Here is a 72089-nt window from a genome sequence, read left to right as displayed (position 1 = left end):
ATCTCAAGAAGCAAAACTTGCATATCGTAAAAATTTGCTAGCTTGCAACTTGCATATTTCAAGAAGCAAGAGTTGCCTTCTTGAACATCTCTAAATTGCTAGCTTGCAAGTTCTAAAATGTTGCAACATTGCTAGCTTGCATGTTATAAAAGTGCTATCTTGTATGCTGTAAAACTTGCATATCTAAAACTTGATAGCTTGAATGTTCTAAGCATGATGTAACATTTGCTAAATTTTCTGGCTTCAAAACTGCATGATGATAAAACTTGATATTATGTTTTTCATGCAATGAGTTGAACCAATATCACAAACACTTGATTGTGGTACTTCTCCTTTTTCTTGATGACAAAGGGGGAGAAATATGTTGATGACATGACATGTTATGCATAAGTTTATGCATAAGTTCATGTTGCAAGTATTCATGATGAATATTGCAATGACTTGAATTCAGTTTGAATTCAAGATTCTATCAATATGGCATATTGATAGAGGGAGTTTGTTTAAACTCCGGGAGTTAAGGTTAACTCCGTCATCAAGTAGTTGTCATCATCAAAAAGGGGGAGATTGTTGAATCTCGTATTTTGATGATGAAACTACTTGATATATGTTTATGATTTAATATGTGTTTTGAGTGACGCAGTATGCCTCGATCAGGATGAGACAATTAAAGCAGGAAAATCATGTTGTGCCGGAGGAACATGTCAGAAGATTGGACATCGGGCTGGTGCATCGGTCGACGTATCGATAGAAGGCTTCGGGCCATGGACTTGGGCATTGGGCCAAGAAGAGCGGGTATTGTGTCAAGGATATCGGAGTTGCGGAGCCAACTAGTCGATTGGGCAATAGGCCGCTGGAAAGGACATGCCGGACGAAGCGTCGAGGGACCAATGACATGCCGGACAACTTGGTTAATTGCTTAGGATTAATTGTATCTATTAAAGTTTTTGTTTTGAGTGTGCAGGATTAACTACGATGGAAGAAAGACATGCAGCAGGAGTTACGCCGGAGTCAAGACAATGATCACGTTGGGAGTTCGAGAGTTCTACGGAAGTTCGGACGGTCGTCGGAGGTTCTGCGGGAACAAATCCGAGAAGTCCAGGAGCTTGCCAAAGAAGCTCGTCGGAACTCGCCAAGTGGATCGTCGCAAGTCCAGGAGTTTGCCGGAAGTCCGCAGGAGCATCACCGACCGAGGGTTCATCGGATGATCGACGGAAGTTCGCCGGAAGCTCACAGGAAGAAGCGATTGACGTACCGGAGCAAGTTGCAGTAAATGTCTTAGGAAATAATCATAGTTAGCACAATGATTAAGTTAGAAATGGGAGATGATCCCATTAACTTAATCTTGGGGCAATCGGGCCCCTGAAAGACCCAAATTGGGCCGAATGAATCAACCCATTCGGACCTGAAATAGTGCTAGGAGGTAGCACCGCCTGGGCTCAGTCTCCGAGCGAGACTGGGTGGTGCAAACTCTCCTGACAAGAGGTAGCGTCGCCTGAGCTCAATCTTCGAGCTCTGGCAGGTGGTGCAACTGCCCCAGTCAGGAGGTGCAACCGCCTGAGCTCGGTCTTCGAGCTCTGGTAGAGAGGTGCAATCGCCCCTAACAGAGGTGGCACCGCCTAGAGGCTCAATCTTTGAGCTCTACCAGGCAGTGCAACCGCTCCAGTCAGGAGGTGCAACCGCCTGATCCCAAAATTCCAGGAATTGACAGTTTTGAGCTCCAAATTTGAATTGGGTTGGGGCCTATAAATACCCCACCCATTCAGCACTGAAACAATACAGACATACACTGAAATCTTGATCTTTTTCTGTGATTCTTAGAGCTTAAAATTGTTGTAAAGGCCAAAAGTTCTTCTCCCTCTTTTCTTCCAAGTTTTGAGTTGTAAAGAGAGGAGAGAAAATTCTGTAAGGGTTGTCTCCTAAGCCCGTCAAAAGGAGTGAAACTGTAAAAGGGTGGTTGGCTTTCGCCTATTGAAGGAAGGCCTTTAGTTGACGTCGGTGACCTCGTCGGTGGAGGAAGCCAAAAGTGGAGTAGGTCAAGATTGATCGAACCACTCTAAATCTCGGTTTGCATTTACTTTGAGCATTTTATCTTTACTGCAAACCTCCTAAATAGCTATTGCCTTCTGCGCTTTTACGAACGAGTTTCTATGTTCAGAGCTTTCCGAATCTGCGTTTAGACGTAAATCGGCTTTTTCGTACTATCATTACATTTCAGTTTACGTTTGCGTTTTGATTTCAATTATAACTGCAAACTGCCTTCTGCGCATTTATAAAACGTATCTCAAAGTTCAGTATCCTCAAAATTGGCATTTAGACGTAAACCGGTTTTATTGTACGAACGTCGTATTTCAGTTTTGATTTCAATTATAACTGCAAACTGCCTTCGTAGATTTACTTTAACATCATCTTGCTTAATCTTAAGTTAAAGTAATCTTAGAATCGGCTTTTACATCGAAATCGTTTTTATCAAACGAACGCAGCTTTCGATTTTAATAGTGAAAGTTTTCCACTGCACTAATTCACCCCCCCCCCCCCCCTCTTAGTGCTCTTGATCCTAACAGGTAGCTGGTCTTATAGCTACATATGTGGGGACACTAAGGATACAGTGCTGGTGCTTATTAGCGAATAAGTTCACTTATTGATCCGCTTACGGAATACTAGATGGTTGATGATGCATTCTTGTCAGACAACGATTCCGATGTCCCAATTATATATCTGGTCCTTAGACTTGAGACATCAAGGATGTCTTATATGAGTACTCCAATCTTTGATACGGGACTTATATATTTTGAAGTTTTAAATCTAGTACAGTCGATCATTAGGAGTAGTAGCCAACCTTATGAGGGCTATTGAGTGTCGATAGAAGATCATCCACTCTCGATATCATGAGAGGAATATCCTATGTGTTCTTACTTAAACAAACCTTTGGCCAAGGTCATTCGGATTGAGAGAGAAAGAGTTCTCCGGGAGAATCCGATTAGAGCGAGACTCGAGGAGAAACTATATGGGTCTGATAGCACTATGCTTACTATATGGTCTCTAGGATATAAGATGGATAAGAGACTATAGATACATGGCAACTGAGGATGGATAGGTCCAAAGGATTGGATTCCCTTGTTTCATCTAGGGACTGCAGTGTAGTAGCTTAGTACATCTGTGGTCGATGAGTCGAGTGAATTATTATGGAGATAATAATTCACTGAGCCAAAAGGAGTTCTAACACATATGACTCACGGTCAGCTCGATATTAGGCCTAGAGGGTCACACACATATGGTAGACATTGCGATGAGTAGAGGTTTAAATATGAGATATCCACCGGAGCCCCCATATTATTGGATATCCATTAAGCCCCTGAATTATTGGATCCTATGGATGAGATCCAATAAGAGCCCATGAGAGATTATTAGATAGAGATCCACTAATCTAAGAGGTTTGGGTAGTTGGATGGAGATCCAATACCCAACAAGGCAGGATCCATTACGGTTAAGTTGACAAGGGACCTCTATAAATAGGAGGGAATCAGTGGTTCATAGGCTAGAGACTTTTTGGTTTATCTCTCCTATTCTCCTCTCCTTCTCCTCCTTAGAGTAGGCCTAGAGTTTTGAGGAGTATCGTCATAGCCTTATTGCATGGATCACCGCTAGAGAGGAGGGCGCTTGATCTCCTTCACCCTCTCCTAAAGATCTGTAGGGATTTAGGGATATATAATCACCCTAGGTAACACAATCTATCTTATAAATAGTTTTAAGTTTTATGGATTTTTGTGTACCAATCTTCACACGACGATGAGCATATATTTGAGAATTTGGGGATTTTGTTTTCCTGTTCTTCCACTGCGCATGTGATGTTGCCCCCAAGATTACCCAATAGTGTGATATATACCTATCTATATGTTGGATGCAGTTGGTCTTATAGCTACTCATGTGGGTGTAGGGAAATCATAGGGGGCGACATCACATGCACAGCAGAAGAATAGAAAATAAAATCTCTAATTTCCCAAAGATATGTTCGTCGACGTGCGAAGATTAATCTGCAAAAACCCACGAAACATAAAACCATGTATATAAAATAGATTATGTTACCTAGGGAAATCATATATTGCTAGTCATAGGTGCCCAGCAAGCCAATCACGTGAGTGATGGCACGTGTGACTTGATACAGAATCTTTTTGCTTATTATATTTTGGCGTATATCACTTTATAACTATTGCATAAATGCATATATATATTGTGATGTCCTTGGATTTGTGCAATGGGAATCGGATCGTGATGAGATCACGATAATGAGATCGATTCACCTTTAAACACATATCCTAAATAATCCCGGTCATAGGTTACTCGAGAGGGACATCGTGATAACCGGATAGACTGGTGTGCTGTATACCCATCCATATGATGGATGCAGCTGGTCTCATAGCTGCTTGTGTAGGGACACTAGGGATACAGTACAGGTGCTCATTGGAGAATGAGTTCACTGATTGATCCGCTTACGGAATGCTGGATGGTTGATGATGCCTTATTGTCAGACAGCGATTTCATAGTCCTAGTGGTGTATTTGGTCCTTAGACTTGAGACACCAAGGATGTCCTGTATGAGTGCTCCACTCTTTGATACCAGACTTATAGGTTTGGCTGTCCTAGATCTAGTACAACTGGTCATTGGGAGTGGTACTCGACCTTACGAGGGCTATTGAGTGTCGACAGAGGATCATCCACTCTCGACGTCATGAGAGGAATATCCCATGTGTTCTTACTCAGACAAATCCCTGGCCAGGGTCATTCGGGTTGAGAGAGAAAGAGTTCTCCGGGAGAATCCGATTAGAGCGAGACTTGAGTAGAAACCGTATGGGTCTGACAGCACCATGCTCGATATACGGTCTCTAGGATATTAGATTGATGAGGGACTATAGGTACATGGTAACTGAGGACAGACAGGTCCAATGGATTGGATTCCCCTATATCGTCTGGGGACTACGGCGTAGTGGCCTAGTACGTCCGTAGTCGATGAGTCGAGTGAATTATTACAGAGATAATAATTCACTGAGTTAGAAGGAGTTCTGACAGGTCTGACTCACGGCCTTCTCGATATTGGGCCTAGAGGGTCACACACATATGGTAGGCATTGCGATGAGTAGAGGTTCGGATATGAGATATCCGACGGAGCCCTTGTCTTATTGGATGCAGATCCAATACCCACTAGGGAAGGACCCATTACGTTTTGACACGGGATCTCTATAAATAGGAGGGATTCACAGCCTCATAGGCTAGAGTCTTTGCTTGCCTTTCTTATTCTCCTCTTCCTCTCCACCTCGGAGTAGGCCTGAAGTTTTGAGGAGCGTCGTCGCAACCCTACTGTGTGGATCACCGCTAGAGAGGAGGACGCTTGACCTCCTTCACCCTCTCCTAAGGATCTGCAAGGAAACAGGGATATACGATCTCCCTAGGTAACATAATCTATACGTAGTTTCATGTTTCGCGGATTTTTGTGTACCAATCTTTGCACGACGACGAACATCTCTTTGGGAATCGGGGATTTTGTTTTCTTGTTCTTCCGCTGCGCATATGATGTCGCCCCCCATGATTTCCCAACATATATCCCCAAATTCCTATAGAACTCTAGGAGAGAGGGAAAGAGGTCAAGCGCCCTCCTCTCTAGCAAAGATCCATACAGTAGAGCCACGACGATGCTCCTCAAAACTCCAAGCCTACTATTTGAGAAGGAGAAGGGGAGGAGAATAGGAGAGGTAACTCAAAAAAGCTCTAGCCTATGAACCATTAGTTCTCCGATTTATAGAGGTCCCCTGTCAACTTAACCCTAATGGATCCTGCCCTATTGGGTATTGGATATCCATCCTACTATCTAAGCTTCTTAGATTAGTGGATCTCTATCCAATAATCTCTCATTGACTCTTATTGAATCTCATTTATATGATCTAATAATTTAGGGACTTATTGGATATCCAATAAGATAGTGGCTCCAACGGATATCTCATATCTGAACCTCTTGTTAGGATTAAGAGCGGCACTAAGAGGGGGGGTGAATTAGTGCAGTGAAAAATTTTTCGATTTCGAAAGACTTTATTTCGATTAAAACTGATTCCGATGAAAATGGTTTTGATTCAATCCATTTCGGAGAGAATTTGAACTTGAAAGCTTTTCGTAAAAGGGTAAGAGAAGATTAAGGAGATTTGCAGTAATGTAAATTGCACAAATGAAAAGCATTAATTTCATAAAATCTTCATATGATTAAAAATGATCTCGAAAGCTGTTTACTTGAAAGCGTATGTGAGACATAGGTGTAGTAAAAGCACGGTAAGGAGGAGAGGCAGTTTGCTATAAAAGTAAATTGCTCAAAGTAAATGCAAACCGAGTTTTAGAGTGGTTCAGTCAATCTGACCTACATCCACTTTCAGATTCCTCCTCCGATGAGATCACCGGCATCCACTAAAGGCCTTCCTTCAATAGGTAAAGACTAACTATCTTTTATAGTGCTTTCTCCATTTTACGGGTTTAGGAGAGAACTCTTACAAGTCTCACACCTCTCTTGAATGATCTCAAAACTTAGAAAGGGAGGAGGACTCTAGCACTTGTTTACAATACTTTTACACCCCAATAACTCAAGATTATCTCAATACTTTTTTTGCCCTTTCATGCAGAAAAGGGTGGGGTTTTTATAGGTCTTAATGGCTTCAAAATTTGAGCCAAAAAGTGTCTCATCCTGGATTTTTAGGGTACTGGTGGTACCACTGCCATTATTGGGCGGTACCACCACCTGACACCTGACACTAGGTGGTACCACCGCCCAGTCTGGGTGGTACCACCGCCTGACAAAGCTCGAAGATCGAGCTTTGGCAATACCACCACTTGACAGGGGTGGTTCCACCGTTGGAAATAATAACTATCGGCGGTACCACCACCCAATCTAGGTAGTACCACCGCCCATACCACTTAGGAGACTGGGTCTTCTGGGCAGTGCCACCGTCGGCCCTAGCGGTGCCACTGTCGGCCATATTTTCGAGGGCTGATTGGGCTATTCAATCCGACCCAAATCAGCCATGTTAAGGGTCCAATTGGCCCCTAATTAAGTTAGTAGAATTATCTCCCAATCCTAACTTAATTGATGCTCTAACTATGATAATTAAGACATGATCACATCACTTCTTGTTCTGGTGCGTTAATTGCTCTTCCGGTGAGCTTCCGGCGAACAACCGACGAACTCTCGACAATGCTCCGGCGGACTCCCGGTAAGCTCCTAGACTTTACGACAATCTTCTTGGCAAGTTCCAATAAGCTTCTTTGGCAAGCTCCTGGACTTCTCGGTTGGTTCCGATAGAACTTCCGACGAACGTTTGGACTTTCGACGAACTCTCGAACTCCCAACGTGATCTCGATCTTGACTCCGGCACAACACCTGCTTTATATATTATTGCTATTGTAGTTAATCTTGCATACATTTCTCAACATATAGATTAGATCAAACAAATTACAATTGACTTAATCATCAAAATCTGAGATTCAACACCTCTACTCATTGCGACGCCTACCATATGTATGTGACTCTCTAGGCCTAATATCAAGCTGGTCGTGAGTCATACATATCAAAACTCCTTCTGTCTCAATGAATTATTATATCTATAATAATTCACTCCACTCACCGATTACGGACGTAATATCAAGTTGGAACATAAGATTTGATGAGTCAATCAGATCTTATGACTTCGTTAAGAACGAAGATGAGCCTTGTGTGTACAGGAAGGTAAGTGGGAGCGCTATCACCTTTTTGGTGTTATATGTGGATGACATCCTCATCATTGGGAATAACGTAGGAATGCTATCCACAGTAAAGACTTGGTTATCTAGACACTTCTCCATAAAGGACTTAGGGGAAGCATCATATATCTTGGGGATTAGAATCTATAGAGATAGATCCAAGAGGATGCTTGGCTTGTCCCAGTCCAGGTACATAGAAACCATTGTCAAAAGGTTTGGCATTGAAAATTCTAAGAAAGGGCGAATATGGATATGATACCTTATGCCTCAGCAATATGGTATATCATGTATGCCATGCTATGTACTAGGCCTGATATAGCGCATGCTCTCAGTGTCACGAGCAGGTATCAGGCGGATCCAGGCTTGGAGCACTGGAAAGCAGTAAAGTGTATCCTTAAGTACTTGAGAAGGACTAAGGATCTTTTACTAGTATATGGAGGTAATAGCCTTAAAGTTGAAGGCTACACTGACTCAAGTTTTCAGTCTGATGTCGATGATAGCAAGTCGAATTCAAGGTATGTGTACACCTTGAATGGAGGAGCAGTGTGCTGGAAGAGTTCCAAGCAAGATACTACTGCTAACTCGACCACAGAGGCGGAGTATATTGCTGCATCAGATGCAGCAAAAGAGGGAGTCTGGGTGAAGATGTTCATCACAGATTTGGGAGTCGTTCCGAATAGCGAGAACTCGACTTCCTTATATTGCGACAACTCTGAGGCGATTACTCAAATAAGGGAACTCGGGTCTCATCAGAAGTGTTCTGAGGAGGTTCCAGCTTATCAGAGAGATTGTAACCCGAGGAAATGTAGCAGTGGAAAGAGTTACATCCGAAGATAACATTGCAGATCCACTGACAAAGTCATTGTCTCAGATTGTCTTTGAGCGTCACAGGAGTCTGATGGGGATCAGACACATAGGTGATTGGCTTTAGGTCAAGTGGGAGATTGCTAGTCATAGGTGCCCAGCAAGCCAATCACGTGAGTGATGGCACATGTGACCTGATACAAAATCTTTTTGCTTATTATATTTTGGCGTATATCACTTTATAACTATTGCAAAAATGCATATATATATTGTGATGTCCTTGGATTTGTGCAATGGGAATCAGATCGTGATGAGATCACGATAATGAGATCGATTCACCTTTAAACACAAATCCTAAATAATCCCGGTCATAGGTTACTCGAGAGGGACATCGTGATAACCGGATAGACTAGTGTGCTGTATACCCGTCCATATGATGGATACAGCTAGTCTCATAGCTGCTCGTGTAGGGACACTAGGGATACAGTACAGGTGCTCATTGGAGAATGAGTTCACTGATTGATCCGCTTACGGAATGCTGGATGGTTGATGATACCTTATTGTCAGACAGCGATTCCGTAGTCCTAGTGGTGTATCTGGTCCTTAGACATGAGACACCAAGGATGTCCTGTATGAGTGCTCCACTCATTGATACCAGACTTATAGGTTTGGCTGTCCCAGATCTAGTATAGTTGGTCATTGGGAGTGGTAGTCGACCTTACGAGGGCTATTGAGTGTCGACAGAGGATCATCCACTCTCGGCGTCATGAGAGGAATATCCCATGTGCTCTTGCTCAGACAAATCCCTGGCCAGGGTCATTCGGGTTGAGAGAGAAAGAGTTCTCCGGGAGAATCCGATTAGAGCGAGACTCGAGTAGAAACCGTTTGGGTCTGACAACACCATGCTCGATATACGGTCTCTGGGATATTAGATGGATGAGGGACTATAGGTACATGGTAACTAAGGACAGACAAGTCCAATGGATTGGATTCCCCTGTATCGTTTGGGGACTACGGCGTAGTGGCCTAGTACGTCCGTAGTCGATGAGTCGAGTGAATTATTACAGAGATAATAATTCATTGAGTTAGAAGGAGTTCTGACAGGTATGACTCACGGCCAGCTCGATATTGGGCCTAGAGGGTCACACACATATGGTAGGCATTACGATGAGTAGAGGTTCGGATATGAGATATCCGACGGAGCCCTTGTCTTATTGGATGCAGATCCAATACCCACTAGGGAAGGACCCATTAGGGTTTGACACGGGATCTCTATAAATATGAGGGATTCACAGCCTCATAGGCTAGAGTCTTTGCTTGCCCTTCCTATTCTCCTCTCCCTCTCCACCTCAGAGTAGGCCTGGAGTTTTGAGGAGCGTCGTCGCAACTCTGCTGTGTGGATCACCGCTAGAGAGGAGGACGCTTGACCTCCTTCACCCTCTCCTAAGGATCTGCAAGAAAACAGGGATATACGATCTCCCTAGGTAACACAATCTCTATATGCAGTTTTGTGTTTTGCGGATTTTTTGCGCACCAATCTTTGCACGACGACGAACATCTTTTTGGGAATCGGGGATTTTTGTTTTTCTTGTTCTTCCGCTGCGCATATGATGTTGCCCCCCATGATTTCCCAACATGAAGTACAAGATCCACACACAGGCTATCCTCTAGGACCATTTCTAGACCTATGAGTTTCTCTATCTACTCAATTATTTTTAGGACATGGTTTTGAATTGGTGCCCCCCAGTCATCCAAGTACGGAAGAGGCTCTTAGATATTTTATATCGCTTAGTCCTTCCATATTCCACAAACAGTTTGTGGACATGTAGGAGAATAGATCTAGCATCCATCTTTTCGTGTTGTCTCTGTAACTCAAGAGTCATGGAGCCCAACATGTAACATTGAGCAACAATGGAGTCATCTATGTACTTTAGGTAGCGAGTGATCTCATCCTCGCTTGCCCCTTTCTTGGGCGTAAGCATCATTGTATCAAGGACATATGCGATTTTCTTCGCCGTGAGAATAATTCTCAAGTTGCAAAACAAATTCATATAATTCGAACCAGTGAGGTGGTTGACATCAAGTATGCCACGTACGGGATTTAAAAATGACATTTTCTAAAAATAAAAATATAATAAAAATAAATAATATGTAGATTTTATATAAATAAATAAATAAGATATGGACTTCTATCTTAAGGTGCTCCCACTATTTTACTAGCGAGTCACGCGACACCCTCAGCACGTGAAACGAAAGTCTTCGGCAAACTTCTAGTGGGGATCGGGATCCAATCAGTGTCTTATTGTAATCTCGAGGGACTCAACCAATCACACTAAGCCCAAAAGGTAAGCAACTCTTGCCGATCACAACTCCTTGTGATTCCCATCTAGTTCGGCCTTTGAACCACCATAGTCTCAAGGGACTCGACCAACCATGATGTTTAGTTAAGTCAACACCATCATTACAAGATGAGTTTGATATGATAATATACCCTCGAGGGACTCAACCAAGCATACCATGTCCTTAGGTCACTATTGACATCTCTATGTCATAGGCAAGTTAGCGAATCACGTATTGGTGAGCCTCGAGGGACTCGACCAACTCAGCCTACATCGAGAATCAGTCCCTACCTATAACAATGGAAAGCCACATGGGTCAATCTTATTACCTCACGTTTACCAACTTAATATTATCGAGAGAGAGGATTTTAATTTGGTCTTCTAATATAATATGTTATACACATACATATTTAATATATATCTATATTGCATGCAAATATATACATATCTAGTAGTTGTATAAGCAATCAAACATCATATGAGCAATCACACCAGATTATAATGGATCATAGCTTAATGTGATTAGGCCTGAGCTAGTGGGCCTAATCACTCACGTCAAGATCTATGTGTGCAGCGGTGCTTCTCCATGACCTGTGATCGTCCATCTCATCCTCGTCGGTTCCGTTGGCATCTCGACGCATCTTCATGTATCGCAATCATTCGTCTTGGCCTCGTGGGTCCCGCTATCGCTTCCATACTCCCTCTACGCCTCCTTGTGTGATTATAACTTAATCATAGACACATATGTCCAACAATAAATGAGAAATAAAATGGAGGCTCGTAGGCCCCAATAATAATAAGCACAAGTACACACATCACACGGTCCATGATGATCCGTCCACATATCATACATCACATTTATACATAATCATCATGTAAGACTACTAGATAATAATAAAAATAATAATCAATTTAATTTTTTAATTAATTAATATTTTTTGAAATCAAGGATATATAGGAAATTTTTTAAATTCTAAGGGGTATTTTCATAATTTAGATAAAGGACAGAATTTATAATTTCTAAAATTTCAATGGGCAAAACTACATTTTTGCCCAAAAAACCCTACTGCCTTTCTCCCTCTCCCCTCTTGCGGTCGCCACCACCCTGCCGGCGGGGGCCCTCTACGACGAGGGGGGAGGCGCCACCCTTGCCATGGGCAGTGTCGCCATTGCAGGTGGGTGCTCCCACGAGCGAGCGACCCTACAGGCATCGTCGCCCCTGCGGGTGCCTTTGCTGGGGCTCACGTGCAAGCCCAACAACGGCAAGCATCGCATGCCCCTGCGGGCCCAACACCCGGGCGCACAAGTGTCGTTGCCCCATTAGGCTGGTGCCACTACGGGCCCTGACGCACTTGTGGGCAGTTTTCCCTACGAGCACAGCGCCCGCAGGCGTTGCCCCTTACTGAGGCAATGCATGTTGGCGCCGCCCCTTGCGATGCAGTGCTTGCCCCTACGAGCAGCACTACTAGCGGGCTATTGTAGGCAAGCCACCGGTAGTAGCCTGACGGCCGCCAACAGCCATCTACGAGGGTAGCAAGGGCAGCAATAGTTGTTTCCCTTTCTCACTTTTGCATCAACGATTTTGACATCAAAAGCTTCTCCAAAATATAACATACGCAGTTCAAAACCAATCTTTTGCATGAACAACCTGGCTTTGATACCATTATAGGGAAATCTTAGGGGGCGACATCACATGCACAGCGGAAAAACAAAAAATAAAATCCCTAATTTTCCAAAGATATGTTCGTCGTCATGCGAAGATTGATGCGCAAAAACTCGCGAAACTTAAAACTGCATATATAAATTAGATTGTGTTACCTAGGGAGATCGTATATCCCTGAATCCTTGTAGATCTCTAGGAGAGGGTGAAGGAGGTCAGGCACCCTCCTCTCTAGTAGTGATCCATACAACAGGACTCTGACGATGCTCCTCAAAAATCCAAGCCTACTATTTGAGGAGGAGGAAGAAGAGGAGAATAGGAGAGGCAACCCAAAAAGACTATAGCCTATGAATCATTAGTTCCCTCCTATTTATAGAGGTCTCTTGTCAACTTAACCCTAATAGATCCTACCCTATTAGGTATTGAATCTCCATCCAACTACCCAAGCCTCTTAAATTAGTGGATCTCTATCCATTAATCTCTCATTGGCCCTTATTGGATCTCATCCATATGATCCAATAATTCAGGGGCTTATTGGATATATAATAAGATAAGGGCTTCGGTGGATATCTCATATCTGAACCTCTACTCATCGCAATACCTGTTAGGATCGAGAGCACTAAGAGGGGGGGGGTGAATTAGTGCAGCGGAAATCTTACAGCGATTAAAAACCAAAAGCTGCGTTCGTTCAAAAACTATTATGATGCAAAAGCAAATTCTCAGTTTGTATCTAAGTGCAGTTTGCGTCTAAGCGCAGATTGCGTCTAAGCGCAGTTTTGCGTCTAAGCGCAGATTGCGTCTAAGCGCAGATTGCGTCTAAGCGCAGTTTTGCGTCTAAGCGCAGTTTTGCGTCTAAACTCAGATTTACGTCTAAATGCAGATTTACGTCTAAACGCAGATTTACGTCTAAACGCAGTTTTACGTCTAAACGTAGTTTTACGTCTAAACGCAGATTTACGTCTAAACGCAGTTTTACGTCTAAACGCAGTTTTACGTCTAAACGCAGTTTTACGTCTAAACGTAGTTTTACGTCTAAACGCAGATTTACGTCTAAACTCAGTTAGACGCAGATTTACGTCTAAACTTTGAAACTCGTTTGTATACTCGCAGAAGGCAGTATGCAGTTCAAACCAAGACGTAAACGTGAACTGAAATCTGATGATTGAGCGAAGAAAGCCGATTTACGTCTGAATGCAGTTTTACGTCTAAATGTTGAAACTCGTTCGTAAAATCGTAGAGGACAGATTGCAGTTATTAATAGGATTAAAATGTAAGCGTAAACTGCAAGGAAGCTCGTTCGTAAAAGCACGGAAAACAGTTCTGCAGAATCAAACGTAAACGTAAACTGTAATGTATGAAAATACGAGTTTACGTCTGAATGCAGATTTGGAAGAACAGCACTTAGAACTTGTTCGTGAAAGCGCAGAGAGCAGTAGTGATGAGGGAGGTTTGCAGTAATGATAAAGTGCTCGAAAATAAACGCAAACCAGAGATTTAGAGTGGTTCGGTCAGCCTTGACCTACTCCACTTTTGGCTTCCTCCACCGATGAGGTTGCCGACGTCAACTAGGTGCCTTCCTTCAATGGGCGAAGGCCAAACTTCCCTCTTACAGTTTCTCTCCTTTTGACAGGCTTAGGAGACAACCTTTACAGATGTTTTCTCTCCTCTCTTTACAACTCAAACTTGAAGAACAGAAGGAGGAGGAAAACTAGCAGTTTTGAGCTCTAAGAACCACTGAAAAGATCAAGATTTCGGGTCAGTTCTTGCTCTTTTCAGTGCTGAATGGGTGGGGTATTTATAGGCCTCAACCCAATTCAAAATTCGAGCTCAAAACGATCAAATCGATCAAATCCCAGAATTCTGGGATCAGGCGGTTGCACCTCTCGACTGGAGAGGTGGCACCGCCTGGCAGAGCTCGAAGACTAAGCTCTGCCGATTGCTTCTCTCTGCCAGAGCTCGAAGACTGAGCTCGATGGTTGCATCACCTGGCAGAGCTCGAAGATTGAGCTTGGTGATTGCATCACCTGGCAGAGCTCGAAACTGAGCTCGGTGGTTGCATCACCTGGCAGAGCTCCAAGCTGAGCTCAGGCTGATCCACCTCTCTGCCAGAGCTCGAAGACTGAGCTTGGTGAATGCATCACCTGGCAGAGCTCGAGACTGAGCTCAGGCTGATGCACCTATCTGCCAGAGCTCGAAGACTGAGCTTGGTGGTTGCATCGCCTGGCCGAGCTCGGAACTTGAGCTCTGGCGGTGCAACCTCTTGGCTGGGGCGGTTGCACCTCCCAACCCCACAGCCCAGGCGGTTGCACCTCCTGGCTGGGGCGGTTGCACCTCCCAACCCCACAGCCCAGGCGGTTGCACCTCCTGGCTGGGGCGGTTGCACCTCCCAACCTCGCAGCCCTGGCGGTGGCACCTCCAGGCTGGAGAGGTGGCACCTCTTCACTATTCCAGCTCACTTGGTTTGGCTCCAAACTTGGTCCAAACCAGTCCGAACTTGGGCCTAATTGGCCCCTACTTGGGTTATAGGATTAACACCTAATCCTAACCCTAATTAACGTGCTAACTATGAATTTAAAGACATTTTCTAAGCTATTACAAAGTCCGCAAGTCAAGACTTCTTCTAGCGAGCTTCCGGCAAGCTTCCGGCGGTCTTCCGATGAACTTCTCGGAAACCATTCTGCGGACTCCCGGCAAGCTCCTAGACTTCACGATTTGTTCTTAGCGAGTTCCAACGAGCTTCTTCGGCAAGCTCCGATCTTTCTCGGCGAGCTCCGCGAACTCCCAACGAATCTTCGAACTTCCGTCGAACTCTCGAACTCGCAACAAATCCTTCGCGCTTGACTCCGACACTTTGTTTCGCTTTATGTCTTCATCGTTATCATAGTTAATCCTGCACAACAAAACAAAACTTCAATCGAGACAATTAATCCTAAGCAATTAACCAAGTTGTCCGACATGTCATTGGTCCCTCGACGCTTCGTCCGATTCTTCGGCGCATCGTCCTCTCGTGCAGCCTATTGCCCAATCGGCCAGTTGACTCCGCAACTCCGATATCCTTGGCACAATACCCGCTCTTCTTGGCCCGATGCCCGAGTCCACGGCCCGAAGCCTTCTGTCGATACGTCGACCGATCCACCGGCCCGACGTCCAATCTTCTGACATGTTCCTTCGGCACAACATGATTTTCCTGCTTTAATTGTCTCATCCTGATCGAAGCATCCTGCGTCACTCAAAACGCAGATTAAATCATAAACATATATCAAGTAGTTTCATCATCAAAATACGAGATTCAACAATCTCCCCCTTTTTGATGATGACAACCACTTGATGACGGAGTTAAACTTAACTCCCGGAGTTTAAACAAACTCCCCCTATCAATATGCCATATTGATAGAACCTTGAATTCAAACTGAATTCAAGTCATTGCAATATTCATCATGAATACTTGCAATACGTCAACATGAACTTATGCATAAACTTATGCATCACATGTCATGTCATCAACATACTTCTCCCCCTTTGTCATCAACAAAAAGGAGAAGTATCACAATCAAGTGTTTGTGTGTGATATTGGTTCAACTCATTGCATGAAAAAGATAGTATCAAGTTTTATCATCATGCAAGTTTGCTAATATCAACATGAAAAATTACGATGTAAGCTTTTGATATCATAACGCAAACATTTCAAGTGTTTATCAATTGTAGCATTTCATCACATGGTAAGATATCAATGCGTAAAATTACGATACAAGCTCTTGATATCTTAACGCATGATGCAAACATGGCATAATGCAAGTTTGGCAATCATAGCATCAATTCATATATTTCTCACCCTTTGTTATCAACAAAACGGAGAACGATATAAGCAAATTTTAAGCATAAGTGCTTGTTGTTATGTATGTGAAATAAATCCTTGCAAGTAAAAACACTTTCATCCATATTCATCAAATCCATTTCTCAAAAAATATTTTTCACATGATGTGTGTATGAGAGATGTATTTGCTAGTTAATTACATATGTCAAAAATCAATGATATGAACTAAACTTGATATGACATATGCTTGTTAAGTTTGGAAGAGAGTGAACTTGATATGTTAGATTCAAGAGAATCCGAAAATGAAATTTGACTCTTTCTTCCATTCGGACAAGGTTTTGCTATAGATATTCAATTACAATCATAAAGATAAGACATACTCATCATCATGATAGTATGATAGCAGGTTTACCATATACAAGCTAGCAAAAAATTTCTACATTTTAAGGCCCGCAAGCTAGCAATTTTGAGATGTTCAAGAAAGCAACTCTTGCTTCTTGATATATGCAAATTTGTCAAGTTTTGCTAGATGTGCAAGTTAGCATTTTGCCTCTTGAGATAGGCAAGATAGCACATTTGCTTCTTTTGAGATAGCAGCTTTTCGCTTCTCTTTAGACTACGAGCTAGCAATTTTTACGATGTACAAGTTTCACATTATACAAGCTAGCAAAAATTTCGAAAGCAAATGCAAGATAAATTTCTTGTGTAAGCTCATGATTCTTGCTTCCTATTGCAATGTGCAAATTGCAAGTTTTGATTCTTGAGATATTCAAGATAGTGATGTTCAAGAAGACAATTTTTCTTCTTGAAATAAGCAAGTTAGCAATCTTTGCTTCTTAAAATAGGTAAGCTAGCAAATCAAGTTTTTGCATCTTCTTGACTTGTACAAGCTAGCTATCTCCCCCTTTGTCATTGTCAACAAGGGAAAAACCCTTTACATCAATTTCTAAATCATGACAAAGGTAAGTAAGCATTTTTATTTGTGCATCATTATAGTTTCAATGCACAGATTCATTAACATTACATTTCAAAAAATTTATGCATGATACCGAAAAATCAATCATCATCATGAGCATATCAAACATGATATTCAAGCATTCGTGATATATCATTTTGGCAGCATGATCATAGATATTCAAACGATGGTATCTAGAATTCATTACATCCTATTATGCATGATTATTAACTCCTCATTTGTATTTCATGCATTATTTCATTTCATCTCATAAGGAATATCAAGAAGAGTTATTGGATGATGAGATAAATATTTTATGAATACACAGAAAATCATAAGTGTTTCATGTATTCATATTATCACATGAAGCATATTATCATTTTTAAGATTCATAACATGAATAACGTTATTACTATTTCATCAAAATCAGTTTCGAGATTCACATAATATCATGAAATCATTAATCTCGATAAAATGGGAAAAACATTTTCTTTTTAAGTGATTCTTTTAACACATCATAAAAAAGAAAAAACTCATTCATAATTCAAGTGATTTACAAGATATCATAAATGAATTTATCACTTGTATTTCACCAAAATCGAAAACTCTTAGAGATAGAAAATGATTGAAGCATTTAATCTGATTGAAGACTGATTCATATTTAAAGTGTAGCATTTGTCAGATCTGAAATCATCAAGTATAACTTTAATATTTTCATTGCAACATTAAGCAAGGTTTCATTGAACATAATTTTGAATGATTCTTATAAATGCCTAAAACTTCTTTAGTTTTAATTTATGATTGACTTTATAATAGCATGCTCAAATCTTTATTTTTATGTCAAAACCATACATTATATTTAATAAACAAAGACAATGAAAAATATCAAGCCTTCCAGACAAAAGCCATGTATCGTCATTGAAAAGCAATATGAAAATCATCAAAATATACATTCTTGCTTCTCAAGCACATAAGATTAATCTCACTAGGTGTAAAATCATTAGATTTCTATCTTGCATTAACATAAGACATGCAATTTTCATTATCATTTTCAAGATTACAAGCATGATCATATTTTTGCATTTTCATTGTTAAATTATTAAAAATATAATTTTCAAGAAAATTTAAAGAAAAAGAAAAGTGCATCATGAAAAGCATCATGTAATTTCGAAGTAAATTAGGGGGATTTCGATTACCTCATCATTGTAGGCTGTTAAGGCGTAGTTTGCCGCCTTGCTTTTGTTGACTTTCTCTTCTTCGGAGGAGCTCGATTCATCCCAATTTTTGTTCTTCTTCTTGCGTTTAAAGCAAGTAGTTCCATTCTTTTTGCTTTTTAATTTTCGTTTCATTTTAAGTTCACCATCACTTGAGCTTATGCTCGAGTGGTCTTCAAATGTTCTATGTCCCAAATCCTTCCTGTTCTTTGGAAGGTTGGTTTGTTCATCATTGTCCTCATCACTTGAGTCATCGCTCAAGTGGCATTCATTTGTCCAGAGTTCCAAATCCTTCCTGTTCTTTGGAAGGTGGTTCTCAAGTTCTTCACGTGCATTGCACGTCATTTCATATGTGATCAATGAACCAATTAGTTCTTCAAGTGGAAAATGGTTCAAGTTTTTCGATTCTTGAATAGCAGTTACTTTTGAATCCCAAGTTTTAGAAAGTGAGCGCAAAACTTTGTTAACGAGTTCAAAATCCGAAAAGCTTTTACCAAGTGATTTTAAACCATTGACGACATCCGTAAAACGGGTGTACATGTCAACAACGGTTTCGCTTGGTTTCATATGAAAAAGCTCGAAATCAAGCAGTAGAATATTAACTTTCGAGTCTTTGACTCTACTAGTTCCCTCGTGCGTGATTTCAAGAGTGCGCCAAATATCGAAAGCCGTTTCACACGTAGAAATCCGATTGAACTCATTTTTGTCCAATGCGCAAAATAAGGCATTCATAGCCTTTGCGTTTAAAGAAAAATTCTTCTTCTCCAAAACCGACCATTCGTTCATCGGTTTGGAGGGAAGTTGAAAACCGTTTTCAATGATATTCCATAAATCCAGATTTAGAGAAATTAAGAAAACTCTCATTCGAGTTTTCCAATAAGTGTAGTCCAATCCGTTAAAGAACGGTGGACGAAAGACCGAACAGCCCTCTTGAAAAGTCATTTCTCTCGGGTGTAAATCCGAAATGAGAAAAACCCCGCTCTGATACCAATTGTTAGGATCGAGAGCACTAAGAGGGGGGGGGTGAATTAGTGCAGCAGAAATCTTACAGCGATTAAAAACCAAAAGCTGCGTTCGTTCAAAAACTATTATGATGCAAAAGCAAATTCTCAGTTTGTATCTAAGTGCAGTTTGCGTCTAAGCGCAGATTGCGTCTAAGCACAGTTTTGCGTCTAAGCGCAGATTGCGTCTAAGCGCAGATTGCGTCTAAGCGCAGTTTTGCGTCTAAGCGCAGTTTTGCGTCTAAACTCAGATTTACGTCTAAATGCAGATTTACGTCTAAACGCAGATTTACGTCTAAACGCAGTTTTACGTCTAAACGTAGTTTTACGTCTAAACGCAGATTTACGTCTAAACGCAGTTTTACGTCTAAACGCAGTTTTACGTCTAAACGCAGTTTTACGTCTAAACGCAGATTTACGTCTAAACTCAGTTAGACGCAGATTTACGTCTAAACTTTGAAACTCGTTTGTATACTCGCAGAAGGCAGTATGCAGTTCAAACCAAGACGTAAACGTGAACTGAAATCTGATGATTGAGCGAAGAAAGCCGATTTACGTCTGAATGCAGTTTTACGTCTAAATGTTGAAACTCGTTCGTAAAATCGTAGAGGACAGATTGCAGTTATTAATAGGATTAAAATGTAAGCGTAAACTGCAAGGAAGCTCGTTCGTAAAAGCACGGAAAACAGTTCTGCAGAATCAGACGTAAACGTAAACTGTAATGTATGAAAATACGAGTTTACGTCTGAATGCAGATTTGGAAGAACAGCACTTAGAACTTGTTCGTGAAAGCGCAGAGAGCAGTAGTGATGAGGGAGGTTTGCAGTAATGATAAAGTGCTCAAAAATAAACGCAAACCAGAGATTTAGAGTGGTTCGGTCAGCCTTGACCTACTCCACTTTTGGCTTCCTCCACCGATGAGGTTGCCGACGTCAACTAGGTGCCTTCCTTCAATGGGCGAAGGCCAAACTTCCCTCTTACAGTTTCTCTCCTTTTGACAGGCTTAGGAGACAACCTTTACAGATGTTTTCTCTCCTCTCTTTACAACTCAAACTTGAAGAACAGAAGGAGGAGGAAAACTAGCAGTTTTGAGCTCTAAGAACCACTGAAAAGATCAAGATTTCGGGTCAGTTCTTGCTCTTTTCAGTGCTGAATGGGTGGGGTATTTATAGGCCTCAACCCAATTCAAAATTCGAGCTCAAAACGATCAAATCGATCAAATCCCAGAATTCTGGGATCAGGCGGTTGCACCTCTCGACTGGAGAGGTGGCACCGCCTGGCAGAGCTCGAAGACTGAGCTCTGCCGATTGCTTCTCTCTGCCAGAGCTCGAAGACTGAGCTCGATGGTTGCATCACCTGGCAGAGCTCGAAGACTGAGCTTGGTGATTGCATCACCTGGCAGAGCTCGAAACTGAGCTCGGTGGTTGCATCACCTGGCAGAGCTCCAAGCTGAGCTCAGGCTGATCCACCTCTCTGCCAGAGCTCGAAGACTGAGCTTGGTGAATGCATCACCTGGCAGAGCTCGAGACTGAGCTCAGGCTGATGCACCTATCTGCCAGAGCTCGAAGACTGAGCTTGGTGGTTGCATCGCCTGGCCGAGCTCGGAACTTGAGCTCTGGCGGTGCAACCTCTTGGCTGGGGCAGTTGCACCTCCCAACCCCACAGCCCAGGCGGTTGCACCTCCTGGCTGGGGCGGTTGCACCTCCCAACCCCACAGCCCAGGCGGTTGCACCTCCTGGCTGGGGCGGTTGCACCTCCCAACCTCGCAGCCCTGGCGGTGGCACCTCCAGGCTGGAGAGGTGGCACCTCTTCACTATTCCAGCTCACTTGGTTTGGCTCCAAACTTGGTCCAAACCAGTCCGAACTTGGGCCTAATTGGCCCCTACTTGGGTTATAGGATTAACACCTAATCCTAACCCTAATTAACGTGCTAACTATGAATTTAAAGACATTTTCTAAGCTATTACAAAGTCCGCAAGTCAAGACTTCTTCTAGCGAGCTTCCGGCAAGCTTCCGGCGGTCTTCCGATGAACTTCTCGAAAACCATTCTGCGGACTCCCGGCAAGCTCCTAGACTTCACGATTTGTTCTTAGCGAGTTCCAACGAGCTTCTTCGGCAAGCTCCGATCTTTCTCGGCGAGCTCCGCGAACTCCCAACGAATCTTCGAACTTCCGTCGAACTCTCGAACTCGCAACAAATCCTTCGCGCTTGACTCCGACACTTTGTTTCGCTTTATGTCTTCATCGTTATCATAGTTAATCCTGCACAACAAAACAAAACTTCAATCGAGACAATTAATCCTAAGCAATTAACCAAGTTGTCCGACATGTCATTGGTCCCTCGACGCTTCGTCCGATTCTTCGGCGCATCGTCCTCTCGTGCAGCCTATTGCCCAATCGGCCAGTTGACTCCGCAACTCCGATATCCTTGGCACAATACCCGCTCTTCTTGGCCCGATGCCCGAGTCCACGGCCCGAAGCCTTCTATCGATACGTCGACCGATCCACCGGCCCGACGTCCAATCTTCTGACATGTTCCTTCGGCACAACATGATTTTCCTGCTTTAATTGTCTCATCCTGATCGAAGCATCCTGCGTCACTCAAAACGCAGATTAAATCATAAACATATATCAAGTAGTTTCATCATCAAAATACGAGATTCAACAATACCTACCATATGTGTGTGACCCTTTAAGCTCAATATTGAGCTAGTCATGAGTTATACCTATCAGAACTCCTTCTAGCTCACTGAATTATTATCTCTATGATAATTCACTCGACTCAACGATTGCGGACGTACTAGGCCACTACACCACAGTCCCTAAATAATATAAAGAAATGCAATCCATTAGATATGTCTGTCCTTAGTTACCATATACCTATAGTCCCTCATCCATCTAATATTCTAGATACCATATATCGGGTATGGTGCTATCAAACCCATATAGTTTGTGCTTGGGTCTTGCTCTAATCAGATTCTCCCGGAGAACTATTTCTCTCTCAATCCGAATGACTCTAGCTAGGGATTTGTTTGAGCAATAATACAAGAAATATTCCTCTCATAACACCAAAAGTGAATGATCCTTTATCGACACTTAATACTCATCGTAAAGTTGGCTATCACCCCCGATGACCGGTTGTGCTATATCTAGAACCTCCAGACCTATAAATCTGGTATCAAAGAATAGAGTGTTCACACATGATATCCTTAGTGTCTCAAGTCTAAGAACCAGATACACCATTAGGACTACAGAATTGCTGTCTGATAATAAAGCATCATCAACCATCCAATATTCCGTAAGCGGAGCAATCACTGAACTTATTCTCCAATAAGCACCTGTACTGTATCCCTAGTGTCCCCATACTATATCCCTAGTGTCCCCATACGAGCAACTATGAGACCAACTGCATCCATCATATGGACCGGTATACAACACATTAGTCTATTCAGTTATCTCGAGTAACCTATGACCAGGATTATTTAGTATCTATGTTTAAAGGCAAATCGATCTCATTATCATGATCTTATCACGATCTGATTCTCATTGTACAGATCCATGGACATCACAATATATTCAAGCAATAAGTAATATAAAGTGATAAAATGTCAAATAATAATAACAAACAAAAAGACTAGACTACGTGTCAAGTCAAATATGTCATCACTCATGTGATTGGCTTGCAAACTCAAATATAGGATTTTGTTTTATTACAAGAAACATTAGAAAATTTTAAAATAGGTAAATAATCTTTAAACATGATTTTGCTAATAAGGGTCATGTTTATAGAAAAGAAAGAATCAGCTTTGTGAGTAACACTCAACAAAAGCCAACTATCTTCGTTAAAGGACTTACATTACATGTTTCACACAGAAATAAATATAATTTTTATGGTAGATTTGGACATTATGCCTATAGATATTCATTTAAAAAGTATAGTCTACACAAATTAGTTTGAGTTCCAAAAGGAACCATGAATAACTTAATGCCAATAGTTAAGATAGGTAGATCTATTAATGAGGGACCCAAAGTTAAATAAGTACCTAAAAAAAAATCCCCTTTCTTGTAGATATGTTTACAATAAAAAACTAAGAGCAAAAGATGGTATCTTGATAGTGGATGCTCAAGATACATGACCAGAGATCCAACACACTTCTCTAAGTTCACTGGCCAAGACAAAGGATATGTCACCTTCGAAGACAACAAGAGAAAAATTATTAGCAAAGGAACCATAGGTAACAAGTCAAGCCTCTTAATTGAAGATGTGTTATTAGTAGATAGTTTAAAACATAATCTACTAAGAATTAGTTAATTATATGATAAAGGATATATTATCAAATTTGAATCTAATGCTTGTATAATTTACTATATAAAAATAGATCTATGATTGCCTTAAAACATAATAATGTGTATACTATTAATATTAATGATTTTTATGATGAAACATGTTTTTCAGCTTTAAACGATAATGCATAGCTTTAACACAGGAGATTAGGTCATGCTAATATGAAACTAATCTCTCAAATTTCAATTAAAAAATTTATAAGAGGAATGCCTAGCATTAAATTTGTCAAAGGCAAAGTTTGCAATGATGGCAACTAGAAAAACAAATAAAATATAGTTTCAAATCAAAGAATCAAATAAGCACCTCTAGACCACTACAATTGATCCATATGGATTTATTTGGACTAATTGATACAACAAGTCTAGAAGGTAGTAAATATGCCTTTGTAATTGTTGATGATTATAGTAGATACACTTGGACATACTTCTTGATTCACAAAAGTGATTGCTTTAAATGTTTTCCAAAATTTTATAAACTTATTCAAAATGAAAAGGGTTTTATGATTTCGTCTATTCGTAGTAATCACGGTGGTGAGTTTCAAAATTATGATTTTCAAAATTTTTGTGAGTCAAATGGATACAACTATGATTTTTCTACTCTAAGAAATCCACAACAAAATAGATTAGTTGAGAGAAAAAATAAGAGCTTAAAGAGATGGCAAGAACATGTTAAACAAACATAGCCTACACAAATATTTTTGAACCGATGTCATTAACACGACATGCTATATTATGAATAGGGTTCTCATAAAATCATTACTTTCCAAAACTCCTTATGAATTGTGGAACAACAAAAGACTCAATATTTCATATTTTAAAATTTTTGATTGTACATGTTTTATTTTAAACAAAAAAGATGCATTAGGAAAATTTGATACAAAATTCGATGAAGGTATTTTTCTCAGTTATTTCTCTATTTTTAAAATTTTTTATGTATTTAATAAAAGAACCTTAGTTATAGAGGAATTAATTCATATTATTTTTAATGAGCTTCTGAAATTTAAGAAAAATAATTTTGATGATGATTTTGATTTTGATACTTTAAATTTGAATAAAAACTCTCCTCCCCCAAACAACTTGGATACATCTTCTTCCAAAGAATTCTTATATAAGGAATGAAAGTATATAGATTCTTATCCTAGGGAGCTAATCATTAGGAATATATCAAAATGTGTTCAAACTCATTTTTCTTTTAAAAATTTTTGTGTGAAAGTGTCCTTCTTATCTCAAATTGATCTAAAATACATTAATGAAGCTCTAAAACATGATTCATATGCTATGATAATGCAAGATGAGTTAAATCAATTTGAGAGAAATGAGATGTGGAAGCTTGTTCCTAGACCTAATGATCATTTAGTAATTGGTACTAAATGGGTTTTTAGAAACAAGCAAGATGAACTTAGTATCATGGTTAGAAACAAGATTAGATTAGTAGTCAAAGGTTTTAACTAAAAAGAATATATCAATTATGAAGAAACCTTCGCTCCTATGGCTAAACTTAAAGCCAAAAAGATTCTCCTTATCTATGCTAATTGTAATAATTTTAAGTTATTTCAAATGGATGTTAAAAGTACTTTTCTTAATAGTTTTATTTTTAAAGAAATTTATATGAAACAACCACCCAGATTTGAAAATGCTCTCTTTCCCAATTATGTTTTTAAGTTATCTAAGGTACTCTATGAGTTAAAATAAGCCCCTAAGGCTTGGTATGAGAGGCTTAGTTCTTTCCTTATTTATAATAATTTTATGAAAGGTAAGGTCGATACTAATTATTTATTAAATATTTTAAAAATAATTTTTTCATTGTTCAAATTTATGTTGATGATGTCATTTTTGGTTCTCCAAATGAATCGTTTGTTAAGAGTATGAGCCAAGAATTTAAAATGAGCTTAATAGGTGAATTAACTTTCTTATTAGGATTACAAATTAAGTAATTAAGTGATGAAACTTTTATTAGTCAAATTAAGTATGTTTTAGATATATTAAAATAATTTAATATGTATAGTGCTAAGGCTATTAATACACCAATGAGCACTTCCACAAAGATCAATATGGATATTGATGAAGAATGTTTTAATCAAAAAATTATAGGGATATGATAGGTAGTTTACTATACCTCATAATAACTAGACCTAATATTATGTTTAGTGTTAGACTATGTACTAGATTTCAATCTAATCCCAAGTAATCTTACTTAAAAGCTATTAAAAGGATTTTTAGATACCTAAAACGAACACCTAATTTAGGATTATATTCAATAACTAAAAATCTTAAATTGATTGCTTATATCCATGTTAATTTTGTTGGATGTTGAATAGATAGAAAAAGTATATCTAAAACATATCAACTCTTAGGTTACTCACTTGTTTCTTGGTCTTCTAAGAAACAAAATTCGATTGCATTATCTATAGCCAAAACTAAATATGTAGCAGCAGGTGCATGCTGTGCATAAGTTATTTAGATGAAAAATACTATAGAAGATTATGGACTATATTTTAAAAATATTCCTATAAAATGTGATAATATTAGTGCAATATGTTTAACAACAAATCTCGTTCAACACTCTCGAACTAAACATATTAACATTAGACATCATTTTATTAGAGATCATGTTAATAACCATGATATATTTTTAGAATTTATTGATATAAAACATCAATTAGCTGATATTTTTATAAAACCATTGAATGAAGAACAATTTGATTTTATTATAAGAGAATTAGGTATTTTAAATCTTCCTAATACATGAGTTCCTCTTATACATTCTTTGGATTTCTCGATTTTTATAACTTGAGTTTTCTTTTTAAATTGAGATTGTTTCCTATCATTCCTTCTTCTTGCAATGTATAAAAAAATAAGATTTGATTCATACACTTTTGGTATACTTGACCTTTTATGTGATGATTATTTCCTATGAATCCTCTCTTTCTATTTATGAAAGTAAAAATTTTATTCATTGACTTTTGATATACTTGATCTTTTATGTGATGATTATTTCCTATGAATCCTTCCTCTTTTTATTTACGAAAGTAGAACTTTGATTCATGGACTATTGGAACTTATGACTTGATTCTTTTCTTTATGTGGTGAATGAATTACTCCCTTCTTCTTCTTCTTCTTCTTCTTCTTCTTCTCATTTTCTTATGACAAAGGGGAGAAAGCAAAAATATTGGCTTGCACATCTCAAGAGAATCAAAAGTGCTTGCACATCTAAAGAGAAGTGCTAGCTTGCCCATATCAAAAAGCAAAAGCTACTATCTTTACCATCTCAAGAAGCAAAAATTTTTCTTAACTTCACATCTCAAAAACTTGCTAGCTTACATGTTCTAAAGTGATGTAAAACTTGTTGAAATAGCATAGATCAATTACTTGTTATATTTTTCTCCTTTTTGTTATGATAAAGGGAGAGAAGTAATAAGTAATGATGAACAATTGAAAATTTTAATGTTTTGATATCATGTATGTTACGCCCAAAGTAATATTGACTTATTTTTTGTATCATGCATGAAGTGATGATGAGTTGTAATGTTTTGAAATTGTGTATCTAACATTTTGATAATTTAAAACTATGATGCATAATCTGATTCCTCATCTATCGAGGTCATTGGCTTCCACTATTGATCTTTCTTCAATGGACGAAGATCAACTACCCTTTTATAGCTCTTTTCTCATTTTTATAGGTTTAGGAGATAATCTTTACAGCTCTCATAGCCCTCCCTTAAATAGAGTTTACACTTAGAGATGGAGATGGGAATTCTAGTAGAATTACAATAGAGTTTTGCACAACTTTTTCAAGTTCTTTTTTTATGTAATTTGAGCAGGGATGATAGGGGTATTTATAAGCCCTAAATGACTTCAAAAATAGAGCCAAAAAAGGTCTCATCCCGGGTCTTTAGTATACTGACAGTACCACCGCCAGTATTGGGTGGTACTATCGCTTGACACACTCTGTATTGGTGATACCATCGCTCAGTCTAAGCGGTACTATCATTTGATAGAGCCTTGAAGACTGGGTTTTGGCTATACCTGTTGAATCTTATATTTTGATGATGAAACCACTTGATATGTATTTAAGATGAAAAAATCAAGAAAGGCGAGGTGGCAAACTATGCCTTAACCGCTTTCAACGATGAGATAATCGAAATCTCCCTAATTTATTTTGAAATTACATAATACTTTTCATGAGTTATTTTTTATTTAGTTTAGGATTAATTTTCTTGAAAATTGTATGTTTAATAATTTAATGTTTAAAAATAAAAATGTAATAAAATTTTAAATATAAATCTTATGTATGTTCTTCAGAAGTAAGAATGTGTATTTTGATGATTTGCGATTTTGATTGAAACTATGCTTGATGTCTTAATGAAAATATTGAGAAGTTTAATATCATGCTTAATAATGATGCATGGCTTTTGAATGGAAGGCTTGATAATTTTTTTTTATGAACCTTGTCTTTGGTTGTCAAACATGATGTATGGTTTTGACTTAAGAACAAAATTTGAGCATGCTAATATAAAGTCAATCACATAAATTAAAACTAAAGAAGTTTTAGTTATCTATAAGAATCATTCAAAATTATGTTCAATAAAACCAATGGAAAATGATGGAATGACAATATTAAATGTTTTGATACCATTTTATGCATGAGATTTTAAAAGTTATACATCATGATCTTGATGGTTTTTATGAAGAAATTTATTTTTCGATCCTAAATTATTGATGATATATATATATATATATATATTGGCACAAAAAGGACAAAGGCATGCTTATATGAAACAATTAAATAGATAAAAGTATTTTTCTTGAAAATTCTTGGTTTGATGAATCTATTTTATCATCTTTTTATGAATCTCTTGAAAATGATTTTGATTTGATGATTTGAATTTGAATGAGCTTTATCTTGATTTTTCGATATTTATAACTTGAGATTTACTCTATAAAAATCAAGATCTTTTATCCTCAATGTTCCTTTTTAGCATCTACTATCCAAATGAATTATGGTTGGTATCATTGCTATATTTCTTCTTGTCGTGCATTAAAGAGAAAATTTTCCTAAATGAATCGTAATTTTTCGGAACTACAATTTTTTTTATGATTCATAATAAATTGAGAAATTTTATATGCTTGAATTAATATCTTGTTCTCCTACAAGATTGAATGAATTTTATCTATATCATAATCTCCTAAGATCTCTCTTTGAATATTTAAAGAGGAGCATTTTCTAGATGAATCATGATTTTGATGATTGAATATTTGATATGCATGAATTGAGATCTTGCTCTCCTATTATTTTTTCTATTCACCAAAATGAAGACTAGTTATAATAAACCATAATATGCTATATGAATTTTATTGCATTCATGAAGTAATGTCTCATCACCAATTTTTGTTTATATTCTTTCATGTGATGATATGAATGTATGAAATACTTATGATATGATTTTTTATACAATTCCATGTATTCATGAAATATTTATCTCATCACCCAATTAATTCCTCTTGATACTCCTAATGTGATGAAATGAAATTATGCATGAAATACAAATGGGGAGAAGTTTTGATCATGCATGGTAGGATACAATTTGATAAATTAATACCTTCATGATTTGAAATATTTATGATTTGAAATTATACATGCAATTGCTTTTTATTGTGATGATATATGCATATAATGTGTATCATGAATACTCTAAATGATGAATGCTTGGTATCATGATCAAAATATTGATAAATGCTATGATTTATTACCAAAATGATGTATCATGTATGATATGCCCATAGTGATTAATTTATTTGTATAATGCATAAAGTAAGGATACAAATGTAAAGTTTTGAAGTTGTGTATATTTTATTTTGAAAACATAAGGATGCACAAATAAGATTGATACTTACCTTTGTCATGATTTAGAAATTGATGTAAAGGGTCTTCCCTTCTTTTTGACAATGACAAAGGGGGAGATAGCTAGCTTGCACAAGACAAGGGAAGCAAAAATTGTAAATGTACATATCGCAAAAAGGGGCAAAACTTATTAGTTTGCTCAACTCAAAAGCAAGAAATGCTATCTTGTAATCTCAAGCAAAAGTGCTATCTTGCAAATCTCAAAGAAGCAATATGTGCCAAGTTACATATTTTGAAAAGAGGCAAAATAGTCCATCTTGGACATCTTTTTGCTAACTTTTTGTGTAAAAGTTGATAACTTTTATACTATAAATTTTTATACCAAATGTGCAATCTTACCTATCTCAAGAAGCAAAACATGCTAACTTTCATATCTAGCAAACTTGCGTATTTCAAGAAGCAAGGAATGCTTTCTTGAACATCTCAAAACTATAAGCTTGCATGTTCTAAAATGTTGTAAAATATTGTAAAGTAGGACATGCTTTTTACTATCTTATATATCTAAAACTTGATGGCTTGTATATTCAAATGTGATATAGCACTTCCTAAATTTTTGCTAGCTTGCATGATATAGCGTTTGCTAAATTTTCAAGCTTACAAATTGCATGATGATAAAACTTGATATTATGTTTTTCATGTAATAAGTTGAATTTATCTCTCAAACACATAGAAAGTGATACTTCTCCTTTTTGTTGATGACAAAGGAGGAGAAGTATGATCATGTTATGCATGATGACGTGTTGCAAATATTCATGATGAATATTTGCAATGACTTGAATTCGGCTTGAATTCAAGGTTCTATCAACATGGCATATTGATAAGGGGAGTTTGTTTAAACTCCGAGAGTTAAGGTTAACTCCGTCATCAAGTGGTTGTCATCATCAGAAATGGGGAGATTATTGAATCTCGTATTTTGATGATGAAACCACTTGATATGTGTGTATGATTTAATCTATGTTTTGAGTAACACAGGATGCTTCGATCAGGATGAGACAATTAAAGCAGGAAAATCATGTTGTGCCGGAGGAACATGTCAGAACATTGGACGTCGGGCCGATGGATCAGTCAACGTATCGACAGAAGGCTTCGAGCTATGGATTCGGGCATCGGGCCAATAAGAGCGAGTATTGCGCCAAGGATATCGGAGTTGCGGAGTCAACTGACCGATTGGGCAATAGGCCGCAAGAGAGGAAGATGCGCCGAAGAATCGGATGAAGCGTCGAGGGACCAATGACATGCCCGACAACTTGATTAAATGCTTAGGAGTAATTGTCTAGATCGAACCTTTGTTTTTACATGTGCAGGATTAACTATGATAGCTTGAAGACATAAAGCAAGTCTACCAGAGTTAAGTTCGATGGGTGTTTGAGAGTCCGAAGATTCGTCGAAGATATTGTCGGAACCAACCAAGAGGAAATCGGGGACTTGTCGGAGTTTTCGAAAGTCCGCCGAAGAGATCGTCATAGGTTCGCGGAGTTTACCGAGAAGGCTCGGCTACTCGCTGAACTCGTCACAAGATCGGGAGCCCACTGGGAGTCCGCTAGAAAAAATCCGAGGGTGTATCGGAAGATCGCCGGAAAGCTCGCCAGAAGGAAACTCTACATTGCCGGTTATAAGATCTTCTTAGGACTATGCCTTAACTTCGTAGTTTGCATGTAATTAGGGTTAGGATTAAGAGTTAATCCTATAATCTGGTTATGGGTCAATTGGGCCCGAATTTGGACTGGTTTGGGCCAAGTTTGGAGCCCAACTAGTGAGCTGGAATAGTCCAAGCGGTGGCACCACCTAGAACCCGAAGAATTGGGTGGTAGTACCACCGGACTGGACGGCGGCACCACTAGTACACTGTTAGTGTCAGACACTAACAGGCGGTGGCACCGCCAACATCAAGAATCCAAGAGAATTCAAAATTTGGAGCCCAAATTTGAATCCTCTTGGGGCCTATAAATACCCCTCAATTCTCAGCAGAGAACAAAACCTTTGAGTAGCAATAGATTGAGAAAAAAGTCTTTGTAAAGTTTTTAACAAGCCTAATTTTCAATTGCTTGAGAGTTCATCTCCTTCCTTTTCGTTGAAAATTTGTAAGAGTGTGAACCACTTATAAAAGTTGTAAGAGGGGTATTTGTCCTTCCCCTTCAAAGTGATTTGCTAGCGGAAGTTGGGAGCCTCATCGAAGAAGGCTTCGCAAGTGGATGTAGGTCATTTGACCGAACTACTTTAAATTAGTGTATTCCTTGAATGTGTGAGTACTTACCTTTCTAAAATTATTATTTATACTGCAGCAAGCTTTCGTTTTCATCTTCTCACTTTACTCAAGTTATTGTCGAATCGAAATCTCCTCGCATTTACGAATTCGGTTTTAAACTTATAAGTTTTAATCTACTGCACTAATTTACCCCTCCCCCCCCTCTTAGTGCCGCTCCGATCCTAACAATACTACCACCTGCTTGAGCGATACCACTACTGGTAAACATTAATGGTCGATGGTACCACCATCCGAACCACTTGGGAGGTCGAGCCTCAAGCGATTCCACCGCTAGTATAGGCAGTGCTGCTACCTAACTTGGCTCTAAGTGGTGAATGGGCCATCCAACTAGCCCAATTCAACCCTATTTTGGGCCCAATTGGCCCCTAATTGAGTTAGTAGGATTTCTCCCAAAACTAACTCAAATTAAAGTCTTAACTACAATAGTTAAAACTAAAACAATTATGATACAAGCAATCTAAGTTGTTCGGCACGTCAATTGTTCAACCAAACTCTTAGTGAACTTCCGGTGAGCTTACGGTGAACTACTAGTGAACTTCCAACGAGATTTCACTGTATCCTCCGATCCTTCGGTGTATCTCCCGATTCATTTGGCTCGATGCCCAATTATTGACTCCGACCGATTCTCCTTTAATTGTTTTACCTTTTTCACGATCGTAGTTAGTCCTACATCATTTATCTCAACACATGGATTAGATTATTGATTTCATCATCAAAATTTGAGATTTAACAATCTCCCTCTTTTTTATGATGACAACCAATTGATAACGGAGTTAACCTTAACTCCCCCTATCTATATACCATATTGAGATAAGGCAAACTTGAATTCAAAAGAAATCATAACATTTGAATTCAAGTAAACAATTTCAATCATAGTGCAATATATCAAAATTTCATACATTGTGCATCATCATAGTTTCAAGTCATCAAAGTATAACATGCACAATTTCATCACTTCATACATAATAACAAGTCAACATCACTTTGGGCATAATATAGATACAAAAGTATTCATCACTTCATGCATGATACCAAAATTTACATCATTTTGGGCATAGCATATATGATACTAAAGTATGATACTACCATTTATCATGTGTTAGGACCCTTTTTCTGAGCTTTTGAATAATGTTTATTGAGTCTGTTTAATCCAGTTGTTTATTGAGTCGATTTGGTTCAATTAGAGTTAAGTAGAGGTTTATTTAATATTTATTTATTATTAGAGTTCAAGTCTTGATGGACTTTGGGTGGAACTCTATAAATAGGGATGTAACTGCTTCTTTTCGGTAATCTATGAAAAATACCATTGTCTTTGGACAAACCCTAGGAGGCCGATCCTCTCAAAGTGATCAAGGAGGGCCGATCCCCTCGAAGAGATCAAGGAGGGCCGATCCCCTCGAAGCGATCATTATCATTCTCTTTTCTCCCATTTCTTCCACGATAAGACCTTAGGGTCTTATCATCATGATACCAAACATTCATCATTTCTCCCCCTTTATCAGCAACAAAAAGGAGAATCATTCAACAATTATTTGAACCATGCAAGTAAGTTTTACACCATTTTATGTAGACTAGTAAATTTATGAAATGAGAAGTTAAACAAAAAAACTTTACAAGATAACCATTTTTGCTTCTTGAAATGGACAAGCTAGCATTTCTCTTTAGATGTGCAAACACTTTTTTTTTCTTCTTGAGATATGCAAGTTAGCATTTTTTGCTTTTCTTAAGATGCTAGCAAGTTTCTTTCTCCCCTTTATAATAATAATAATAATAAGAGAGGAATTCATTTATCATAAGAAAAATCAAGTTATAAGAACCGAAAGTCCATGAATCAAACTTCTACTTACATAAATAGAAAGAGAAAGGATTCATCACATAAAAGATCAAAAATGTGTGAATCAAATTCCTATTCTTATAAATAGAGGAAGAATGATTTATAGGAAATGATCATCGCATAAAAGATCAAGTATACCAAAAATTTATGAATAAAAACTCTTCTTTCATGAGTAGAGAGAGGAAGAATTCATAGGAAAAGATCATCAAATGAAGGATAAAAAATCCATGAATAAAACTTCAAGAAGGTGATAGAAAATGATCTCGATAAAAAGAAAACTCAATTTCTAAACACAAAGAAATCCAAAAAATATATAAGAAAAACTCATGCATTTGGAAGATTTAACATGCATAATTCTCAATGATTATTTGATATGCATATATATTTCAAAAGCATGTGTTGAAAGTACAAAGAATTCATGTGTTTTTAAAAATATTTATTTATGATAAATTTTGATTAGCATGTGAGTCATGCTATCTATTCTTATATGATTATCTATCAAATTTTCAAAGTTACTCAATAGAAGCATGATGGATTGATTATTGATTGAACTACGTAATTAATCTATTAATATTTTTATACATTGAGATTATTATTATTATTATTATTATTATTATTATTATTATTATTATTATTATTGTATGTTATTTGGATTAAAATATTATGAATTTTTTAAGAATTTATCGAATCAATTAAAATATCTTATGGGTAGATGGATTATAGATTGAATCACATGATAAATATTCTACATGTTCTAATTTTATATTTTTATAGATAAATCTATAGAATTACGGCATTGTATCAACTCAACTTTTCACTTGATTGAGGGCGTTACAATCAGAATGATCGAAGTCATGGGAGTCGTAATACTCTCGATATTGGCTGATCCTCAGGGGCTACTGCCACTTAATGTCGCCGCTTGACTCGTGATATAATGGCAAACTCTTGACACTGTGGTCATTGAAGGGCAAAGGACTTGTGACTTAAGTCGGGATTTTATTTACGTTATGAGGCATTTCTCGAGTTCTTGGTACTTCATCAATTATTTGTAAAACTAAATATGAGACATTACATTACATGTAAAACTAAATATAGTCAAACACGACTTCCTTCCAAATGTTAAAATGATTACTATTCTCTCTCTCTCTCTCTCTCGACATCCCAGATTAAGGTATTGTTGTATAAGAACCATATCAAAACAAAGTACCAATTATGTGCAATGTACATCTGCCTTTGATGAAGGATAACTTTTCCTTCACATCTCAAGTACACAATGTTAAGCTCCAAGAACGCAGCTTGGAAGTTATTTTTGTCCGACTCCTAAAGTTTGATCTCAGAAGCGTAACAACAACACTGTTATTCTTCAGTCACCTGTCCTATTGTTGTGGTACATAACTTTTAGAGAAAACTGCGTCTTTCGTTTATGTTGATGAGATGCTTTGATTGCCGCGTCTCACCTTCCTAGTCCCAATAGAACATAGTAGAGGATTGTTAGGGGAACAGATATGAAAATTCCCACAATGACCCTGCATGTATTTAAGAATACAATGAGCACAATTGAAGATGAGAGATAATAATTATTAGAGCAAATGGTTATTTAGAGCTCAAACCCTGTACTCATGATATCCGGATGCACATTGTATTCCTCCGCGTAAACAAATGAAAGTACAGCAAGAGGAAGAGCGGCCTGTAACCAGAACACACACATATACACACACAAAATATAATCATTTCTAGATAACCTCCTATTTAGTCTAATAATTTGGCAACGATATATCGTTAAAGAGAACGATATTTTATATTATTACATATTGAAAATAATGAAAAAACATTGAATAATAAACTCAATTTAATTTTATTAACTAACTCTTATATTGAAGAGAGATAAAATGAATTATTATATGAAAGAAAAAGGTCACAGTTCAACATCTATCATGACAATAAATCGCATTCCATCAAAGGAGAAAACAAAACACTATTTTCAGCTACAACTTTGTTTGCCAAACCCACCCGCTCTGCAAAATAATGACACACCATCCCTTATCGATAAATATAATGATGCATCTTATGTTTCTATATACTTTAAATATGAGATTATATCTTATTATCTTATATTTTGTCATGTGAAAACATGGCATCTAAAAGCCACTAATTTGTGAAAAAAAAAAATTTAAAGAAAATACAATGCTATCAAAATGATTAAAACGAAACTTACTAACCTGGACAACGCCTACGTTTAGAAACACATCCTGAAGACCAACCGCAAACGATGATACAAGCATAACGATGGGGCCTATAAGGAACCTCATAACCATAGCCAAGACGGCAAGATAATATCCACATGTAATAAATTTCTTCCGTTGAGCCATGAAGGCACCTGCACCCACAAAAACCATCTTATTTTAATCTTTCCATTGCAGAGAGATTTTTTTTTTGGGGGGGAGGGGCAAATGTTGGATATTATTTATAGTGGGAGATAATTCTTCTGAAAAGTTGTACATACATATTTCTCCTCTATTACAGTGTCAGAATCTGCTTATTATATATAGTGAGAGAAGACTTAAGGATTTGCATTCCATTGTCTCCTCTACAAAATTCTCATCTGAGAGCTCAAAATCTTTTAGATATTTTATTAATGTGCATTTGAAACTTTCATCACCCACCATCCTTTCTACCTCATTGACATCATGCTATATATTAAAGTAGCTTTGTTTGATGTCCATATTCTATTCTTTAAACACTGCCCCTAAGTCTAACCTTCATTATGATTCTAGCTCACTTTATTCATTTAGTGATGTAATGATATAATCTTTAAATATACAAACATAAAGACAGTATTTGTTTCGACCTCTCCACATATGTTTTTTTAGCTTTAAGTATTAGGTTGTCATTTGATGAATAATACAGTATAAGAATACTTACCAACGCTGAACATGCCCAAGCCAATTGCTGATACTGAAATAATTGACAATGAGTTGTCTATGATCGCTGGCATTTTGATACCAAATCTGCAAAACGAAATATGTACTCATTGGTAGCATATGGAATATATATATATATATATATATATATATATATATATATATATATATATATGAACTCACAAAGTATAGATCAGAACCTGAAAGCGATCAATGACCAAAACAAGCCAAGCAAACTGGCGTATGTGCTTGGGATCTTGAGAATCTTCTTGACCGCCATAATCAGAATGAGCATCCCTGATGGTCGTGTCGTCTCTTCTTGTGCAATTGAAACATCGGGGTCACTGCCATCAGCATTAACAGCAGGTATGTCCACCGAGTGAGAACCATTGGCTTGTGGTGGCGACATCTGCTGCTGCTCCATGAAGGCATTCTGGGCGGCCATGTACTCGAACAAGAACACAACCAGCACGTACCACACAACGAACTGGAGGACGACGATCTGGACCATTAGGTTCTCGGACATTGGCCCGTACATGCCGCGGAGGACCGGCACGCCCATAAGCACCGTGTTGGGCAACGTCGCCAGGGAGAAGAGGGTGATGACCCATGCGATCGAGCCCTTGTTACTGAAGCGTGTCCATGCAGCGAGGGTAGCGAGGATGATCACCTTCTGCAGCGTGTCCGCGGCGAGGAACCGGATGTTCATCGTGTAAGGATTGTTGGAGGAGATCATGCGGAAGATGAGCAAGGGGACGGCCAACAGTGCGACGAAGTGGTTGATCCCCGCACATTGCTCCGGGGTAAATGCCTTCTTCCGGACGGATGCGTAGCCGAGAGCCATGGCCGCGTAGAGCGGCATCATCGCTTCCACCACATGGTAGAGGCTCGACCAAGAAATCATCTTGTATTCCACGTATCTCGATCGATCGATGCCTCTCCCTCCTCGTTTGCTGCCTTTGTGGCATATGCATGGGTATATATAGTGAGCACTTGCGAAATGGAGTCCAGCCAGGACGAGCTCCACAGGACGTTGTGGTGCATGCACTCATGAGCAAGGTGATTGGAGCTCGTTATTTCGAGGTAGAAGACACCATCGACTTCGAGGAGAAATCCAGCGGTACTATGAAGTCACACCCAGAAACCGGTCAATCACTGCTGCTGTCACAAAACAAAATGTAATCAAGAGGAGACATTAAACTACGACTCCAAGCAATCTAATTCGGTGAGTTAAGATGTCTCGGGCAGGCCAAACTTTGCATTTGCTGATACGTGCATGATCAACTTCTCGCCGAATGCAAGAGCTGGATTTGTTGTATTTCTCTTTTTATTTTTTTTTTGTTTCACCATATGAAATCTATTTGCCTAAGTAAGGATATTAAAATAATAATGGTATGCAGACTGCCTCAAGTAAGGGTGCAAAGGATATGAACAAAAAGGAAGGGTTTCGGTGAGGTGGAGGGAAAATGATTTGAGGAGATGTAAGTCCAAGAGGGAGTACGCGATGTATAGTAGTGCTACGGCAAGAGGCGTAGTCGAGTTCACGGTCTCGACCATGCAACGAAACTAAAAAGAGTAAACTGTCCTTGATAGCATAGAATTAATCCTTTGAAGTTATGTAGCAAAAAACAAAAACAAAAACAAAATAAAAACAAATCAGCCAGTTATCACGGATCATTTAAAAACCCAATTGATTGTCACAACTTAGGTTACATTCAAAGTGTGACAACATTAATTTTGTCGTCACACTGCGTAGCATTTATGCAGTGTGATTCTTTCCAACTTTATATAGAAACATGCTTGTGCAATAAGTTCATATAGACCCATAGAGCTTTTAAAAATGCGTAAAAATATGGAAACCTAAAAACTGTCAATTAACATCTGACTACATTATTATATCTTTGCTCTTTCATTTGGCCGACAAGCAATTAACTGAAACAATCCACGTTGGATTCCCAAGTTTTAGATTCCTGTATAACAAACAGTAATCATCTCTTCTCTTTTGACAAAAGGATTCCCAAGTTTTTTTCCAAGGAAAATTAAAATGCGGGCTTAATGACTTGGAATTAATGTGTCGGCTCGGACCAGCTGGCCTGCAGCGGGGAAGAAGTTTCATGGAAGGTCCTGATCGATCCACTAAGTTAGTGGGTCAGTAGGAGCGGTATTCGAATCTTACAGGGGCGGCTTCTTTCTTAGATCATCTTCGCCCAAGGTTTGTGTGTGCATGCGGGCAAAGCTTTTGTCATGGTTGAGTTGGAATTCACGAGGATGTAACGTGGTTGTTGGTGCATTGTTGACGTGGAGCAAGGAGAACGACAGGTGGTGCGGCAACAATAGATTTGAATTGGCCAACTTGGTTACTGCGGGCGACGGCGGCGCGACTAAAGCCGGCAAGTGTTGGTGTGTGCACGTCCAATTCATTGTTAGTTCACGTATCTTTATATAGGCTCAGTTCTAGATTACGTGGTGGACCAAGTTTGACTGCAAATGAAATTGGTGCGTTTCAGGTTTATATTATCCATCATTTTTAGACGCTTGGCGGCTGCACCACAAACACACACTGCAACATGTCTGAACTTGTAGATGGTTGCAGACTCAATCGGCCAGTCATGTCAACATGAGTCAGAAGAAGTATTAATTAATATTCTTTAACATATTTCTTATTTTAGAAATATTTTCTGATCAATTTATAAATAATAACCTCTCAAGTATAATTTAGGATTTACAATTAATTAATTTGAGAGTAAGAGGGACTATAGTCGTGACACTAATTTTGCTTTACAAAATGATGCATGTGACGTGAGAAACTCAGAGATTCTTACTGAGGATTACTTACTCTCATGAGTTAGATCGAGTCCATTTGGGTGGTAATATATTTAAATTCGATGCTTGGCAATGTTGAAATTTCTATGGTTAGGTTTCTTTCAGTGCAGTACAATTGTTGTTGATAGGTGAATTTAAATTTAAATTTAAATATGTTAAAAATATTTAAAACCCATAAAAAAAGATATATATTAAATTTAAATAGTTAAAAATTATCCTAACTAGATTTAAACTTTAAAAGAATTACGAATTTAATTGGTATGAAATATGACAAATGTCTCAGGGTTTTAGTGTGGAGGAGACACTTTTAGTGCTCATACATATTTTTCTTTTGTAATGGATCAAGTAAGAATTCAGAAAAAAAGATTCTTCATGAAAGACGTATAAGGGATTTGAGACTTAATTTTGGCTTGTCTATTTCTTTTATATATTAAATAATGTATTTTTTCATAAATAAGTAACTTATGTAATCATATAACTTTATATTAATTTTTTGATATATTTATTATTTATTGATCTTTGATATTTTTTTCTTTTTTTCTTTTTTTGGTTTGAAAGTCTTTTTCCTCATATTAAATTCAACGAACTACCAAAGCTGGTCACACACTCAGCTTTGATTGATGTTCATTGAAGAAACATACTTTTCTTATTACACTATATTAAAATTCCTTGAATGCGAAAGACAAATTCTTTACAATTTCATTGGCAATATGATTGTCAATTTTTAAATTTTGAAAATAATAATATGATTGTCTAATATTGAAGTTATTACCTAGCATTCATAACACACTTATCTCAATAAAAATTATCATGATTGCCTATCATTACCTCAAAAGACTCTTAACATGTTCTATTTCAGATCTTAGATTCTTAACAACGTTAAGTGCGAAAACAAATAAGTAGCTATATCTAGCATCTACCAAAATAGATATTTCGGTTTTTTATTTATAAAATTAAAATAATTTAAATTTATTATTATTTTATACATATATGATACATCATATATTGGAACTTGTATCACGTACTTAGGTATCTGAATTGATAGAGCCTCAAATACAAAGGCAAGATAAAGAAGTTGGAATGTTGAGAGTAAATAATGAATGGTATGACTCGTTCTAGCGAACGAGTAAACAAGTAAAATCATTTGCGAAAGTCATATGACGAAAAAATATTTTCCCACTACTCTTCCATCACTAAAAGCTTTTAAAAATATTTTAAAGATATATATAATTGAGACCTTGGTGCAAGGATGGGGTCTTTTTATCTCTCCTCAATCCTTATACAGAACACTAATTAGGGAGTCCTCTAAGGAACAAGATCATATCAGTCTTCAAAATTTAAATTCGCCTATATCACTTTGAGGCAGGAGACCAAGAAAAGAGGCCATATGGTTATCCCAATGGGATAAAAAAGCTTAGTATGGCCTTTCCAACACAGTCCAAGTGGGTCTCCTTATGTATATCATCAAATCAGTTGGGCACCATTTAGCCAACTTTTTTCTTATGGTGAAAAGATACCATTATCACCGGTTACTATCGGGGATTCCTGGGAACGCAAATTCCTGGGAACGCAAAGAATTTTGTTTTGGCATGTGATAATGGTTGCTAATCTTAATCTTAGAAAATCTAATTCTTACTTAATGAGAGAACAAATATATATTTTTTTAAATCTATCGAGGGTTAGGTATTATTTACGGTTTAGCTTGAAATACTGCTTGATTGTTATCTTGAATTTATTTTAGATGTCTTCCAAGATAACGATGTGGTATCGGTAAGATGAGAGACTCGAAAGGTAGAGTAAAAGTAAACTTATCAATCTATTAGTCGTAAGATTAATTATATATTTATTCCTCCACCTTCTAAAGACTATAACAAAAATATATATTTACCAACTTTTATATCCTACAATTACATAATAAAAAAAAAATTGTGTCTTCTATTTAAATACTATAGCTTCAAATATATCCATACCTTGTTGAGGCCCATCATACAAAAGAAAAAAAGGACTTTGAGATAGATATATATGGTTTAGCTATGCCTATGAGCTCAAAAATATTATTCTATATATTCATTCTTAGTCAAGTGATATATAACTTTGACAATTAAAAGCTTCTATCAATTTATTATTTTTTTACATAAAAATGCTTGGTTTTATCTATGGTATAAATATTGTTTTGTATGAATCTTTATTATTTTATACTTAAATATAAGTAAAAAAAATTTTATGCTTTTCTTTCTTTAGTGATATGTTTTATTTTAGCTATAGGTTGCTGCACAAAAGTAGATTTGGCAATAAATATTTCTATCACTAAATATCTTTCTTTATTCGGGGACTATATCCATTAGAATCCACATTTTTTTATAGATACCATAATTGATACCTAAAATTTTAGAGACAGTGACTTTCTAGTCATTATTTGTAGTTATCCCTAAAAGTTACAATAGCAAAACTATGGCTTCAAGAGGGCAGTCATGACAATCCAAAAGCTCACTTGGTTTGTATTTGTTCGAGTTTTGCCCATCCGAAATTTAATTTGGATAGTATTCATATTTCTTCAAATATTTAAAATATTATAAATAATCATCGTTATTACTGAATTCAAATCTAAAGTAACTTTTGTAATCTTCATCAATTATTTGAGTCTTTGTGTTCTCCAATATTTTTGAAGGGGTTATTAAATTCAATTTAAATTTCAATATTATTATATTAATGGTCAATTGATGATATATATATATAATACGGAAATCACTAACTTGGGAGATCACCACATCAAACGGCTACGATAGCTTGAGCCACGGAACGGCCAGGATAACATCAGATGCATCACCAAATACCTTATCTCGATAAGGTTGAGGCGGTTTCGCTCGCCTCCCTGTTCTCTGTCGAAGACGGGAGAAAGAACAGGCAGTGGAGATGGCCATGTTATTGGCAGCTCTGTCCGCAGGTCCCCCAACTGCCTCACTCTCCTTCCTCGCCGGCCGCAGCGGCCTCGGCCGAAGCTCTGTCACGCTTTCCAAGCCTCCCACGACTCCTTCGAGTTCGCTCCTCCACACCTCCTTCCGTTCCTCTCCTTTTGGATCTCTGTCCTCGCCTTCGTCCTTCTTCGGTATGCATTCCTTATGTTTCCTTTTTGCCCTCTAGATATATTATTATTTCCCCACCCACGTCATTTGTCGTTTTGGAACCTTTTGTTTTGGAGGAGGGAGTGTCTTCAATTGATAATTTTGTTCCCAAGCAGTGTAAAATTCACTATCATGATTCTAAAGTCTGATTTTTTCTTAAAAGTTATTGTAGTCTTATTTGTGTGTTTCTTTGAGGTTAAATTAAAAAAAAAAAAAAAGAGCAAGCTTGCCCACTTATAGTTTGGGTTTTTTTTTCCCCTATTTCTTGGTGTTCTTTTCGAAGCGATGCCTTTAGAAGGATATTTATGTTCATGTTTCTCGCGTGTTTTTTAGTGTGATGTTGTTTTATGAATGCATTTGATAATGTGATGTGAAATTGTTAATGGTTCATCTGAAATTTTTAATGGGAGGGGGCACATGGTCTACTTAAGATAGGTAAATTTACTTTATAGTACGTTGATCATTGCTCTGCATTCCTGATTGTTCTCAACATTTTGTTTTTTTTTTAAGATGGTCTTTTATTAGCATTTTCATGGATATTTAAACTTCAAACGTTGTCATGATGTTTATCTATAGAATTGGTTCAGCTCCATTTGGTCCTGGACTTAGATTTGTGGTTATACTTTTTTGTTTGGTTTGCTCCAAGATTTAGAGTTTGGTCCACAATGTTTGTACAGGTGTATAGTTGTTGAAGACAAGAAAACGGATGTGGAAACTGTTATAAAAATATAACAACGAAGAGGATGAACAACACTATGGAAACCAACTACAAATAACAAACATAAGATCAAGAACACTATAGGAAATATATTTAGGCTTGAAATGTGTATAAACACTTTCTAAAAATGATATTTGCACTCTCTTCTCAACAATATTACTATGAGTTTAATTCAAATAGTTTTAGTGGATATGACAAGCCTTTAGAAAATCTGTATTGAGCAAACAATAAAGAATCTCTAAATAGGAATTAGAGAATGTTTAATTCAATCACTTGGAGAGTTATTTTTGAAGTTAAGAAAGAGAAGAATAAAAAAGAAAATATTGATTATAATTTACTCTCAAATACCTATTTATAGGTATTTTCACAAAAGACAACCTTACAAAAGATAACCTTTGATAAATAACTGCCAAAATAACTATAAAAGAAACTACCTTTTTAAATGTCTAATAACTACCATTCTTTTCTTCTTCTTTTTTTAATTTGAATAATTTATAACAATCCTCCACTTGTTCAATTATAAAAATTTTCTCCAAGTAATTAAATAGTATTTATGAATAAAGTAATATATCTTTCGATTTGAATATTACCTTAATATAAGCATCACAAAATAAAGTCAAAATCTCAAAAAGCATAAAGGCTTTGAATTTGTTATTCCTAATGATAATAGTGGTGACACCACACACATAAATACAACATCCTTATATTCATCACAAATTCTCGCTCAGCTCTAATATGACCTTGGGTACATCCAAGTTAATGAACTTTTATGAGAGAAACTCCAACTCTCAGTCGAAGTGGTATCACTTCTAAATTCATATATATGAAGTTCATATAGTATCTTTGTCACTCTTAGAGATATTTGTCCTAACTTGACTGAACTTCATTAAGAGTATAATTAACTCAACCGTCTTTCGGTGAAAACCAGCACTTCAACATCTTTAGATGGGACTAATAAAATATTCCAAAGTGTTGAATCACGTCACATGTCAATGACTTGTTCTTACCCTTTGAACTCTTCATTACTCATTTCATAATGTTGAGTAGGGTTGCTATCATTGGTAGATCTTTTATTCAAGGAGTTTTAGCCCCATCCATTTTGATATTGATCTTACAACTTCTCTTGTAAAAGGTTTGGTGAATGGATCAGCTAAATTCTCACTTGTTTTCACAAATATGAGTGAAATAATCCTACTTTTGATTAATTTTCTCACATAATTATGTCTAAGGCTTATATGTCTTGACTTTCCATTTTATATTTCACTATATGCATGAGCTAAAGTGGCTTGGCTATTACAAAGTATAGAAATTGAATTTATAATCTTAAAAGTCAATAAAATTTCTAATAGAAAGTCCCTTAAGCATTCAACCTCTTTTTCTGCTTCTGCTAAAGCAACAAATTCCGATTCCATAGTTGAGTGAGTTATACATGTTTGTTTCTTGCTCTTTCAAGAAATAGCGCCATCTCCCAAGGTGAACACCCAACCGGTAGTGGATTTGCTATCTCCTAAACTCGATATCCAACTTGCATCAATATATCCTTTTAAAATAGTAGGAAATTTTGAGTATTGTTGGGCATAATCTTTGGTCCATTTAAGGTACCCAAGAATTTTTTCAATAGCCTTTCAATGCTCTACACTTTGATTGCTAGTAAATCTACTCAGTTTACTAACTGTAAATGCTATATCAGGTCTTGTGCAGTGTGTTGCATACATAAGACTTCCTATAGCACTTGAATACTCTAATTGAGCCATTGTTCTTCCAAAATTCTTGACTAATTTGATACTTGGGTCAAATAGAATATTTACTTGATTTTTAAGTGACTGAATTTCTTTAGTACTTTCTCTATGTAATGAGATTCACTTAAAACATATCCCCCATTATTTCTTTTTACCTTGATACCTAGTATGATATCAACTTGCCCAAGATCTTTCATCTTAAATATTAAAGATAGAAACCTCTTTATTTCTACAATATCTTTCATGTCATTGCTCACTATTAGTATATCATCAACATAAAGACAAACTATCACCATATAGTCATCATAAGTTTTGAGATAAACACATTTATTCGTAGCATTGTGAACAAATCCATTAGAAAGAATTGTTGCATCAAATTTCTCATGCCACTGTTTTGGAGAGTACCATCTGTATGATACTTCCCTATGAAATACCCATTATATTTAGAGGCAGAAGGTAAATCGATAAGTTCCCAAGTGTGATTTGACATAATAGAATCCATCTCATCATTAATAGCATCTTTTCAAAAAGCAGCATCATGAGAGGCCATAGCTTCTTTAAACATTTTAGGATCATTTTCCACTTGTAAAACAAGAGGAATTGTTCTTAAGACTCTCACAGGAGTTCTTAATACAAGGTAAAAATAAATAATTTAAGAATCAATCTTATATGGTCTTAACGTTTTTGTTTTCCACACACGAGTGCTTCTTCTTAATTCATGAGATTGCTCACCAACATCTTGTGAACTTGATTGATATCCAATCAAAGGAATATAAGATTACTCACCAACCTCTTGAGATGTCTCTACTAGTGACTCTTTACTAGTTGGAGGATGAACATTATTACTTGAAGTCAATAAGTGTTTAAAGAACTCCATATCTCGTGATTCTATTATGACGTTAGACTCCAAATTAAGAAATCTATAAGCTTTGTTATTTGAGGCATAGCCTACAAATGCACATTTAATTCCTCTAGGTCTTAATTTTGTCTTTTGAGGATCATTATTCTTGTAATATGCGAAACACCCCTATACTTTAAAATAATTAATGTTAGACTGTCTTCCCTTCTATAACTCATATGGAGAGATCTTGCTCTTTTTAGAAGAAATTCTATTTCAAATATGACATGCAGCCAATAAAGCTTCTCCCCACAAATTATAAGGTAATTTAGCATGCAACAACATAGCATTTATCATCTTTGGATAAGTTTTATTTTTCTTTCTGCTAATTCATTTTGTTCAGGTGCTCTAGGTGTTAAATATTCATGAATTTATGCCATGTTGTTCACAAAACAAGTTAAATTCATTAGGAAAGTATTCTCCTTCTCTATCATTTCTTAAAACTTTAATTTTCTTCCCTAATTGAATTTCAACTTCTGCTTTTATATGCCTTAAAAGCATTAAAAACGTCTTTTTTATGTTTCAATAAATAAACATATGTGAACCTAGATATATCATCTATAAAAGTGATGAAATATCTATTACCTCCTCTCGTTAACATGCCATTTAATTCATATATATCAGAATGTATTAAATCTAATAAATTAGTATATCTTTCAACACTTTTGAATGGTTTTTTAGTCATATTTGATTTAACACAAATTTTACATTTATTAAGATAATCAAAATGACAATTTATTAAGCCACAGTTAACTATTCCTTTAATGGTACTGGTTCTAATATGTGCTAATCTATCATGCTATAATAAATAAGAATCAACAATATAAACATAAGTAACATATTTATTAATTTTAGAATCATTGACAGCAATAGATAATTTGTTCATTCCCTCAGCGGAATAGTTTTTTCCAACAAAAGTTTCATTACGGGATAGAATTAACTTCTCATATTCAAATACATATTTAATTCTACGGAGATTCTCACTCACTAAATTTCTACTCATATTTGGTACATGAAGAACATTCATAAGAGTGACGTTCTTTCCCGAAGTGAAAGTGAGTTTCACATTTCCCTTGCCAAGCACCTTAGAACAAACTTCATTTCCCATTTGAATCTCTTGCCCAACTGTGACTTCTTTGTAAGTCTTGAACAGTGTCTTATTATAGCCAACATGGACGGTAGCACAAGTATCGTACCACTAACCAGAAACCTTACCAAATTTAGCATTCACTTCGCTCATTGTAGCGACTATACTATCATCTCCCTCAACGGAGTTGACTTCTGGTTTCTGGCCTTTTTTAAATTTGCAATCCCTAACAAAATGACCAGGTTTTCCACAAATAAAATAGCCTCCACTCTTTGACTTCTTAAATTTTCCTTGATCCCTTTTGTCACCAAGATGATTCTCCTTATTTTGTTTGCCTTTGTTGAAATTCTTAGGCTGATTCACTGCATTTGCTTTTATATTGCCAAAAGAGTTCTCACACTTGTCTCAACCTCGATTCCTCCTCGATTCGAAGATATTTTTAAATTTGTTCAAAAGTGATGTCCTTGGAGTCGTGCAAAATCTTATTCTTATACCCTTTCCAAAATGAAGGTAACTTGACTATTATAGCCCCTACTTGAAAAGGTTTAGGAAGTTTAATATTTTCAACTCTCAATTGATTAACAATAACCTGCAACTCATGCACTTGTGCCAAGATTGACTTGTCATCCATAAACTTGTAATCAAAATATTTAGAAATTAAAAATTTCTTTGAACCTTCCTCGGCTTGTTACTTGAATTCCAAAGCATTCCAAATTGCTTTTGCAGATGGTTCCATTGTATAAATATCATAAAGCCGGTTCGAAAGAGCATTGAGAATGTATCCTCTATACATAACTTCTTCATTTCTCTTCTTTCGTTTAGCCTTGACTTCATCGGTGTTATTGTCAGTTGGATCAGGAATTGATAGAAGATTTGGATCAAGCACATAGAAAATCTTTAAAGTAGTCAACATGAACTTCATCTTGTCTTGCCAACGGGTGAAATTCGTCTCATCAAAACGATCCAAACGAATAAAATCTTGATTCAACAATTTGATGGTATTTGTGGCTTCCATGGTGAATTTGTATAAACTCATAAACTATCGTTTTTAGATTGTTATAAAATATAACAATGAAGAGGATGAACAATACTATGGAAACTAACTATAAATAACAAACACAAGATCAAGAACACTATAGGAAATGTATTTAGGCTTAAAACGTGTATAAACACTTTCCTAAAAACCATATTTGCATCCTCTTCTCAACAAGATTACTATGAGTTTAATGCAAATAGTTTTAATTGATATGACAAGTCGTTGAAAAATCTGTATTGAGCAAACAATAAAGAATCTCTAAATATGAATTAGAGAATGTTTAATTCAATCACTTGGAGAGTTTATTTTTAAAGTTAAGGAAGAAGAAGAATTAAAAAAAAAGATTATAATTTACTCTCAAATATCTATTTATAGGTATTTTCACAAAAGACACAACCTTACAAAAGATACAACTTTTGATAAATAACTATCAAAATAACTACAAAAGAAACTACCTTTTCAAATGTCTAATAACTACCATTCTTTTTTTTTTATTTGAACAATTTATAACAGAAACCACTATTAAGAAGTAGAAAAAAATTTATAACATATTCTATTTCATACCAGCATAGTATGTATAGTTTTGATCTCTTTGGGCTTTTATACTATAACTGAAGCATGTGCAACATGCACAATCAACTTGTTGGCTATGCGGATAAAGAATCTTAATAATGAATGAAATACCTAGTGGCTAAAGAGCAAATTGTGACTTCACGATTTGGTAGAATGTATGTTTGAGTCATTGCATATAATTTAGTAACTGCTTGATTGTTGCTTCTTCATCCTTATATCATGGTGGTAGCAGTCTGTGGAAGCAATAGTGTTGTTTAAAAGTTATATCCTATATTTGGGGCCTGTTGAAACCAAAATAGAATGATGTGATCATTTAGCAAATTAAATTTAAGTGATTGTAAAATCCAAGATAAGAGACTCTTATTTTCAGATTTGGGAAGTGATTTGGGAAGGATCCCTCCAAAATGATTCAGAAGTGGTCCTTAACTCAAATTTTAATGTCAATTCTGTGATTTAAGAAACTTAGTGATTCCAATTTGCAATTGAAACAAAATATGTTAACTATCAAAAAGAGCCAGAATTGGTTCATGAGATCGTTGACCAAAGGCCTAGACATCATTACACCACTCTTCATAGGTGTACATAATCAACTTTTTCTGATATCTGTCTACTTTTGGGCCTTTGGCTACATTGCAAAACAATTGAAATGGACAAAAAGGACCTAAATCAGCTGAAACCAACTTGGAAGTGATCAATTCTGAGTTTAACTGATAAATTTAATTGATATAGGTGAAACAAGATGAAATTAATCAAATACATGCACTTTTTTTAATTTAAAATTGGCCACTATTAAGTTTGACAATAATGGTGTTAGTTGTTAGGATTTGAACGATCTAATGACATTCATCATTTGCAAGTTCAAAGTTGTGATGTAAAAAAACACGACTAATTGTAGATTCAAGTCAGATATGGATTGAGTTTTTTTATGTTATTTACTTGTTTATGTCAATTAAATTGGATAAGTTTTATGATGCAAAGTTTGTTTAACTGAGATCAGACTAATCTAGAGATGTATAGCATTTCTTCTTGTCTCAAACCACCATGGTTGGATCATCTTAAAGAGCCAGGAGGCGTCGCTTTACCAAAGAAATGGATTTGCTTTGATGATTTGATATACTTCTTTGATCTGATGATTAGCAGATCAATTGCTCAGTCCTAGATGCATCATTTTCTACTCAAGACTCCAATCAGGTCCAGACTGAGTTTTGAGGGATGATCTAGTCACACTTGGCTTAGTAGTCTTAGTCCTGCTTCGACCACAACTCATCCTTATACTAATAGACAAAGTTAAAAGACTTTTTGAATCCTAACTTGTGTTAAATTACTGTCCAAAAATTCCAGTAGGGTTGTGTTATACATTAGATGAGTTGGTTTCCTAGTCATAGTTGTATTCTAAAAGCTATAGTCTCTTTCAACAAAGGTTTTTTACAGGGATACGGGATGAAATTTGCATCGTTGACTTTTATGATTGTGAGCTCATGATGAATCTTAGTTTGTTTATGTATAAAGAGGGGAAGTTAAGAATCCATAGCTTAAGGATCTTGTAAACCTTGGAGTTTAGATTAGATTGGAAAAATATGAAAAGTGTCTTTTAATTTCCTCTTGCTGTCCCTCTTCTTGTCTCTCCTCTTTCTTTATCTCTTCTCTCTCTCTTTGCTTCTTTTTTTCTCCCTAATATCTCTCTTACAAGATATATTTTTTCCTCAGTAAAGAAGGCCCTCGATGAGAGCAGAAAAATCCCATCAATTTGGCATCAGAGCTAGAGTTTCTTATTGATTTGCTATTAGAGTAAGTTAAACATCTTGGTTTCAATTTCTAGGTTTCAACTTATATTCATTCTTGCACCAACGAAACAAAGTTCGATTGAGTTGAAATATGGTACATCAAAAGAATATCAAGTTGGCTTGTGCTTACCAAATTTGAGCCCAATTTGATATTAGCTCAATCCTTTGCTCTCCCCTATATGAAACAACTATCAGACTATTATTTTTGCATGTGGTATTACTTTTTATATTCAACTCGAGTTTTCTTTCAAGTTTTTCCGTTTTCTCAAAATGTGCCAAAAAGATCTTCCGTGACCACTGCCATGGATCTTCGCTATAAGCTACCATCTACTACATCACCTCGCTATAAGCTACCATCTACTACATCACCGTATTCTGAAACTTTGGTGCTTACTACTATGACAATACTTGATACAGCCATATTCCTATGGGTTCAACCTTGTATTAACCATCTTAGCAGGAAAATTCGGGAGCTTTTGGTTATTTTTCTTTCATTTTGTCTTCTCTCAATAGGATGCGATGTAGTTGATGATAAAGGTAAGTCAAAACACAAACTGGTAGATGTCAGGTGTATACTTTTTCTAAACAGGACATTGATCTGTGTTGTATATTTTAGTTTGACACGAACATGGTTTTTGATCAACATAAACTTGTATCAAAACTTTCATTGGTGAAGTGGGATATTTCATCTAGAGGAATTTTGTATGGTTTATTTGGTAAGGGCATTTTGAAATAAATAAATAAATAAATATACAATTGATTTTTTTTACGTTTTGTTTTCAGAGCAGAAATTTGCTTGCTCCTACACTATAGTAAAAAAGATTTGTCGACCTGGAAGTTTCTGACGTATTAATTAGATCCTTTTGTATTTGAATTGATGAGTTTATGTCACAAACATCGGGTTGGTTTAAGATATGTTTGAATCCTTGCAATGACCTAGAAGTTTCTAATGTGTATTAATCCTAGGTCATTTCATTTGAGTTCCGATCCATTTGGCTAAGCATTATCATAACATGTTACAAGTTGGATCCTCAGGATTGTCTGTGTGTGTTGATTTGGGATCCAGTAGAGTTGTGAAAGAGAGGTACCGTGGTCTACAAGTGAGAGCTGGAAAGGCTGCACTTTGCACGACGAAAAGGTCGAGATCTCGAAAGTCACTTGCTCGGACGCATGGCTTCCGTAGACGAATGAGAACCCCTAGCGGAAGAGCAGTTATTAGGCGAAGGCGTGCAAAGGGAAGGAAAGTTCTATGCACCAAGTCAAATCCAAACAGCGGAAAGCGGGCTTGATCACAACGTGAGTTGGAACTCGCACCGTTGCTCAACGATGTTCCTTCGGAGCACTTGACTTCTATAATTTGGTCTTTTTGAGCTAGACAATTTGTTTTGCTTTGTCAAGTTTGTTGATTGTCTTGTCACCGATAATATTGACCATGTGCAATTAGTTGATTGTCTTGTGTTTGTTAATCGTCCCATCTTAATTGATATGCGGAAATATGCTTCATATGATCTCTCTCTCTCTCTCTCTCTCTCTCTCACTAGCACTACGTTGGGGTAGTTTGATAACCTCAGCTGTTTTCCAGTGTTGTTGTATGAGTTTAGATCAGGTGTTGTATGACTGGATAGATTTGCCAACACAATAAATCATATGAGAGCAGAGAAGATATTTGGGACATGTATTTTTCACAAGTTGTTGTAATTTTGAACTTTATAGAATATAGATAGATAATAATAAGAGGTCGAGGTTTGATGTTTCAACAAAATTGCTCCTCCTCACGTTGGTGACTTATGTAGATAGTCTACCACCATCATATATATCAAACAAATGTAAAGAATAAAACCATTCATTCATTCATTCATTCATTCATTCATATATATAACAATAGTAGTTCAAGACTTAAGTTGATGTCAACATGTATTGTAGCCTGATGTGGATTATTATTCAAGAATCCTGTTCAGGGACAATATATATAAGCAAATATGGATGATACAAAAAGAGTTGGATTTGAGTTAATCGAGGCCTAGTAGAAGAGTTTTGTTGCTACAATACAATTTCTACGAGTAGATGAGGTTCCAAAGTGAATCCAACAATAAATTTCTACGAGTCTATATATATTAGATCATGATCCAATACTAAATCGAATCCAAAGTGAATCTTTAACGAGCCACACTGAAATGCTAAGTAAAAAAAAAAATCATTTGCAACACTGTCCACTATCTAAATCTCACATCGACTTTTCACTGTCATCCACTATGGTATCCTTCTGTTAGATATGAACCAATTTATTTATCTATGGTTAGGCTACTAAGGTACACAAAGGTAAAACCATAATCCCTTTGGTTTTTTTTGTTTTTATAAATATCTTAATTAGTTGGGGCTACTTAAATAGATTTATTATAGATAGTTGATTTATTATAAAAGGAATTTGATAAATAGATTTGTTATAGGAGTTTCCAAGTAAAGATTTTAATCCTTAGGGCCACCACTAACTGCCACATCTCCTTCCAACTATTTTAGGTTTCTTCCTTGTGTTATTTGCTGGTTTCATATGCTAATAAGCACTGCTCATAGTGAGTATATCCTTAAGAGTAAGGGTCTAAATCCAAGCTTCCACGTAAGGAACATGCAGCATGTAAATATGTGAAGAATGCAGAAGGTGAAAAAGGGGTGGAAAGCCACACTTAGCTTCACCAGGTTCAACATTAAGATCATTGATAGTATCAATGTTCGCAACAACATTAATTAAAGAAAGCGGGCAAATGATTAATATGGTAATTATTGATCCAAGGGTCGGTCCGGGCTTTAATAAATAATTTTGCACAATCCACCCTAACATGTTTGAGTAAATAGGAGAGTCCCTATCTAGCATTTTATGATTTAAGAGAGAGAGAGAGAGAGAGAGAGAGGATGTATTTGGCATTAATGATAATTTTGACCGGCTTCTAGTCATGAATGCCAATGCCTCAACAACATTTTTGGTTACTGATCCGATCCCAACTAATGAGTTTATATTTTTTGTGATCAACATTCTCATTCCAGAAAAAATTCCTAGTAACCTTGCCCATGTTAGTGATGATTTTATTACAAGTCCAAGAATTCATAAGCATGTGAGTAGATATAGAATTAATAACTGAGTTAATGAGAATAATTTTACCAACTTGAGAAAGGAATCCTCTAAACCTTCCTAAGGGCCTTATCAAGTTTGGAGATAAAAAATAGACCAAGATCCCTCTTTAATGCCAAGCACGTGACATATTAATGAGGGGAGGGCAATACTAAGGAAACTAGACATTAGATTTATTAAGGTTAACTATTTAGATTGGCAAAGAGGCTAACGATGGACGCTAGTGTAGGTTTTATGGTCAGCCCAGTGGCAGATAATCACATGATCAATAAACATAATATGAAATATATTAATTCTTTTGATGTTAAAACGGTGAACTTTTTTGAATCGATAATATTGTTGAAGATAGAAAAGAGGATCTACCCTAACGGGGTTGGGTCCTACTCAATCAAGAAACAACTAATAAAAATTTATGAGATTGTAATAAATCCCACATAGTCATCTTTATCCTATAACCAAGATATTATAGTTTATATTTGGGCCTTTGGGTTTCTAGTTGCCACCCCCTTTTATTGGGTTGGTTGGTTAGGGTTAAGGGCAAAAGGGGTAACTCATTTAGGAAGTAGCCCCTAGGGCTAGGGTTTGGAGCCCTATATAAGCTTGTAGCTTCCATCTCTTTGACAATAAGATCTATCTACAATTATAGCTATTTGGTCAAGTTTTAGAAGGGAGGAACCTATAGTGTTCCAAGGGTTGATCCCCTCAAAGATCAATCTACATAGAATTTCTTTAGGGTTCTATCATTTGATATCAGAGCAGCGATCTTACTGCTTTTGCTGCCAACTCTACCGCCCACCACCAACCAAGCAATTCTTACAATTGCTCTTGATGTCGCCATCTCCACCGTCATCTTTTGTCGTGGATCAAATCAATCTACGAAAAGTTATCATCTTTGCAAACGAAGGATTATTATAGAAAATTTCAACCGTATATTATTGCCTTTAATCGATCTATTTATAATTTTTTTTTAACAAAATTTCTTATACGCTTCATTGATCATCTTGGCTTCCATCTAGATTGATCTATTGAGGAATTCATCTCTAAAAACGTTCTTGTGTTGCTACAAATTTTCATTATAAACTGTTGGAATTTTTCAACGAGAATTCTGCTATCGCAACTTGCACCAATTTTCTTATTGTTATACTACCGAAATATTTTTAATTAAATTGGTCATCATTGCTCTTATATAAACCAAGATTTTGCTATTAAATCTCCCCAAATCTCTTGATTTTTGCTAGAAATTTCATTGAGAAATTGTTGTTTCTTCAATGACAATTCTACTCTTACAAGACAACACATATCTGTAGCAACTTCCACTGATTTCTATCAAACCTTTGCTGTCATCTACCAAAGATCTAAAATTTTTTTCCCTAACCTTCATCCACTACCATCATAGCCCTAAAACTCCACTAGACCACATCCTCAAACTGCACCCAAAACATCCACAAAATAAGCCTAAATCGTAGCCTATATCCACTAATCCACCAATCCCGTCGACCACCGGTTCTCTCAATCTATACATACTTTTAACCCGACAACAAAAGAGAGATCTTAATATTATAGATTTGGATGCATATACTATAGCATCTGAGGAGGCAATCAATGCTAAATTTGAAGCTTTCGAGGTGCGAATGAAGGATAAGATTCAGACTCTCTTTACCGAACTCAGTTTGGGCCGACCACCAAGCCCAAAGAAATCACATCAAGCAGAGAGCTTTCACCCATCACACTAAGCCCGAAGAGATGACTTCCAAGAGAGGGAAGGTTCTATGACCAATCCCTACTATCTATGCATGAGGGTGGACTTCCCTAGATGGGAAGAAGGAGACCCAATTGGTTGGATCTCGTGCGCGAGGTGATATTTTTGGTACCACAAAATCGCGGATGTATCTATGGTGGAAATTATAGCTATACATCTTGAAGAGGATACTATATAGTGGTTTAACTAGTTTGAACACACTCACAAAGTCCTCTTATGACGATAATTCAAAGAAGGACTACTGATCCGCTTCAGACTAATCGATTACGAGAACATTGATGGACAATTAGCAAAGATCCGACAAACCTCCACCATTCAAGAGTACCAAACCATGTTTGAAAGGTTATCTAATCAAACTTGTGATTAGTCTAAAAAATAGCTATTGGGGACTTTCATTGGGGGCTTGAAGCCGAAGATCTCGGGAGAAGTTAAAGCGTGACAACCGTACACACTTATGGTAGCCATATCTTTTGCACGACTTCAAGAGGAGCGATTGAACCATGAAGCCCGGAGGACTATGGTCGCTCCCTGACTAATAATACTGAAGCCCTCAGCCCCCCTACTCTCAGTCGAGCCCCTCTATACCAAAAAGGTTGACAAGAGAAGAGCTTCAGGAGCGATCTGCGAAGGGGTTATGTTGGTATTGCGACGAGCCATGGAGCCGCGAGTATCGTCGTAAAAAAGGGAGACTTCTTGTGATTGAACCAGTAGAAGAAGAGGTCATTGAATATCTAGAAGAGAGCCTTGAACATGAAAAAAAAGATGTGAAAGTAGAGCTACAATCGATCGATTTTATGGTATATGTGCTAGCCGACTACTCAAACTCACAAACGATGAAAGTTGGAGGCCTTATTAAATAACAACCGATCACTGTTCTCATCGACATGGGCAGCACTAATAACTTCTTAAATAGTAAGGTTGCTGCTCGGATGATGCTCCATATTAAAGGATGCAGTAAGTTCGATGTAAAGGTCACCGACGACAAAATCGTAAAGTGCGACCAAAGATAGCCGCAAGTGAAAGTATTACTACAAGACCAAGAAATTATCACCGACTTCTTCCTCCTACCAATTAATAACTATGAGACCATATTTGGCATAGAATGACTAACTATACTAGGTGATGTCTCTTGGAACTTTTCCAAATTAATTATGAAATTCTATTGCAAAGGCAAACAGATCATCCTATGCGGGAAGCGCAGAAGCAACGTAACCACTGTTTCGACCCAACGAATGGAGAAAGTTTTACACAAGGTAAATGGTGATTTTTTTATGCATCTCTAGCAGCAACCAGAGGGGAAGAAAATAGAAATTGAAGATCAAAATCTCGCCCAATTACTTACTGAATTTGCCGACATTTTTGCTGAGTCACGCGATCTTCCTCCTACTCGGTAACATGACCATCGGATTCCAATCCTTTTGGGCAAGCCACCAATGAATGCTCAATCGTACCATTATCCTCATCTCTAGAAGGATGAAATTGAAAAGATTGTAAAGGAGATGCTTGAAACAAGGGTGATTCGGCCAAGTTGTAGCTCCTATTCCTCATCGATGCTACTTGTACGCAAGAAGGACGAAACTTATGTGTATCGACTATCAAGCTTTAAATGACATCACCGTCAAGGACAAATACCCAATATTAGTGGTGGATGAATTTCTTGATGAGTTAAAAGGAGCTCGAGTCTTTACAAAGTTGGACCTCCGATCCGATTACCACCAAATTCGGGTATGTGAAGACGACATTCCAAAAACTATATTCTGCACACATGATGACCGTTATAAATTCTTGGTAATGCCTTTTGGACTCACTAATGCTCTTTCAACCTTCCAAAGTCTCATGAATGATATTTTTCAGAGCTTTCTTTATAAATTTATACTGGTATTTTTCGATGATATTCTCATTTACAGCCTTTCTCTTGAAACTCACTTTCAGCATTTACGGGTTATTTTGACGATCCTTTGGGAGAATACTCTTTTTGTTAAGCAGTCAAAGTACAACATTCTCCAACAAAAAGTAGAGTATCTTAGGTACATAATATCAGAAGGAGTAGCAATAGACCCAACAAAAATTGAAGCAATACAAGGCTGGCCGAAATCTACAAATGTGAAATTACTGTGTGGGTTCCTTAGATTAACATACTACTATTGAAAATTTGTCAAAGACTATGGGAAGATCAGTGCACCCCTCACTTCTCTACTGAAAAAAAATGCCTTAGAGTCGTTCTTATGCAAAATGGTTGACCACTCGCATACACCAACAAGACATTGTCTCCCTCCCATCAAAACATGTCAATATATGATAAGGAGATGCTCGTCATTATGCATGCAGTAATGAGGTGGAGACCCTATTTGATCGGCTGATGATTTCAAATTAAAACCATTCATAGAAGCCTCAAGTACTTTTTAGAGCAGAAGATATCATTCCCTGAGTAGCAGTAACCAAATTTTTAGGTTTTGATTATGAAATTATTTATAAAAAAGGGAAAGAAAATATTGTTGGAGATGCACTCTCACGGCTACCTGAGTAAGCTAAATTTTCAGCCATCTCCTTTTCTACCATCGGCTTCCTCGAGGACATTAGGGAAGAGTGGAAGAAGGATCCAGAGATTATCAACATTATAAAAAAATTGGAGGATCCAAGTGCAATAGCCCACTACACTTAGATTCGAGGGATCTACGCTACAAAGGTCACATTGTGCTTATATCCGACCCCCCTTGCATCAAAATCATCCTGCATGAAATGCACTCTAAACCTTCAGTAGGGTACTTCGGATTCCTAAGAACCTACAAAAGAGTGAAGCAAAATTTTTATTAGAGAGGGATGAAAAAAATTATTTTTGAATATGTGGCATAATATGATGTATGTCAACAGCATAAGGGTGAAACAATAGCAAGTCCAGGAAAGCTACAACCACTACCCATACCAGACTCAGTGTGGACTGATATCTCTATGGACTTCATTGAAGGGCTATCACCTTCCAAAGGTAAAAGCACAATTCTCGTAGTGGTTGATTAACTTACGAAATATTCTCATTTTTGTGTTATGTGAAATCCCTACACTGCTGATAGTATTACCAAGATTTTCATAGAAAATATTGTTAAATTATATGGGATGCTAAGGTCCATTGTAGTGATCATGATAGGATCTTCACCAGTAAATTTTGGACCGAGTTATTTCAATTACAGGGCACCAAACTCAAGATGAGCATAGCATATCATCCACAAACTAACGACCAAATAGAGGTGGTGAACAGGTGTTTAGAGACATACCTTCAGTGTTTCGCTAGTGATCGATCAAAAGAGTGGGTGAAATGGCTTCCCTGGACTGAATGGTGGTATAATACTACATATCATTCATCTACTAAATGTGCCTCTTATGAAGCACTATATAGTCGACCGGCCCTTGTGATTCTAAAGTATGTAATTACCTCGGCCAAGGTAGATCATGTCGACCAAGAATTGATTGATAAGGATAAACCCCTATAATTGCTAAAGGATAATCTCTCTACCGCTCAAGCCAAAATGAAGTAGTAAGCCGACATACGATGAAGCGAAAGAGAATTTTCAATAGGAAATTGGGTCTATCTTTGCCTACAGCTATATAAACAATTCTCCATCAACACACGAGTCTCCATGAAGCCATCCTCACGTTTTTATGAGTCATATCAGATCACAAAGCGTATTGGAGTCGTGGCGTACAAACTTAAATTGCTTGAGGATGCCAAAATTCACCCTGTCTTCCACGTGTCATGCCTGAAGCCCAAGTTGAGAGAACACGAGACACCCCAGATCCAACTACCCAACACCACTGATGATGGAGATATTTAAGCCCAACCACAAGCCATCCTCAACCGCAGAATCGTGAGACGTCGTCGGCGTCCCTCTATTGAAGTACCAGTGCATTGAAATAATTTACCGCTTGAAGACGCCACATGGGAATCACATGAGGAGATGAAGACCTGATTCCTTGAGTTCATGGAACTTCAGCTTTGAGGATAAGGCTGATTTGGAGAGGACGGACTTGATAGGACCCTAGCAGGGTTAGGTCATACTCAATCAAGAAGCAACTAATAAAACCCTATGAGATTGTAATAAACCCCACCTAGCCGCTTCTATCCTATAAAGAAGAGTGGCTAGGGTTTATATTTAGGCCTTTGGGCTTCCTAGCCGTCGCCCCCTTTTATTGGATTGGTTAGTTACGGTTAAGGGCAAAAGTGATAACTCACTTAGGTAGTAGCCCCTAGGGCTAGGGTTTAGAGCCCTATATAAGCATGTAGCTTCCATCTCTTTCGCAATAAGATTTATCTACAATTGTAGTCATTTGATCGACTTTTAGGAGGGAGGAACCCTATAGCGTTCCAAGGGTTGATCCCCTCAAAGATCAATCTACATAGAATTCCTTTAGGGTTCTATCAATCTATTGAATTAGAATGTAGAGATATGAGAAGATTGGGTCCCCCCGACAAATGTCACTATGCCTAGAGAACCAATCAAAAGGGCATCCGTTGGTCAAACAAGCGAAAGTTGAGGAAAATAAGCAAGAAAAAAAAATCTAAGAAACCAAATAGAGTGAAAAGTTCATAAATTAAGAACATTTAAAATAGCATTCCAAGAGATGTTAAAAGCCTTTACAAATTCAAGTTAAAAAATCACTAGAGAGAGTTGCCTTTATAGGAGGCTATAGAGTGAATCAATTTATTAATAATTAAAATATTATCATGAATGGAGTGACTAGATATGGATACAGATTATTCTTATTACATAAGGTTACTAAGGTGGGAACTCAGTTAGTCAAAACGAGAAAGGTATTGTTCCTATTATGTATGAGGCATTTGATATCATGAAAGAAGCTAAGTTTTTAAGTAAATCTCAATTGTTAAAGTGTCTTTGATTTAGTAAAAGTGTTATTAAAAGTCATCTTTGACTTAGTAAAAAAGGTTATAACTACTTATCTGATTTATAGGTATAAACTAGGGGCTGTTATGATTGTTTAGGGCCATTTAGATATGATCTCTTTTTTCTCAATATGCACACACTATAAATAGAGAGAAGCTATTTTGAGAAGTCTGAGTAAAATTATGGTAAAAGTGATTGAGAGTTGGGAGACTTTACAAAATAAGTATTTTTTTACACACTTATAATTTTTCTCCCTATAGTAAAGATTTATAGTGACTCCATAGATATTATCGTATCTCAATATCTCTGTCTATGTTATATTATTTCTTTCATTTTATGAATTTAGTACTAGGAGACTTGTTTTTCTTCTAACATTAATACCAAAGAAAATTTTGATGTTGAAACCATCAAAGCTAGGACTCTTTCCCCTACCCATCTTCTTGAGAGAGTTATTGATTTAAAAAAAATGTGCTCACTTATAAGAGTTATGTAGCATGAATAAGGGTCGAAAGAGGGGAATTAACGCTCTAGTTGCCAGAGGCATTGAAGATCGAATAGAACCACAAGTTCAAGAACCAAATTGGAAAGTAAAAAATGGATGACTTCATCATTATGATAATAGTCACTGTGGTCAAGTTTTAAGAGATTGATATAGTGTTCTTATCTATATGGGCAACAATTTTGTGAAATAAAATAATATGCTTATCCTATTTCATATCCCATTTGATTTTTGCCCTAATCATTTAGTGTGAAACTATTAGTCGCAATAAATTTATTATGAATGTAGAAGAGTTTAATATAATCATTAGGGGTAAGAGTGTTGGAAGTCCTTGGTTTCACGATCAATGATTTTCTTGTTAGTATCTATGACCTTTTTAAAGTTCTGGTCATGTCTCTAATCCAACTGGACAAGGAGGTGACTAATGTGGGTGGCCGTGTGGTGAAGGTCAATAAGTGGGTCAACACTATTGTCACTCATCTAAGAGGAAGAGACAATGCTACTAAAATCCTGGTACTCATTCCAGTAAGGTGGTACTTAATCTAGTAAGGCTCAAATCAAAAAAGCTTAGTGGAGTTTTAGAGCCTCCCAAGCTTATTGGCATAAAAAGAGAGGATGGTCAGAAGCAAATCAGGAGATCATTTCAAACAAAGAAAAGAACAAGGGAAAGAGCCAACTCCAGGGGTTTTCTTAAGGCTTTCAACCTATCCTTGTCTATAATCCTAACCCACTCATGGTCCACCTCATCAACAAGAAGATCGTTGCCCTGCCTCAAGCCTTCCTTAGTTGCCTTGTGAAAGGTTTCCATCATCTTGCAAATGAGAGCCTCAAAGGAAAAGTTATAGTTAGAGATTGAAAAGGAGATTAGAGTCCCATGAGAGTTGCCTTGTGAACTGACATATAGGAAGGGGCATCAGAGAGGTAGGCAAGTCCAATCCTTTGCATTAAGTCAAGATGATAAAGATGTTAAAAGTATGCAAGGCCAAGGGAGCCAAGGGCTTCTCAGCGGGGCCATGTAAAGGGTCAACAAGGGGCTAGACCTTCCCTCACATTAACTCATCTGTCCTTGCCTAGGGTAGATCAGCTATCATAAATAATAAAGGAATTAAGGCACATATATAACGAAATCTCCTTTGTGTGATTATAGAGCATATCAACAGCCAGATGTGTTGAAGATTTTGAGGCCTGGATTTGCAATAACTCTATTGCGAGCATCCATGGGTGACCAATGAGCGGGAGCGACAAAAGTCGATTCGATTCTTGCATTAAAGGGACCTTGTTGGGCGAGGTGCTCTACTGCATGTTAATTATCATCAGAAGTCTCTCAAAGATTATAATCTAACTTGTAGTAGATTTATGGCCAAGTGGTAATTTTAGACCTCGCATGGGTCAGTTCACTAGTAAGGATCCAATGGTCATATTAAAGTTCAATCTAAGAAGCTTATGAGTCGACTAGAGTTAGTCCATACTTGGCAACCTTGGGCTTGGGCCCGAGTGTTTCCCCGAGTTATGAAGAAGGGAGCTTGCTCTAACATGGACCCAATGTCTATAGACAAGCTCATCCCCGATCTTTGCGGAAGTAATTGTCATCTCTCTCTTCTCGTTGGAGCCTAAATCCTTAACAACAGAGGCACAAGTTCGATTGATGTCTGACCACACCATGATGAAAGCAGATGATGGAAATGTTTTCGTACACAATTGTTCGAAAGAACTGATAAGAACCCTCCTTGATCAAAAAACCCTACAACAAAGGCGTAGAGATATTAATCAGAACACATAGGAGCAAACTTGCCCCTTGATCCAAAGGAAAGTACCGTTGAATCTTGTATTTTGATGATAAAATCACTTGCTATGTGTTTATGATTTAATCTGCATTTTGAGTGACACAAGATGTTTCGATCAGGATGAGACAATTAAAGTAGAAAAATTATGTTGTGCCGGAGGAACATGTCAGAAGATTGGACGTCGGGCCGGTGGATCGGTCGACGTATTGACAAAAGGCTTCGGGCCATGGATTCGGGCATCGAGCCAAGGATTCGGGCATCGAGCCAAGAAGAGCAGGTATTATGCCAAGGATATCGAAGTTGCAAAGTCAACTGGCTGATTGGGCAATAAACTGCAAGAGAGGACGATGCACCGAAGAATCGAACGAAGCATCGAGGGACCAATGACATGCCGGACAACTTGATTAATTGCTTAGGAGTAATTTTCTGGATCAAACTTTTATTTTACATAGTAGGATTAACTACGATAGCTTGAAGATATAAAGCAAGTCTACCGGAGTCAAATTCGATGGGTGTTCGAGAGTCCGAAGATTCGTCGGAGATACTGTCGGAACCAACCGAGAAGAAATCAAGGACTTGTCGGAGTTTTTGGAAGTCCACCGAAGAGATCGTCGGAGGTTCGCGGAGATCACCGAGAAGGCTCAGCTACTTGTTGAACTCGCCACAAGATTGGGAGCCTATTGGGAGTCCGTCGAAAGAAATCCGAGGGTATATCAGAAGTCCACCGGAAGATCGCCGAAAAGCTCGTCGGAAGGAGACTTGACGTTTGCCGGTTAAAAACTTGCTTAAGACTATATTTTCAGTTGTGTAGTTTGCATGTAATTAGGGTTAGGATTAAGGGATAATCCTATATCCTGGTTAGGGGCCAATTGGGCCCAAATGTAACTTAGTTTGGGCTGGATTTGAAGCCTAATCAATGACCGGTAAGGTCAGGCGGTGGAACCGCCGGATTGGGCGGTGGCACCGCCCAGAACCCGAGGATCGGGCGATGGTACCACCAGACTGGGTGGTGGCACCGCCCAGCACCCGAGAGGTCCGACAATGGCACCGTTGGACTGGGCGATGGCACCGTCGGTACATTGTCTGTCAGACACTGACAGGCGGTGGCATCGTTACTAACAGGCGGTGGCACTGCCAGCATCAGGAACCCAAGAGAATTCAAAATTTGGAGCCCAAATTTGAATCCTCTTGGGACCTATAAATACCCCTCAATTCTCAGCAGAGAATACAACTTTTTGAGTAGCAATAGATTAAGGCAAAAGCCTTTTAAAATTTTTAGCAAGCCTTATTTTCAATTGCTTGAGTGTTCACCTTCTTCCTTTTCGTTGAAAATTTGTAAGAGTGTGAACCACTTGTAAAAGTTGTAAGAGGGGTATTTGTCCTTTCCCTTCAAAGTGATTTGTTAGTGGAAGTTGGGAGCCTCATCGAAGAAGGCTTCGCAAGTGCATGTAGGTCATTTGACCGAACCACTTTAAATTGGTGTGTTCATTGAATATGTGAGTACTTACCTTTCTTAAATTATTATTTACACTACAGCTGTTAAGATCAAGAGCACTAAGAGGGGGGGGGGGGGGTGAATTAGTGCAGCAGAAAACTTTCGACGATTTAAAATAACGTTCGTACGATAAAAACGATTTCGATAAGAAAGCCGATTCGGAAATCACTTTAACTTTTGATCAAGCGAGATGCAATTAAAGTATAGATATAGAGGCAGTTTGTAGTTAAGATAGAGAACATAATGTAATTGTAAACCGAAATATGACGTTCGTACTATAAAAGCAATTTCGGTATGAAAGCCGATTCAGAAATTATTTTAACTTAGATTAGGCGAAGTGCAGTTAAAGTAAAGCTATGGAGGTAATTTACAGTTAAGATAGAAATCAAAAAGTAAATGCAAACCGAGATTTAGAGTGGTTCGATCAATCTTGACCTACATCCACTTTTGGCTTCCTCCTCCGATGAGGTCACCGACGTCCACTAAAGGCCTTCCTTCAATAGGCGAAGGTCAACCACCCTTTTACAGTTTCACTTCTTTTGACGGGCTTAGGAGACAACCCTTACAAAATTTTCTCTCCTCTCTTGAAAGATCAAAACTTGGAAAAAAAGAGGGAGGAGAACTTATAGTCTTTACAATACTTTTGAGCTCTAAAAATCACAGAATAAGATTGAATTTTTGGTGCCCTTTCATGCAGGAAAGGGTGGGGTATATATAGGCCCCAAACTGCTTTGAATTTGGAGCTAAAAAATGTCATCTCCCGGATTTCCAAGGTCCTAGCGGTACTACCCTACACTGGGAGGTACGATCGCCTGACAAAGCTCGGAGACCGAGCTCTGGTGGTGCCACCGCCTGACTGGGGTGGTTCCACCGCCTAGTCTTGCTTGGAGACTGAGCCCAAGCGGTGCCACCGCCTGATTGGGGCAGTTCCACCACCCAGTTTTCCTAGGAGACTGAGCTCCTAGGCGGTACCACCGCCGGCCAGGAAATTTGGGTCGGAATGGGCTGATCCATTTGGCCCAATTTGGGTCTATCAAGGGCCCAATTGCCCCTAGATTAAGTTAATGGGATCACCTCCCATTCCTAGCTTAATCTACATGCTAACTATGATATTTCTTAAGACATTTACTGCAACTTGCTCTGGTGTATCAATCGCTTCTTTCGGCGAGCTTCCGGCGAACATCCGATGAACCCTCGGCGATGCTCCGGCAGACTTTCGGCAAATCTCCTAGACTTGCGACGATCCACTTGGCGAGTTCCGACGAGCTTCTTTGGCAAACTCTTGGACTTCTCGGATTTGTTCCCGCAGAACCTCTGACGACCGTCCGGACTTCCGTCGAACTCTCGAACCCCAAACGTGATCATGGTCTTGACTCCGGTGTAACTCCTACTGCATGTCTTACTGCTATCGTAGTTAATCCTGCACACTTATCTCAACATATGGATTAGATAACAACTGACAATTGACTTCATCATCAAAATCCGAGATTCAATAGTAGTAAGCTTTCCTTTTCATCTTCTCACTTTACTCAAGTTATTGTCGAATCAAAATCTCCTCGCATTTACGAATTCGGTTTCAAACTTACAAGTTTTAATCCATTGCACTAATTCACCCCCAACCCCCCCTCCCCCCCTCTTAGTGCCGCTCCGATCCTAACAATTGGTATCAGAGCCACGGTTTTCTACTTTGGTTTAACATCCAAATAGAAATGACTCTTTTCGGCATTCAAGAGGGTTACTCTCTCGTTCGTCCTTCCTTTTTCAATGGGACGGACTATACTTATTGGAAAACTCGAATGATAGTTTTCTTACTTTCGTTGAATCTTGAGCTTTGGAATATTATTGAAAATGGATTTCAAAAATCTTTTTTTTTGATGAGCGAATGGGATGAATCGGAGAAGAAAGTTTTTGCTTTAAACGCAAAGGTTATGAATGCCTTATATTGTGCACTTGACAAAAATGAATTTAATCACATTTTGATTTGTGATTTGGCTTTTAATATTTGGAGAACTCTTGGGGTCACTCATGAAGGCACTAATCGAGTGAAAGAGTCCAAAATCAATATTCTTGTGCATTCTTACGAACTTTTCCAAATGAAACCAAGTGAGTCCATCGAAGACATGTACACTCGTTTCATAGATGTCATCAATTGACTCAAAACTGTTGGTAAAAGGTTTTCTAACTTTGAACTAATAACTAAAATCTTAAGATCCCTTCTAAAAAGTTGGGATCCAAAAGTTATGGTCATTCAAGAGGCTAAGGACCTTAAGACATTTCCTCTCGAAGAACTAATTGGGTCTTTAATGACCTACAAAATGAACAATGTGACAAAAAGGGAACTCGAGAACAACCTTCCAAAGGACAGGAAGGATTTGGGACATAGAACACATGAAGACCACTCGAGCATAAGCTCAAGTGATGGTGAACTTAAACTACAAATTAAACAAAAAATTAAAAACAAAAAGAACGGAACTACTTGTTTTGAACGCAAGAAGAAGAACACAAATTGGGATGAATCGAGCTTATCCGAAGATGAGTAGAAAATCAAGAAAGGCGATGTGACAAACTATGCCTTAACCGCTTTCAACGATGAGGTAATCAAACTCCTCCTAATTTATTTCGAAATTACATAATACTTTTCATGAGTTATTTTTAATTTAGTTTAGGATTAATTTTCTTGAAAATTGTATTTTTAATAATTTAATATTTAAAAATGAAAATGCAATAAAATGTTAAATATAAATCTTATGTATGTGCTTGAGAAGTAAAAATGCGTATTTTGATGATTTACAATTTTGATTGAAACCATGCTTAATGTCTTAATGAAAATATTGAGAAGTTTAATATCATGCTTAATAATGATGCATGGCTTTTGAATGGAATGACTTGATGATCTTTTTTTTCTAACCTTGTCTTTGGTTGTCAAATATGATATATAGTTTAGACTTAAGAATAAAATTTGAGCATGCTAATATAAAGTCAATCACATAAATTAAAACTAAAGAAGTTTTAGTTATCTATAAGAATCATTCAAAATTATATTTAATGAAAGCAATGCAAAATGATGGAATGAAAATATTGAAATTTTGATACTATGATTTGATGATTTTATGCATGAGATTGTAAAGTTATACGTAATAATTTTTGTAGTTTATTGATCTTGATGGTTTTTATGAAAAAATTCATTTTTCAATCCTAAATGTTGATGCACATATTTATCTAGCATAAATGAAATAAATGACATGAATTTAAATAACTAGAAAGAGAAAAGCATTGTTCTTGAAAATTGTTTTTCTCTATCTTATTGATTTATATGAATCTCTTGAAAATGATTTTGATTTGATGATTTGAATCTGAAATGAGTTATATCAAAATCATGATATTGATTTGACAAATTGAATAAGTTGAAAATGAATGATGATTTTTCTCTTGAATATAACTTGTAATATTTTTTTATAAATTATCATCTTGATTTCTCAATACATGGATTTTTCCATGAATCAAAATTCTTTCATGATGTGATTCTTCTTGGTATTCACTAAAAATGATTTATTCAAATTAACCTATGCTACTCGACATCTTGATAATTTATGACTTGAATTTTATTATGTAAAATTTCTTACATTCATGAAATGTATATTTCATCATCAAAATTCTCTTGATATTTTGAATAATGTATGAAATACAAATGAGAAGTTACTGATCATGCATGATAGGATGTAATGAACTTTGACATTTAAATACCATCATTTGAAAAGCTATGATCATGCTACCAAAATGATGTATCATGAATGCTTGAATATCATATATAATATGCTCATAATGATGATTGAGTTATTTGTATCATGCATTAAAAATGAAAGATATAGTTTTGAAATTGTGCATGTTCGAATTTGAAAATATGATGATACATAATGATGAAATTATGTAATAAAAATATTAAATATTTTGAAACCATGTTTTAGTGTCATGCATAACGATCATGCTTAATAAATTTCGAAATTATGCATAATAAATCTTACGTTTTATGGATTATTGATTTTTACCATAATGAAAGTGCCTTATTGATCTTTATTGTAATAAATCTTACACTTTCAGTTTTAGACATGATATATGTTTTTATTTGACATAAATGAAACAAAATCATATGTTTTGAAACAACTAAAAAGAGGACAACATTCTTCTTGAAAATTATTTTGCTCTATCTTATTGATTTTGATGAATCCATTTGTATCATCTATGTGAATATCTTAGATTTTGATAATTGATTTTGATGATTTAAATTTGAATAAATTTTAATCGAAATTATGATCCTGATCTCTTAAAATTTATAACATGAAATCCTTTATGAATCAAGATTTCTTACTCTTTATTCTCTTATAGTTTGAGAAATTTTCAATATGAATCATAAGAGTTCTTATGTATGAATTGAATTTTTTTCTCCTACATTTCCTTTTGTGATTTACTAAAGAGAATATCTTTTTTTTAATTCTTGACTTAAAATTTTGAAAATCTCTTATTATTTGATATCCTAAGATCTCTCTTTGAATATTTAAAGAGGAGCATTTTCTAGATGAATCATGATTTTGATGATTGAATATTTGATATGCATGAATTAAGATCTTGCTCTCCTACTATTTTTTCTATTCACCAAAAATAAGACTAGTTCTAATAAACCATGATATGCTATATGAAACACTTATGATATGATTTTTTATACAATTTCATGTATTCATGAAATATTTATCTCATCACCCAATTAATTCCTCTTGATACTCTTAATGTGATGAAATGAAATTATGCATGAAATACAAATAGGGAGAAGTTTTGATCATGCATGGTAGGATGCAATTTGATAAATTAATACCATCATGATTTGAAACATTAATGATTTGAAATTATGCATGCAATTGCTTTTTATTGTGATGATATATGCATATAATGTGTATCATGAATGCTCTAAATGATGAATGCTTGATAAATGCTATGATTTATTACCAAAATGATGTATCATGTATGATATGCCCATAGTGATTAATTTATTTGTATAATGCATGAAGTAAGGATACAAATGTAAAGTTTTGAAGTTGTGCATATTTTAATTTGAAAACATAATGATGCACAAATAAGATTGATACTTACCTTTGTCATGATTTAGAAATTGATGTAAAGGGTCTTCCATTCTTTTTGACAATAACAAAGGAGGAGATAGCCAGCTAGCTTGCATAAGACAAGAGAAGCAAAAATTACAAATGTACATATCGCAAAAAGGGGCAAAACTTATTAGTTTGCTCGACTCAAAAGCAAGAAATACTATCTTGTAATCTCAAGCAAAAGTGCGATCTTGCAAATATCAAAGAAACAATATGTGCCAAGTTACATATTTTGAAAAGAGGCAAAATAGTCCATCTTGCCCATCTTTTTGCTAACTTTTTTTTTGTGTAAAAGTTATAACTTGCATACTATAAATTTGCATACCAAATGTGCAATCTTGCCTATCTCAAGAAGCAAAACATACTAACTTGTACATCTAGCAAACTTGCGTATTTCAAGAAGTAAGAGATGCTTTCTTGAACATCTCAAAACTGCTAGCTTGCATGTTTTAAAAGTGTTGTAAAATTTGCTAGCTTGTATGTTGTAGTAATTGCTATCATACTACCTTGCATATCAATGATAATAGCAAAATTGCATGATGATAAAACTAGGAGATTATATTAATTATGCAATGTGTTGAACTTAGATATTTCAAAAACTTACAACTTGCACATTGTAATAGGAAGTAAGAATCATGAGGTTACACAAGAAAGCTATCTTGTATTTGCTTTTGAAATTTTTTTGGTAGCTTGTATGTAGCAAAACTTGCATATCATAAAAATTGCTAGCTTGCAGTGTAAAAGAGAAGTAAACAGTTACTATCTCAAGAAAAGTAAACATGCTAAACTTGCACATCTTTAATTGCTTGATTGCATGATGATAAAATTTAACACTATATTTTTTCATAAAATATATTGAACTTTATATCTCAAACACATAGAAAGTGACACTTCTCCTTTTTGTTGATGACAAAGGGGGGGAAGTATGATCATGTTATGCATGATGATGTGCTGTAAATACTCATGATGAATATTTGTAATGACTTGAATTCGGCTTGAATTCAAGGTTCTATCAATATAGCATATTGATAGGGAGAGTTTGTTTAAACTCTGGGAATTAAGGTTAACTCTGTCATCAAGTGATTACCATCATAAAAAAGGGGGAGATTGTTGAATCTCGTATTTTGATGATGAAACCACTTGCTATGTGTTTATGATTTAATATACGTTTTGAGTGACGCAGAATGCTTCGATCAGGATAAGACAATTAAAGCAGGAAAATCATATTGTGCCGGAGGAACATGTCAGAAGATTGGACGTCGGGCCGGTGGATCGATCGACGTATCGATAAAAGGCTTCAGGCCATGAATTCAGGCATCGGGCTAAGAAGAGCAGGTATTGCGCCAAGGATATCGGAGTTACAGAGTCAACTAGCCGATTGGGCAATAGACCGCAAGAGAGGACGATGCGCCGAAGAATCAGACGAAGCATCGAGGGACCAATGACATGGCAAACAACTTGATTAATTGCTTAGGAGTAATTGTCTAGATCAAACTTTTGTTTTACATGGAAGGATTAACTACGATAGCTTGAAGACATAAAGCAAGTCTACCGGAGTCAAGTTCGATGGGTGTTCAAGAGTCTGAAAATTCGTCGGAGATGCTACCGGAACCAACCGAGAAGAAATCGGGGACTTGTCGGAGTTTTTGAAAGTCCACCAAAGAGATCATCGAAGGTTCACGGAGATCACCGAGAAGGCTCGGCTACTCGCTGAACTCGCCACAAGATCGAGAGCCTGCTAGGAGTCCGTTGGAAGAAATTTGAGGGTGTATCGGAAGTCCGCCAGAAGATCGTCGGAAAGCTCGTTGGAACGAGACTCGACGTTTGCCGGTTAAAAACTTGCTTAGGACTATGTTTTCAGTTGCATAGTTTGCATATAATTAGGGTTAGGATTATGGGATAATCCTATATCTTGATTAGGGGCCAATTGGGCCCAAATATGACTTGATTTGGGTTGGATTTGAAGCCCAACCAATGATTGGTAAGGTCAGGCGGTGGCACCACCCAGAACCCGAGGATCGGGCGGTGGCACCGCCCAGTACCCGAGAGGTCCGGCGGTGGCATCATCGGACTAGGTAGTGGCATCGCCAGTACACTATCTGTTAGACACTGACAAGTAGTGGCACCGCCAGCATCGGGAACCCAAGAGAATTAAAAATTTAGAGCCCAAATTTGAATCCTCTTGGGGCCTATAAATATCTCTCAATTCTCAGTAGAGAATACAACTTTTTGAGTAGCAATAGATTGAGACAAAAGCCTTTGTAAAGTTTTTAGTAAGCCTTATTTTCAATTGCTTGAGTGTTCACCTCCTTCCTTTTCGTTGAAAATTTGTAAGAGTGTGAACTATTTGTAAAAGTTGTAAGAGGGGTATTTGTCCTTCCCCTTCAAAGTGATTTGCTAGTGAAAGTTGAGAGCCTCATCGAAAAAGGCTTCGCAAGTGGATGTAGGTCATTTGACCGAACCACTTTAAATTGGTGTGAGTACTTATCTTTCTGAAATTGTTATTTACACTGCAGCAAGCTTTCGTTTTCATCTTTTCACTTTACTCAAGTTATTGTCGAATTGAAATCTCCTCGCATTTACAAATTCGGTTTCAAACTTACAAATTTTAATCCGCGACACTAATTCGTCCCCCCCTCTCCCTCATCTTAGTATCGCTCCGATCCTAACAAGTGCATCCAAAGAGCTTACCATAAAAATGCTTCCCTAGTCAATTTTTACCTCTATAGGGTTGAATTCGATCACCAAGTTGAAACTTACCTAAATGCAAGGAGTGTG

The 72089-nt window shown here is 37.0% G+C and overlaps 2 protein-coding genes across 2 annotated transcripts; one reads left to right on the top strand and one right to left on the bottom strand.

The window, feature by feature from the left end:
* Positions 1–35042: 35042 nt before the first annotated feature.
* LOC135619358 (auxin efflux carrier component 1a-like) lies at positions 35043–37765 on the bottom strand. Its single transcript, XM_065121288.1, has 5 exons — positions 37023–37765; positions 36824–36909; positions 36121–36278; positions 35512–35588; positions 35043–35427 (listed from the first exon to the last, which is right to left on the bottom strand). Exons 1-5 carry the CDS (start codon positions 37724–37726, stop codon positions 35355–35357), a joined length of 1098 nt encoding a protein of 365 aa, XP_064977360.1. The 5' UTR covers positions 37727–37765; the 3' UTR covers positions 35043–35354.
* Positions 37766–42497: 4732 nt separating this feature from the next.
* On the top strand, positions 42498–52107 carry LOC135619297 (large ribosomal subunit protein bL34c-like). The gene is made up of 2 exons (XM_065121186.1): positions 42498–42751; positions 51638–52107. The coding sequence occupies exons 1-2, from the start codon at positions 42559–42561 to the stop codon at positions 51889–51891; spliced, it is 447 nt and encodes a 148-aa protein (XP_064977258.1). The 5' UTR covers positions 42498–42558; the 3' UTR covers positions 51892–52107.
* The last annotated feature ends 19982 nt before the right edge of the window (positions 52108–72089 follow it).

This window comes from Musa acuminata, chromosome BXJ2-8 (genome assembly GCF_036884655.1).
Source record: "Musa acuminata AAA Group cultivar baxijiao chromosome BXJ2-8, Cavendish_Baxijiao_AAA, whole genome shotgun sequence".
In the NCBI taxonomy this organism is placed as follows: Eukaryota; Viridiplantae; Streptophyta; class Magnoliopsida; order Zingiberales; family Musaceae; genus Musa; species Musa acuminata.
Note: the sequence above shows the minus strand (reverse complement) of the source record. Positions and strands in the feature narration are given on the sequence as shown.

What these genes read in the sequence shown, in the direction of transcription:
- LOC135619358 (XM_065121288.1), bottom strand. Translation starts at nt 37,726, where the DNA reads ATGATTTCTTGGTCGAGCCTCTACCATGTGGTGGAAGCGATGATGCCG. An exon ending in TGGTCATTGATCGCTTTCAG is followed by an intron (nt 36,910 to 37,022) that starts GTTCTGATCTAT and finishes TTCGTTTTGCAG; the next exon opens with ATTTGGTATCAAAATGCCAG. An exon ending in TAAACGTAGGCGTTGTCCAG is followed by an intron (nt 35,589 to 36,120) that starts GTTAGTAAGTTT and finishes TTCTGGTTACAG; the next exon opens with GCCGCTCTTCCTCTTGCTGT.
- LOC135619297 (XM_065121186.1), top strand. Translation starts at nt 42,559, where the DNA reads ATGGCCATGTTATTGGCAGCTCTGTCCGCAGGTCCCCCAACTGCCTCA. An exon ending in CTCGCCTTCGTCCTTCTTCG is followed by an intron (nt 42,752 to 51,637) that starts GTATGCATTCCT and finishes TTGGATCCTCAG; the next exon opens with GATTGTCTGTGTGTGTTGAT.